Below are 69701 nucleotides of genomic sequence, written 5' to 3'. Positions count from 1 at the left end.
AGCCGCATATTTGCTAAATGTGCAGCGGCCACCCCCAACAATGCGCCGCTCCAAGGCCAACACCAACAATATCCAGCGGTAGGGAAGAAAACTTTAAAATCAAGTTTAGAAATTAGGTGTCGTGGAAGGCAAAATGGGGGCTGCTCAGTTATGATCTAACGCGCTTGTTTTCGGCCCGAAATGACTCGCATGTTAAATGCCCCCGTGTCATCACCACTCAAAGAGGTCTCGTTAGTTGGCAGGAAAAAACTTTTCATCTGCGTATCAAAGGTAAAATTAAAAAAGCGAGATCAAATTGAAAGGCTAAGAAATAATTTAAAAACAATAACGCTCAGAAAATTAAATTTCCAATTAATAACCCGGAGTGTTGTAAATCCACCCCCTCCCTCTGATCTCAGAGGCGGCTTGCGCTGGCCGGGAGCAGCAGTGCGGCAGTGGCAGACGGTCGCGTCACCTGAGCCGAGCATCATCTCTCCTGCGCCTCCTTGCCTGCCGAGCAGCCCCTCCTTTGCCGTGCCACTTCACTTCGCCAGTAAGACGAGATATTTTATTTTTAAACTCTCTTCCACGTTAAACTTAAAAAAACTTAGAGCAATTAACCTACACTTGGCTTAATTTTGAAGCTAAAATTTTTGTTTCAATCAATTCTTGTCCATTTTCTATGCCTGAAGGACAAATTAAAAGAAGGATAAAGTAGTTTAATTATTTCACCATTTTTAATTATTATGTTGCCTTGTTTAAGTTGATAATTTAGAATTAATATTTCTTGATGCGCGCCACCCAACAATTATTATTTTATTTACCAAGTGTCCGGCCGCGCTTTTCTTCGCTGCCTCCCCGTTTTTTCGATACAAAGCGCGAGGTGAAACGACATTTTTTCCCTGCACCGCGTATCTATTTTTATTGTTGGCGCGCAACGAAAGGAACCCCTCTGAAATAATACCTGCGCGCAAACGGCGATTTCCAAAGAGAGACTGTTTACCTGCCCAGCAAAAAATTTGTAGCGAATTAAATCCGCTTTTTTTTGCTTGCTTTTTTTGGCTCAGAATTGGGACCTTCTTGCTTGTTCTTGCTCCAATACATGATGACTCCAGGACACTTTTTTCTGCTTTTTTTTGCTTTAGAGCGAATTCGATTTTATTTGCTACAATGCACAAAGACCTATTGCGATTTACTTTTGCAGCTTAATTTAAGCATTTAACTTGAATCTTTTTGTATCAAAGTTTGTGGTCGTTTTTTGAACATGAATTAGTTTAGTTTTTTCGTAGTTCTTTTGTTTTTTAAGGGGCTTAAGTGGATTTATATAGGTTTTAATTTCGCTTTTTTCTGCTTTTTTTCGCTTTTAGAATTTCTTTCGCTTTAAATTGCTCCTGTTGCTTCTTGCACGCGTATGCTACACTATTAATAAGATAGAAGCAATGTAATACTCGCAGTATAGTTTAAATTATAATTTCGCTCTAATTTTACCCGGCCAGCACTAGAAATTCACGTACTTTACCTACAGGACTCGCGCGATGAGGATGATTAGGATACTCGATCATCCTGCCTGTTAAAAGCTGTACTTTTTTCACCTCTGACACATAAGGAGACAGGTTTCTGATATGAATTGAAAACTGAATCGGACAGTTGAGATGTAACTTTAATTTATTTCAAATATGTTTTTATCGATAGCATAGTATTTCAAAAATTGTATTATAATTAGACATCTGAGCCAGTCGCGCCGAACCACCGATCTTTTTTCGAGCCGCCACCCGCCGACCTTTCGACCTTTGGAAAATTACAATGACCGCAGTGTTAAAATTTTCGCTCTTTTGATGAAACCAGTGGCTTTTTCCACTTTTTTGATTCCAACATCACAAGAGCATTTTATCTTCAATAAAAATGCATGAATTTGTTTCGGAAAAAATGCGCAAAATAGCAGAAAACCCGCAAATATAGTTTTCTTGCAATGCAGTGTTTTTTCTGGAAAAAAATGTGGGTTTTTGCGATCTCTACAATTTACAGCGAGCTATAGTACTTTAGTTTCGAGTTGCGACTTTTGAGTTATGTAGTCTTATAAAGCAAAATGAACCGGCTGCAATCCGGCCGCCAGCCGAGCCGACAAAATTTTGGCAGCCAGCCGCCGACGTTTGTATTGACGGCTCGGAGCCAGAGAGCAAGCCGCCGATCAAAATGTGGGTGACTCAGATGTCTAATTATAATTTGAACATTCCACTGGCTAAGGCGCAGGAATAAACATGTTTCATCCTGGTGTGCATGGAGCTTAACAATCAAACTTAATTTTCCTTGTTGCAAGTGCTAAAATAATTTACGCAGTAAAAAATTAATATTTGTTAAGCTATGCGCCATTTAAAGAACCAGAAAAATTTCTGAAAAATATACAACAACCTCAAAACTCGGGTAATAATCGCATGAATCTGAAGTGACGAATCAATCGCACAGGGACCAGGGACATCACACAGCAGCACTGGATAGTCCATGCTTCTTTTGTGCATAAATATGTAGCTCGTGTTCCTAAAACACAGAAAACAATACGGGCATATTAAAATTAATAAAGCACATTAATATGTATTTAGCGAGGGAAGTTGGGACTCAAAAGATCAAAATATGGGGGACTCACACTTTCCGCTCACTCACACTTCTCGCTCTCTGATGGGAAGAATCAATGTCCTATCCTAGCGAGAAGTGTGAGTGTTGGGTGAAAAGTGTGAGTCTGCCATAGTGCGGAACTAAATGGCCAGCCCAAACAGTCGATTTTTAAAATTGAATAAAAATCACGTATCTACATAAAAATTCCAAGCAGCAAAGATGTTGCCGATAGCCAGCATCCGAGACGGAAAATTTAGGGGGAAAGATGTTTGCATACATACATACATACATAAATAAAAATTTGATAAATTCATACATACATAGAGTAACTTCCGGAAAATTTACGCTTTTTTGGGGAAAAATGTTCGATTGTAGCATGAAAATACATAATGCATCATGCATTATGCATGTCTGGCCGACCAATGCACACATTATGTATATACATATGTACATTAAAACGAAAATTCTTTGCCCAAATTCGCCGAATATCGAACAAAAACAAACGAACGGGCATGATCCGCACAGAATAATACATGGATGATTTTACAGAGTTTGCTGAATGACTGCATAAAAATCATACATACACCAAAATAAAATGATCGCCTACCTTAATTAGCTGGTCCAAGTGGTCAAAATTCGTTTGTTGCAGCGGCAAGGCTGAAACAACGACGTGAATCCTTTGTCACGCATCATTGTCCTAACCTTCTGCACCTCGAAATGGCCGAAAAGGTCGCGAGAACGATCAAAATTTCAAAATGATTGAAGGAATTTCGAGGAAGCGTCGGTTTCAAAACAAAGCCGTGTTAGTTGATGCGTTGCCGCGTTGGTGGTGGTGGTGGTCATCCGCCGGCCGGCCGGCCAGCTTGCTCCCCCCTCCCCCTCCAGCGCTGTCTTCCCGCTGCTCTTCCCTCCCGTTCCCTCACTCCCTCCTTGTGTTTAAAAAAGCAGGAACCGCTCCCACGACACTATTTCTTCCACTTGCACACTTTCGACCCCTGCTTTCCACTTCCACCTATTTTGAATGAAGACGAGCGCGCGCTATTATAATGCATAACGCGCTCTCTTTATCCATCTGTGTATTTAATTTTTGTTTTTTTGCTATCACATAATACAATTAGTACATGCTATTTAAGAATCTAAGAAGTTTTTCAGCAATTATTTTTTATTTTAAGTTCTATTTTTAATGCTCTAAAATGCCAAAAGTATTAGAATTTTTACAAGGACATGAGACATGAATTTTAGGAAAGAGTATTGCTATTAAATATGCAATTTCAGATATATTAAATCTGACTGAACATAATTATATAATTTAACAAATAAATTTTTCGGAAAAAAAATAAATTTTTTGAAGGGCAAGAATAACTTCCTCCATGATGGAACAGAACTCTACAGACCCTCGATAATTTACCAGTAATACTTCTAAATGTAATGAGTCTCCCTGATTAAATTTTTTCGTATTAAAAATTTGGTCATACGTAGACTCCCACTGATCGATTTGAATATTGTTATTACATTGGAACTGATTTGACAATTTTAATACTTTATAGCATAGGACTAGTGTCGCACGCATGAATGCGTTTAATAATAAATTCATTCAAAAAATTAAAATTATAACATATGCAGAGGATAATCTAATAATCATAAATTGAATAAATTGGGTGATGAAATTTGGAATATAATATGTCCTTCAAAAGGTTGCAGAAAAAATCAGCGCTCTTTATCTCTATCTGAAATCTGAAAAGAATGCAAATGGAGAGAAGAGAGAACTACATCTCTGGGGACACTCCAACACAAAGATGTACTGAAATTCGTAACATATTTGATTTTTTTTTTTTTTTTGCTAAAATCATAGGCCATCGGTGATGGACTTTGATACACCTCACACTTTCCGATTTAATGAAAAGTATAATTGAGCAATTTAAAAAAGGTAAATCTACTGAAAACAATTAAAAAAATGTTGCTTGATGCTTAAAAAATGCTTCTTTTGCTTCCGTGACAATTATTTAGAGCAAGAGCGAACAGAGCAGAAAAAAGCGATAAAACGCAAGCATATCCGCTTGGAACCGCTGAAAGCTAAAACAAGCATCGTTTGCTTAAGAGCAAAGAAGAGCAAATTTGCTTTAATGCGTACGGAGCAAAAAAGTTCAAAAAAAAGCAAGCAAGTTGGCTCGATTTTGCTACAAGCCAAAAAGAGCAACGCCTGCTTTTGAGAAAAAAAGAGCAAGTTTGCTTTAAAGCGTACGGGAGCGAAAAAATTCCAAAAAAAGCAAGCAAGCTTGCTCGATTTTGCTACAAGCAAAAAAGAGCAGCTTTGCTCGGCTCCTTCTTGCTACAGATTTTTTGCTGGGCTGCCGATGGGTGCGACAGAGAAGCAGAGAAAAATGCGCAGGGCATTTATTGGTCTTTGGAATTAATTACTTTCAATTCACGCGTTATTTAATTAGGATAATATTCTTCACGGCAGAATAACGCGTGGATTAATTGTTTAACCTGCACATATATATTTATAAGAGATTTATAATTTTATATTCAGAGATTAATTGATTTTTATTGTATTTTTTTTTAAATAAATTTCAACACCGCATTTACTCAACGAACTTTGAAGTATTGCTTCGAAGGGAGACACAACTACCAAGACTGAGTAAGAAAAATTGCATCACAAAACAAAGGAAGGGACTTTCATGAAGGTCGTGCCACTCTCTTATCGTGGGCCAGCATAAAGATATAATTATCCAAAAAATAACAGCAATAATAAATAGGTGCAGCTATCATTTTCCTTTTATAATTTTCATACTTGTCTATTCCTTTAAAATCACAGCTTAAAACATAATTAGTAAGAGAAAAATCCAATTTTTAAATACATATCGATAATTTTGTTTCTTTTTTTCAATTAAAAAGTTAAGAAACTTCCTTTGCAGGGGAGATGCCGAAAGTCCATGTACAAATCAGCACACTTTCACACTTTTGCGCTAAATCCGAGCAATCAATGCGTTTTGACGCGAGTTAGAAAACAATTTCGTCACATTGGTGAATTTAAATTTAATTTAAAAAAAAGGAAGTTTTCACGGTCATTGGTGGAGGTGGGGGTGCGAGGCACCGGAATAGAAGAATATATACATGCAGAATTGCATTGCGTACACTAAATTTGAATTACTTCCGCTCCTTTCGGGGAAAATTTAAATTTTTTTTTGTAATTAAATTTAAATAAAGGACAAATTTTAATACATGCCTGGTTAGAAAAAATAGATGTTATGGAAATGTTGTCAATAAAAAAACTCTTGACCTTTTATTTCAGAACCGATTCACTGACTCTGTGGAAATGGATTTGCTAGAAATGACAAAGACAAGGTTGTCACACCTGCGAATGCAAGAATCGAATTTGAAGACACTCTCATTGAAATGTATCGCACGGAATTTCCGCTTTTACGCCCGCAACAATATCGAAGGACAGAATCCGGAAAAGTTACGTAAGTTTTGAGCTATTAATTTAGCGATTATTGCGTTCGATTTAAATGCAATTCCGTTGCAAAATTCTATATTCCAAAAATTAATAAATTTAAGGGCACGATTGAGCCCAAAATCGAAGCAGAAGAGCCTTAATATCAAAAGTAACTAAACGTGGCATAATATTATACGTGTGACGATATGAAAATTTGAAAAACTCTCCAATATATTTGGAATAACAAAATTTTGTTAAAATTTACAGCGAACACACTGCGAAACAAAGTACTGGAGGAATTTTCCCATCACTTGAAATCCGAGGATCTACGATTTTCTAAAGAAGAATTCTTTTCGAGGTTAGCCATGTTCAGACGACTGATCAATTCGCAGACGCTGAAAGTCGACCTCACCGGCTGTTTGCTTTACTGCAATTCGATGATTTATCTGAAGGAGTCCTTAGTAGAAATGGTATTGCCCTTTTCCTTAAGTCATTTTTCAATTATTTTGGATAAAACATATGTAGAGTTTGATTTCATGCATGCTTAAATTTGAATCTAAAAAAGCAGTGCGGAAACTGGATTATATTAAAATATCGCATCATTTCAACGAATATTTTTTGAAATTAATATTTCAATCCTCAGCTGCTTAATGTGCTCGAGAACGCCCCAAACCTGGAAGAACTGACAATCGGCAAATGTAGCAACATGAAATTTTCTCCAATTCTAAGTAACGATAGGTTGAGGAACTTATCACAGCTTCGCAAGCTAAAGAGCCTGAAGTTATCTCCTTGGTTTTTATGGTTCCGAGACATCGATCAACTTCTCGACGTGTGCCGACATTTGCCCAATTTGCAAGTCATGTGGGTCAGCGTGTATGAGATTCCGGAGGGACGCGAGCTAAATCGTCGGAATTTGAAAAGATGCTTCCCCAGCTTGATCGTCCACTACATTAAAGGCGGCGCCCAAATTAATAAGATCAAGTTTAAGAGATTGGAAACCCTCCTCGACGAACTTTGCTGCCGCAATGCCCAGAAATTGAAGAAGGTCTACCAAAGCGAGTCCAAGGTTTTTTCTTACGAAACTCGTAATTGGGGAATCAATGGCCCCCCTATTAGGCGCACAATCTACACAGGTAATTTTACTACAGACTCGAAATATCTGAATATTTAAATAAAATAGGACTGTAATAATTTCTCAATTTTCCAAACGAACATACGATAACTGCAATCTAACCTTGAAATTTTCAGGTTCACCTGGAAACTTCCGTAGGGTTTCGATCGAAATGATGAAAGGAGCAAATGAAGTACACGTAAGAGATTTACCATATGTGTACATTTTTTTGGATTTTATAATCAAAATTATGGCGTTTTAGACAGTTTCTTTCGATTAATATTAGAAATCGGCTCCATACGAACCGTTAAATTCGCCGAATTTTGTCTGGAAAAGCAAAACCTTGATTTATTTTTTGAAAAAGCAGAGTTCTTGTATTGTGAGTCAGATCAACGCGCTATCTCCCTTCGCAGATACAAGTCCCCATCTTTCCTTATGATAAATGAGTTTTCATTAGCGGCTCTGTATCGGAATTTGAAGCCGCACTCGCGCTTAAATTAGTGTCAAACGAAGGCGCATGAGTTGAACTAAAACATAGGTCGAAACAATGACCGCGAACGAATGAAACTACCAAAAAAAATTTATTTGACCAACAGGGCGACAAATTATACAAGAGATACTACGAAGACGACTGGGAGGAACCACCCGATCGCATGGTCCCCGTGGAAGAAATAAAGGACTGTCAGGAGGACTCCCGATTCAACTGCATCCGTTTTGTGGACGCTGGCTGCTGCTTTCTTGAAGAAATTGAGAAATATCAAGCCTCTTGCTGGCGAAACGTGCGCACGTTCACTATCGAAGAGTTATCAATTTGGAAACCTGAGCCACAACTTGAAATCAGCCTGATTGCAAAAAGGTTCCCGAACTTGGAGAGGCTGATTTTAAAAGCAGGGAGCATCGTGAATGACCCAGAGCTCAACGACTTGAGTCTTTCCTCTCTCAGAGAATTGCAGTTGGACGAGTGAGTATATGAGATGACTCTTTTATTTTGGAAAGAATAATTTTTCAAACAGTTATTTATTGTTTTATTGTTACTTAATGAATTTTAAGAGAAGTAAATCTTTCTGATGTTTTATTATATTTTAAGATATGCACAATTAAGGAGCGGTGTTCGATCCATTTTTAAACTTCTCTTTAATGAATGGGGGAACCCCATTTTTATGATTTCCTAGTGAACATCTGGACTAATCGAATAAATTATTATTTATGTTCTCAGACCAGATCACGAGCTACGGCAACGACCAACACCACTTTCCACCATTTTCTCGTTGGCGCCAAATTTGGAAAGAGCTCGGGTGAATGGAACAGTAAGCCATTTCTTCACGGTTGAAGACCTAAAAGTGGTGACGTCCATGATCGCTAACGAGACAATCCTGAGGAAGGTGCAGAAACTGCAAATCGAGCTCAGAGCAGTTTATATAATAGATCAGCGTGGATACGAAATTATTAACAAGCAGATTCCGGAAGAGAATATAGAGCAAGTCATCAAGTTGTTGAAGACGGCTTCCGCTTTCCTGCCAAGGTTGACAGAAATCAAACTGACCACCCTGGATAGTGATGGAGAGAAGATAAGCTTCAGCAGAAGAAAACGGAATAGCGAAGGCATTTTTTGGCCAACCGACTCAGACAGTATCTTTGATCGCCATCGTTTCAACGACTTTCTTGATGCGTTTCAATAGTATCTGATTAGGAATTGGTACGACAATTTTGTTCTGTCGTGCTGGTGCAGTTGTATCTTCAGAAATAAAAATAGTAGAAATAAAGATCACTGGGATTTTATTATTTGACGATGCCAATCGATTCCTAATTGATTTTGTTCCTTGTAAACTTCTAGAGTATTTTTCTCTTTTGCTCTATACGCGAGTGACTATCGGGCACGAAGAAGAATTTTGCTAAATTTTCAAACACATCCAGAAAAGGAGTAGAGAAATATCGAAGCAAACGATCTATCATATCGCCGATTGTAAGGGAACAGGATGCGAGAGCGAGCGGCAAACAAAACCACCCACAATGCTGCTAGGCAAGCGATGCAGGACCCAACCTTTTTGTTACCTTTGCCGCTGAATGCAGCATGTGCAGCTGCCACCCCGAACAATGCGCCGCTCCAAGGCAAACACCCAGTGAGTGTGTGACGAATCAAGCCAACAATATCCAGCGGCAAGCAAGAAAACTTTAAAATAAAGGTTATAGTTTAGAAATAGTTGGCGTGGAATTAAGGAAGGCTGCTCATATATTGCTTAATGCGCCTTTTTTCGGACCGAAATTACTCGCATGTTCAATTTCTTCGTGTAATCGCCTCTGAAAATTATTTTTCCAAATAATAACCCTGAGTGTGTTGTAAGATCCACCCACACCCCCTCCCTCTGACAATGATCTCAGAGGCGGCTTGCGCTGGCTCGGAGCAGCAGCAGCAGACGGTCGCGTCACCTGAGCCGAGCATCATCTCTCCTGCGCCTTCTTGCCTGCCGAGCAGCCCCTCTTTTTCCGCGTCGCTCGCCAGTAAGATGACTTTTTATTTTTAAACTCTCTTCCACGTTAAACTTATATTAACTTGGAGCAATTAACCTAAACTTGGCTCAATTTTATTTTAAAGCTTAAATTTTGTTTCAACTCATTATCGTCAATTTTCTAGGCCTGAAGAACAAATTAAAAGAAGGACAAAGTAATTTAATCATTTCACCAATATTACGTGGCCTTTTTTAGTTGAGAATTTAGAATTAATATTTCTCGACGCGTCTCCCAAAAATTCTTATTTTATTTACCAAATATACGGCCGCGCTTTTTCTTCGCTGCCTCGCCGTTTTGTCGATGCCAAGCGCGAGGTGAAACGAAAATTTTTTTCCCTGCAGCGCGCATCTCTTTCTATTGTCACGCGCAACGAAAGGAACCCCTGTGAAAACACCTGGGCGCAAACGGCGATTTCCAAGAGAGACTGTTTACCTGCCGATGTGGGTGGGCGACAGAGATACAGAGAAAATATGTGCAGGAAATTTATTGTTCTTTGGAATTAATAACTCTCTATTCGCGAGTATTCAATTAAGTTATAATTCTTGCACGGAAGGATATCGTGCGTATTCACTTTTAAACCCGCACAATTAATTGTTTATCCGTAAAATAACAGAAAGAATAAATATGTGAAGCAATAATTTATTCCATTTTTATTTATTTGACTTGTTTATTCCTTTAAAATCATAGCTTGAAACATGAAAATAGAGAAAAAGAGCAAATTGTTTATTATAAATCGAAGAACTTCTGATTTTTTAAATTAAATAAAGATTATTCAAGTTATTCTAAGTCTGTTTTTGCATTTCCGATGGTTTCAAACAAAGATTTGGCAGTGACAAATTAAATCTTTCTAATTGTTTCCAACAATTCAATCGCTAAATCTCTGTTTGTAACTGTCAGATTGGCAAAAACTGGACACCCTTGAACTGGTCTTAACCTCTCGTCTAGCTAGCCATTGGAATTTGGGGTTGACGTTTTAATTTAAGAGCATTTTAAACAGTGATTAAGTTTGCTGAAAGTGAAAACGACGCGATTTTTCTCGCTCATTTAACACGGGGTAGAAGGGGGATGATCGGGGGTTTATCACCCTCAAAACATTACGGCTGTCTGGGGAAGGTTAAGGCGAGTTGAACGGTATGCAGTTTTTTCAATTCTGATGGTTAAAGACCCGAGATTGGAAGTTGTAAATAACGATATTAGAAAAATTCCAATTTTTTCTGTTGTGACGCTTTTAGAAAATTTGAGGTAAAAAAATATTACGAACCATACTGAAAAGCAGCGGGGGCCAGTTTCGTGCGACGCGCAGGTATGGCGTCCGGTGGAGTTTCACGCGAAAAAACGGTCACTTTTATGAAAGTGAGCGAATTGAACCCAGTTTTGGTCAGTTTTGTGACAAATAACTTGCATTACTCTTAACAAATTGTGTCTTTTTGATCGTTAAAACAAACTCTGGACACTCGTAAGGAAAAATCCGCCCCATTATAACAATCTCGGGCATCGCCATCGGTGCGGCAGTGGGTGAGTTGGGGCGGGAGGCACTGAAATGAGAGACTAAATCCGCAGAATTGCACGGCGTAAAATTTTTTGAATTATTCTCCGCTCCACAATAGTTTCTTTTAAGGGAAAATTGAATTGATTTTCGTATTACATGAAAACATATGCAAGAAAAAATATGTTATGGAAATTTGCCTTTAAAAAACTCAACCATTTATTTCAGAAGCGATTCATTGCTAAGAAGAATCTGTGGAAATGGACGGCGACGACGCAACTCTGCTGAACATGACAAAAACGAGGCTGTCGCTACTGCGGATGAAAGACTCGAATTTGAAGACTCTCGCGTTGAAAAGCATCGCTAGAAATTTCCGATTTTACGCCCACAACGACATCGAAGAACAAAATCCAGTAAATCTACGTAAGTAGATATTATTTTAGCGGTTAATGTCGTTGAATTTAAATAAACCTGAGCCTTCCGTGCATTTTAAATACTAGTTAAACTTTTCATTAAATGAAGCTACGACCATCAATTTTGAGTGATACGTCGTTACTGCTATTAGCAAAACAAAGTTTTGGTCTTTGGCAAGCCTAAATTAACAATTTCAAGGGAAAGATAGAGGAGATGATCGCACCAGAAAAACCTTAATATCGAAAGTAGCTAATATATTGGCGGCTTAGATCAATAAGACGTGGCGGTATATGTGTGCCACACAATGAAATTTTGATAAACTCACCCAATAAGGTGGAAGTAATAAAATTTTTGAAATTACAGCGAACACCCTGCGAAACGAATTGCTGAAGGAATTTTCCCACCACTTGAAATCCGAGGATCTACGATTTTCTGAAGAAGAATTATCTTTGAGGGTGGCCATGTTCAGGCGATTGATCAATTCGCAGACGCTGAAAGTCGACCTCACCGGCTGTTTGCTTTACTCCGATTCGACAGATCGTCTGAAGGAGTCCTTTGTGGAAATGGTATTGCCCGTTTCCTTCAATAATTTTCAATTATTTTGGAAAAAACGTAGAATGTAGAGTTTGATTTCATGCATGCTTAAATTTGAATCTAAAAAGCAGTACGGAAACTGAGTTACATTAGAATATCGCATAATTTCAATGAATATTTTTTTAAATAAATATTTTCAATCCTCAGCTACTAAATGTGCTCGAGAACGCCCCTAACCTTGAAGAACTGACAATCGGCAAATGTAGCAACATGAAATTTCATTCACACATAACGGAGGAATGGTTGAGAAAAATGTCACAGCTTCGCAAGCTAAAAAGCCTGAAGATATCTTCGCTTTTATGTTTCAACGAAATCGATCACCTGCTCAACGTGTGCAAACAAATGCCCAATTTGCAAGTCATCTGGGCAACAGTGTACAGAATTCCGGAAGGACGTGGGTCGATTCTTCAGTACTTGGAAAGTTGCTTTCCCAGCTTGATCGTCCATTCCATTGAAGGCGGCCCTGCCTTTAGAATGCCGGGAAGGTTAAAGAGATTGGAAAGCCTGCTCGATGAACTTTGCTGTCGCAACGCCCAGAAATTGATGAAGGTCTACATAACCGAGTCCAAGATTTTTTGTGCGGATTATGTCAGCGGAATAAATGCACAGATATGTGGGCGCACAATCTACACAGGTATGTTTGCTACGGAATCTAGCTAGAATATCTAAAATAAATTAAAACTGTAATAATTACCTAATTTTTCTAACAAAGCTACTATAAATGCTATCTTACCTTGATTTTTTCAGGTTCACCAGGAAACTTCCGTAGGGTTTCGATCGAAATGATGAATGAATCTAAAAGACACGTAAGCGATTTACCATACATGTTCATTCTTTTGTATTTGATTTTCCAAATTATTGCGTTTGAGACAGTTTCTTTCGATTAATATTAGAAATCGGTACCAGAACGAACCGCTAAATTTGCCGAATTTTGTCTGGAAAAGCAAGACCTTGATTTATTTTTTGACAAAGCAGAGTTCTTGTATTGAGAGTCGGATCTATCTCCCTTCGCACATCTAAGTCCCCGCATCTTTACTTATGTTAAATGAGTTTTTGTTTGCGGCTCTGTTTCGGAATTTCTAAAGCCACCCACGCCTAAATTAGGTAAATTAGTGTCGGACGAATGAAACAATCAAAAAATATTTCTTTGTCGAACAGGGCGACAAAATATACAAGAGATACTACGAAGACGACTGGGAGGAAACACCCGATCGCATGGTTCCCGTGGATGAAATAACGGATAGTCAGGAGGCGTCCCGATTCAACTGCATCTGTTTTGTGGACGCTGGCTGCTTCTTTACTAAAACAATTGAGACCGATCAAGCTTCTTGCTGGCCAAACGTGCGCACCTTCACTGTTGAAAATTTACCAATTTTGAGACCTGAGCTAGAACTTGAAATCAGTCTGATTGCCGAAAATTTCCCGAACTTGGAGAGGCTGATTTTAAAAGATGCGAGCATCGTGAATGACTTAGCGCTCAACGTCTTGAGTCTTTCCTCTCTCAGAGAATTGCAGTTGTACGAGTGAGTATATGAGATGACTCTTTTATTTTGGAAGGAATAATTTTTCAAAGAGTATTAATTGGTGTTTTATTGTTACTTAATGAATTTTAAGAGAAGTAAATCTTCTGATGTTTTATTATATTTAAAGATATGCACAAGGAACGGTTTTCGATCCGTTTTTAAGCTTCTATTTAATGAATGCGGGAGCCCCATTTTAATGATTTCTTAGAAAACATCTGGACTAATCGAATAAATTATTATTTATGTTATCAGACCATATTACGAGCGATGGTATCGACTAACACCACTATCCACCTTTTTCTCGGTGGCACCGAATTTGGAAAGAGCTCGGGTGAAAGGAACAGTAAGCCAATTCTTCACGGTTGAAGACCTAAAAGAGGTGACGTCCATGATCGCTAACGAGACAATCCTGAGGAAGCTGCAGAAACTGCAAATCGAGCTCAGAGCAGTTTCTATAAAAGATCGGCGTGGAGACGAAATTATTAACAAGCAGATTCCGGAAGAGAATATAGAGCAAGTCATCAAGTTGTTGAAGACTGCTTCCGCTTTTCTGCCAAGGCTGACAGAAATCGAACTGACCACCCTGGGTAGTACGGGAGTCAAGATACGCAACTACAGAAGAAAAAGGGACAGCGAAGGCAATTTTTGGCCAACTGACATTGACAGCATTCGTGAACGCCATCGTTTCAACGACTTCCTTTGTGCCTTTCAATAATATCTGATCAGGAATTGAAAGCATCACCGTGGGCCGAGTGCAGCACGGCGACGACCCGCTTCATCCGCGGCTGCAACAGCCACAAGCGCGCACCGAACTCGGCCAGTGTGTGTTTGATTTTCGAGTCATCGCTTTTTGGAATGCTACACCCCCCGCATTGAAAGACTATTCGGCGGCACAGTTTCCTTCCAAGTGTAAGGCGTATGTGAGTGCGTGTTTCTAGTGCAGCTTATTACCCTCCTTTCAAGGCCCATTCCGGCTCTCCCTCCTGGGTACAGTTTTAGCGAGATGTTTGACAGGAATGGTGCCTTTTCTCACTTTGTGCTTCCTATTTTTAATTTTTGACAATTGGTTTTTTTACATGTATGTCCATCATTTGGTGAGAGAATAAATTATAAGCAATAGAATAAGCCTGGAGTTATATTCTTTGACGATGCAAATCAATTCCTGATGGATTTTGTTCCAGGTAAACCTCTAGAGTATTTTTCTCTTTTGCTCTATATGCGAGTGTCTATCGGGCACGAACTAGAAAAATTTAGATTCTTCTTAAATACTCGCTAGCTAAATTTTCAAACTTCAAACACATCCAGAAAAGGAGAAGAAAAATCTGCAAGCAAACGATTTATTGTTTCGCCGAGTGTAAGGGAAGAGGATGCGAGAGCGAGCGGCAAACAAAACCACCCCCAATAGCCGCAGGTCAAGCGACCGGCCAGGACCCGATCTTTTTGGTTATTTCATCCGCTGAATGCAGCATGTGCAGCTGCCACCCCCAACAATGCGCCGCTCCAAGGCCCACACCCGCTGAGTGAGTGTATGACGAATCAAGCCAACAGTATACAGCAGCAGGAAAGAAAACTTTGAAATAATGTAAGCCTGATAAGCCTAGAAATTTTCGCGGAAGGCAAGAGAGGTGCTCAGTTATAGCATAACGCGCCTTTTTTCGGCCCGAAATTACCCTCATATTAAATGCCGCCGTGTAATTGCCTCTCAAAACGCTCTCGTTAATTGGCAGAAAAAAAACAATGTTCATCTGAGTATGAATGGAAAAATTAAAAAACAGCACCCTCAAATTGAAAGGCTAAGAAATAATTTAAAGACTATAAAACTCAGAAAATTATTTTTCAACTTAATAACCCTGAGCGTTGTAAGACCACCCCTCCCTCCAAGGTCTGAGGTGTCTTGCGTTGGCCCGGTGCAGCAGTAGCAGACGGTCGCGTCACCTGAGCCGAGCATCATCACTCCTGCACCTTCTTGCCTGCAGAGCAACCCCTCTTTTGCCTTGCCACTTCACTTCGCCAGTAAGCTGAGACTTTTTATTTTTAAACTCTCTTCCACGTTAAACTTAAATAAACGTAGAGCAATTAACCTTTAAATTTTGACGCTTTTTTTCAGACGTTGCACAGCCTATTTCCACTTTTTGATAATTGCGTAATAATGGGTGATTTCAATGTTAACTTCGCGGAGCAGTCTGGACAACTCGATGGCCTATTAAATAATTTTAGTGATTTCGCATTGAATCGTTTGCCAATTAATGATACTCATGTAGCTTTTAATTCGACTACCACAATAGATGCAATTTTTCTCTCGTCTAATTTGTCATGCGCTGCTTTTGGGAAGTTAGCTAATCCACTCTCTCACCATAGTGCTCTCTTTGCGATTTTAAACGCCAAGATTGTTTTGAAAGATCAAGTTGTGAGATCCATTCGCGAGTTTCACAAAATTGATCTTGAAAAACTTCAGCAGAGATCGCATGAGATCGAGTGGCATGAGGGAATGGACGTGGCTTCTCTTGATCAGCGCGTCTCAAATTTTTCAAAAAAATTAATTTCTCTTTTTGATGAAGTCGCACCCACAAAGAAAATCGTAAAATCGGTAAAATTTAAACCCAAATTAAAAAGAGACATTGATGAGCTTGCGAGAGAGCGGGACAAAGCGCGCAAGGTAGCCGAGAAGAACAAGTGTCTCGAGTCATTTAATAAGTATAAATCACTCCGCAATAAGGTTAAACAAAAAACGCTTAATTTCAAAAAGTCAATAATTTTCCAGTCCTTAAATGAGGTTGCTTCAACTAAGCACATGTGGGGCAAATTGCGTGAGCTAGGGCTGATGAGAGGAAAGACGGGAGGTGCGGATTTTCCTATTCCAGTGGATGAGCTGGTTGTTGGGCTCACGGTGCGGCGGCGGGCGGAAGTTTTGAGTCGTATTGACTTGGACTTTCGCCTGCCTCATGCAATCGTGGGCGGTGAGAAATTTTATTTTAGTCATGTCATTCCACTGGAGGTAAAATACGCACTTCGCGGAATAGTCTCCTCTGCTGAAGGAGTAGACGCAATTTGTACCAAAATGCTTAAATTGACAGCTGACTCAATTTTGCCATCGTTAACAAATATTGTAAATGCCTCTTTACAAACAGGTCACTTCCCGTCCGAGTGGAAAAAAGCTATTTTAATGCCTCTACCTAAAGTTAGACACGCGGTTGCTTGTAATGATTTTCGGCCTATTAGCGTCTTGTGCACTGCGTCTAAAGTGCTTGAAAAAATCGTCCACGACCAGCTGATTACGTACTTAAATATACATAACGTGATAGACGAGTTCCAGTCCGGCTTCCGCAGGCAGCATAGCACGACCACAGCGCTTTTGAAAATCTCTGAGGACTTGCGGATTTCTAATTTCCGTGGTGAGGTAACCCTTATGGTTTTCCTTGATTTTTCAAAGGCGTTTGATTTGGTCGATCACGCTCTGCTGCTCAGGAAGCTGGCGCAGCTAAATTTTTCTGATTCAGTTTTAAATTTTTTTAAAAACTTTCTAAGTGAGAGAGAACACGCGATTCGTGACAAGGACGGAAAATTCTCAAGGTGGGTCCGCATCGAGGCCGGAGTTCCTCAGGGGTCGGTGCTCGGTCCGCTTTTGTTTTCCGTCTATACCCACGACGTAGTGTATCTCTTTCAAAATCGGTGTAAGTACCATATGTACGCAGATGATATTCAATTGTATATTAATTGCAAGCCTGAGGAGTTGGAGCACGCTATTGCGGTTATGAACAGTATTTTGTGCGACGTGGTCGCCTGGTCGGAAAAGCACGCTTTAAAGCTCAATCCGCGCAAGACGCAGGTGCTAGTTGTTGGCTCTGAGAGATCGCACTCAAAGCTAAACTTGGCGCAGTTAAGTAAAGTTAAAATGAACGACACTGAAATTCAATTCAGTGATGAAGTGGAAACTGGCTGTGTTGAATTTGACTATAGTGACAAAGTAAAAAATTTAGGAGTTGTTTTTGACAAGCATCTGAAGTGGGTGGGTCAAATTTCTAAAATATTTCAAAAAGTTTATGGTTCACTTAAAAATGTAGAAAAATTTCGAAATGTCACGCCAGAAAAAATAAGAATTAAACTAGTAAAAACTCTAATGCTACCCCATTTTGATTATGGTGATATCGTGTTCTGTAACCTTAGCGCGGAGCAACTGAATAAGCTGCAAGTTTTACAGAACAACCTCATGAGGTATATATTTGACGTCAAACGCGGGCAAAACTTGTCATCTTTGTATAAAAAGTGTCGTATCTTAAAGATTACAGACAGACGTCAATTGCATGTATTAACACAAACACATAAGATTTTGTACAATAATTGCCCTGAATATTTAAAATGTTATGTTACCCCCATGCGCGATGTTGACTTGATAGGCAGGTCCAGAGCTCATCGATTGAGGCTTCTGGCTCCGCGTGTAAATGTTACTGTGCCTGAACAGTGCTTCCAAGTGCAGTGCTATCGTCATTGGAATAGTCTTTCACCAAATTTGTGTATGAACGAGAATTCAAGTGCATTTAAGAAGAAAATTGAAGAAGCAATATTCTCAAGCTACCATTAATTACTTCCTTCCAAATGTTGTTCCTACATAATTGTATCATTACTTTATGGATGTGTGCTGATTTGGGGCAGAGTTGCCCTGTCAGCCCATAATAAACTTAAAAAATTTTGAAACTAAATTAATTCTCGTCAATTTTCTAGGCCTGAAGAGCAAATTAAAAGAAGGACAAAATAATTTAATCAATTCACCATTATTATGTTGACTTGTTTTTAGATCAGAATTTAGAATTAATATTCCTCGATGCGCGCCTCCCAAAAATTCTTATTTCATTTACCAAGAGTACGGCCGCGCTTTTTCTTCGCCGCCTCGTCTTTTTGTCAATGCCAAGCGCGAGGTGAAACAACATTTTTTCCCTGCACTGCGCATCTATTGTTATTGGTTATTGTTGTTGTAGCACAACGAAAGGAACCCCTGTGAAATAACACCTGCGCGCAAACGGCGATTTCCATTGAGAGACTGTGTACCTGCCGATTTGGGTGCGCGACAGAGGCAGAGAAAAATGTGCAGGGGATTTATTGGTCTTTGGAATTAATAACCAACTCTCTATTCGCGCGTAATTCAATTAAGTTTAAATCTCCTGCACGGCAGGATATCGCGTGAATTCACTTTTAAATCTGCACAATAATTGTTTATCCGTAAAATAACAGCAAGAATAAATAGGTGAAGCTATCATTTGTTCCATTTTTATTTATTATAGTATTTATTCCTTTAAAATCATAGCTTGAAACAAGAAAATAGAGAGAAAAAGCAAATTGTTTATTATAAATCGAAAAACTTCTGATTTTTTTTTAAATAACGATTATCCAAGTTAATTTAAGTCAGTTTTTGCAATTCTGATGGTTACAAACAAAGATGTGGTAGTATCAGAATAAATATTACTAAAATTGTCAATAATTCCTATTCTAATTCAGATCAGTGTAATCAATACGTCGAAAAGGAAAATTCTGATTAACATTTTTTCAAAACACTTTGATGTAAGGTGCGCCAAAATATGCACGGCAAAGCGACACCTACCGGTATTGTTCGAAATTAATGCTAATTTAATTATTTTAGTTCAGAATAGTTTCAAAACTTCAACTTTTTACAATTTAATAATTTAGTTCATTAAAATATATTGATTAATGAAATTTAATTGAATTTCTAACATTCTTGAATTATTATTATAAATGTATACATATCAAAAAAGGTAAACTTTAATGTCTTTTAAGAGAAATAATAATTTAATTTAATAAACAAATAGATAAATATAATAAATATTTTAAAACCCGGAAGTATGCAACCTGCGTTGCAGTTTGGCGCCACAGATATGACTATATTGCCAGTCAGTATGAGGGTGTCAAGGAGTGTTAGATTTTAAGATGGTTCGAAATGATGGCCTGCAGGATGCGTTAGTCTTGCCGTCCGTCGCTTCGATCTCTCTTTTTAATATTTCGGGGGAGCGAAATTGGTTTCTCAAGCCGACACATGCGTTCGCGCTACAAGAACAAAGCGTGGGAACTAACAGTGGGATGCAGGGCGAGGGAAAAATAGCATCCTCGCAACAAAAGAGACTAAAAGAAAAAAAATCAAGTCGACCAAAACTCCAAGTTGAGGATTTTACCATCCTGCAAAATCCTGAATTTTCTTCATCACAGCAGTAAAATGCCTACTTCGAAGTGTCTACGTTGATTAACACCGGAGATACGAATTTTTAGATTTTGAAGAACAAATCTGTGTCTGCTCTTGAGTGAGAGCAACGCGGCTTGCAGGAGGCACGAGAGCGTTGGTTTTATTCAAAATATCAATTTTGCCCAATTTCCTCGTTCTCTTTCACATTGATTTAGGTGACATTTTCACACAAGATTTTTATCAAAATTCTCTGGCAAAAAGTTCCATCGATTTTATCGAAAAAATTTCAAACTTTTTAATTATTTTGAATTTAATTTTTTGAAGTGAAGTTTTTGGCTGTTTTAGTAGATTTAATAAAGCAAGAAAAATTTCGCGAACAGCACGAATATGTGGAGACAAAATTCAAGGGTTGTTTTCCCAATCCTTATGCTACTCAACTAAAAATTAATTAAAAATACTAAAAAATCGTGACGAACATGAAAAGCTGCCGGGCAATAAGCTATTGGATTAAGACCATTTTAGTAAATTTGAGTTTGGAAACGACTAATGATACTTTTATTCATCTCCGAGGTCAAGTTCAGCCGCTGCCCTCTCGACAAATTCCATGCCCTTATTTTTTAATATACGGGTATTTTATCGAAACAGTTTTCTACTAGTCATATTTAAATTGAATTTTAACTAACCACTCTGGAAATAGTTGATTTCCAGATGAAATTTAACTCTAATAGGGCTCGAGAAGGAAGATGCACTTGTCACTTTTGTGACCCTTGGCCCGCTCGCCTGCATCGCGGCGGGTGAAAAGCCGAGAGCGGAACTAAAGGCTCTGTTTCGCCGCGCATCTGGCGCATTGTGATTGCAGGCCTAAAAATCGGCCTAAAAGCGGGCAATCGCCTCATCGAGGGGTGTTTGAGGGAATTTGAATGTTGTCAGAAAAAACCGAAGAGTGCAAAAATTTTGGCATTCTGGTGAGACCAGTGGCATGTTTCGGTTACGTATTTGAAAAGATACCCATTTATTATTTCCAATAAAAATGCACGAATTTTGGAAAAATTCAGAAAAAAGTTTTTGGCAATGCATTAGATTTTTTCCGGAAAATTGCGGGTTTTTGGTTTTTGTGAACCCTGGGTGGAGGGGGGTTGGTGGGCCGCCAAACTATAAAGAATGCCCCGGTGAATTTTTTGATAAAAGTCTGGCCCAGCCCTCATTTAATCACCAATCAAATTGAAAGGCTAAGAAATAATTTAAAAACTATACCGCTCAGAAAATTAAATTTCCAATTAGTAACCCGGAGTGTTGTAAATCCACCCCCTCCCTCTGATCTCAGAGGTGGCTTGCACTGGCTCCGAGCAGCAGTATAGCAGACGGTCGCGTCGCGTGAGCCGAGCATCATCTCTCCTGCACCTTCTTGCCTGCCGAGCAACCCCTCTTTTGCCGTGCCACTTCACTTCGCCAGTAAGATGACTTTTTATTTTTAAACTCTCTTCCACGTTAAACTTAAATAACTTTGAGCAATTAACCTAAACTTGGCTCAATTTTAAAGCTAAAATTTTTGTTTCAATCAATTCTTGTCCATTTTCTATGCCTGAAGGACAAATTAAAAGAAGGATAAAGTAGTTTAATTATTTCACCATTATTATGTTGACAAGCGCTTCGCACTTGTCTTGAGCTCCGATGTAGGGGTTAACTCGGGGGCGGGGCCAACTCGGAGTCGCACCAAAGCCGCACTTACACGCACTCTAAATGCGACGAAGGATGCGAAATGAGTGGTTGCGGCCGACAAAATCGCGCAGTGAAAGTGCTCAGGGTGGGCGACCTGAGGAAGGTTGGAGGTTGGAAGTGCGGCTGGTCGACGCAAAGCAGCGTCAAACATGCTTGAAAACGCCGAAAACGCGGTTAAATTCGGCCTGCGGAAGGGTCGCAGGTCGGGGGACCCTGGGGAAGGTCGTTTGACCGTGCCAGGTTGAAGCGCTCGGCGAATGCTTTCGAATGAGGGGTCGCGGTCGACGCTGCGGCGAATACTCGAATTTTGGCAAAATTAAATGTGTGCGGCACGGTGCCGCACCGCACGCTGCTGCTGCCGTGCACGCGATTTGCACACCTAAAACCGAAAATCGCCTATAAAATGAATTTGGGAAGAGTTAGACCGGTTAAAATTCGGATTCAGACCCCCGCACACTCAGCCGTGGGTGTGCGATGGTCAAATTCGAGATTCAGCGCCCGGCGGCTCCGCGGCGCCGATGCGCATTTTTTCAGCCTGTCCATTTGCGTGCTGGGCAAATCGCGGATTTTCGAGGCGCCGCCGTAATTCGCCTATGGTCCGGATTTCCGCCAAATTCGGTTTGCGGGGATTGTTGGCCGGGCGGAAGAGCGTGGCACAGCAATCGCGGCCCAAAAGAATTTTTTCCTGCCCGAAATCCGAATTCTAAATTCCCATGTTAAGCTTATGGGAGGCGAAAAACCCTTCCGCGCAGCGCGCCAAACTCCCAGGTTTTTCATTAGATAAGGTCGAATTTGGTCTTAAAATGTTCGCAGATAAATTCCACATCGACTTTACAGCCATTTTTTTCATTTTTGGCCCAGGTCCGAAGATATGCCTGCAGAAAGGTACAAAGTGGAAAATGGGCAAAATTTTCAAGTTTAATAACTTTTTCGCTAATTGGGGGGAAAAATCTTTTCCGCACAATCGCGTTTTTAAACTTTGAAGGGTCACCATTGACCCTGAGGAGGTCACCCGGATTTCATACTCGCAGGGCCTTAGTTTTTTTGCCAACCCTGAAGATTGGCTATCTTGGAATTTTCGTCCGGCGATTCGAAAAACGTGGGTTAATCTTTTGGGAGCTTCGACTTTTGCCTGTTTTTAACCCTTTCGGCCCTTCCACCTTCCGCGCCGTTCAAGCAGGATGGCGGTGCTACCCGTCAAAATGAAGCTAACTGCAGCCTCTTTCGAATGAGTGTTCGCGGCAGGCCGTCTGGCCTCGTGTGGGCCTTCACGGGGGCTCCTCAAAAAAAATAATTATTGTCCAAACCACGATTTTCGGCCTTTAGAATTTTATATCTCGGCCCCTATGGGAGTTGCGGGCCAAAACCGATGTCGGCTGAACTCGGGGTTAAATTCTGCAGCCAATGGCGCCAGTTTCAACCCCCCATCCCCCTCGCACCCCCGCTGCACCGGAAAGACCCTCCAAAAGGCCCATTTTGGTTTTATTATTTTTAATTCGCCTATGGGAGGAATCTCGGGTTTCCCGCCCCTTAACTCCGCCCCCCCCCCTGTCAATGGGTATTATATCAGTAGGGTCAACTTGTTTTAGTTGAGGATTTAGAATTAATTAATATTTCTCGATGCGCGCCTCCCAAAAATTCTTATTTTATTTACCAAGTGTACGGCCGCGCTTTTTCTTTGTTGCCTCGCCGTTTTGTCGATGCCAAGCGTGAGGTGGAACGAATTTTTTTTAACTGCACCGTGTATCTATTGTTATTGGTTATTGTTGTTGTAGCGCAACGAAAGGAACCCCTCTGAAATAACACCTGCGCGCAAACGGCGATTTCCAAAGAGAGACTGTTTACCTGCCGATGTGGGTGGGCGACAAAGGCAGAGAAAATATGTGCAGGGCATTTATTGGTCTTTGGAATTAATTACTCTCTATTCACGCGTAATTCAATGAAGTTATAATTCTTGCACGGAAGGATATCGCGCGTATTCACTTTTAAACCCGCACAATTAATTGTTTATCCGTAAAATAACAGCAAGAATAAATAGGTGAAGCAATCATTTATTCCATTTATATTTATTTGACTTTTTTATTCCTTTAAAATCATAGCTTGAAACATGAAAATAGAGAAAAAGAGCAAATTGTTTATTATAAATCGAAAAACTTCTGATTTTTTAAATTAAATAAAGATTATTCAAGTTATTCTAAGTCTGTTTTTGCATTTCCGATGGTTACAAACAAAGATTTGGCAGTGACAAAATAAATCTTTCTAATTGTTTCCAACATTTCAATCGCTAAATCTCTGTTTGTAACTGTCAGATTGGCAAAACTGCACACCCTTGAACTGGTCTTAACCTCTCGTCTAGCTAGCCAATGGAATTTGGGGTTGATGTTTTAATTTAAGAGCATTTTAAACAGTGAATAAGTTTGCTGAAAGTGGAAATGACGGGATTTTTCTCGTTCATTTAACACGGGGTAGAAGGGGATGATCGAGGGTTTATCACCCTCAAAACATTACGGATGTCTGGGGAAGGTTAAGACGAGTTGAACGGTAAGCAGTTTTTGCAATTCTGATGGTTTAAAACCCGAGATTGGAAGTTGTAAATAACGATATTAGAAAAATTCCAATTTTTTCTCTGTTGTGACGCTTTTATAAAATTTGAGGTAAAAAAAAATTACGAACCATACTGAAAAGCAGCGGGGGCCAGTTTCGTGCGACGCGCAGGCATGGCGTCCGGTGGAGTTGAACGCTAAAAAACGGTCACTTTTATGAAAGTGAGCAAAATGAACCCAGTTTTGGTCAGTTTTTTGACGAATAACTTGCATTACTCTTAACTAATTGTGTCTTTTTGATCGTAAAAACAAACTCTGGACACTCTTACGAAAAAATCCGCCCCATTATAACAATCTCGGGCATCGCAATCGGTGGCAGTGGGGGCGGAGGCACGGTAATAAGAGACTAAAGACGCAGAATTGCACGGCGTAAAATATTTTGAATTATTCTCCGCTCCACAAATGTTACTTTTAAAAGAAAATTGAATTGACTTTCGTATTACATGAAAACATACGCAAGAAAAAATTATATTATGGAAATTTGCCTATAAAAAACTCAACCATTTATTTCAGAAGCGATTCATTGCTCAGAAGAATCTGTGGAAATGGACGGCGACGACGCAACTCTGCTGGACATGACAAATATGAGGCTGTCGCTACTGTGGATGGAAGAATCGAATTTGAAGAAACTCGCACTGAAATGCATCGCCAAAAATTACAGATTTTACGCCAACAACAACATCTTAGCACAAAATGCAGCAAATCTACGTAAGTAGAAATTATTTTAGTGGTTATTGCGTTGAATTTAAATATACTTGAGACTTCCGTGCATTTTAAATACGAGTTTCATTAAATGAAGCTACAACCATCAATTTTAAGTGTTACGTCGTTACTGCTATTAGCAAAACAAAGTTTTGGTCTTTGGCAAGTCTAAATTTAATATTTCAAGGGAAAGATAGAGGAGATGATCGCACCAGAAAGGGGCGGATCACGGCACCGTTTTTTTTTAGCTCGACCTTGAAACTCTGTACAATGCTTGCCTTATGCCCAGGGTTGCCATTTTTTCTCAAGGTTGCGTTGCTGTGATCCTCCCCAAAAACCTTAATATCGAAAGTAGCTAATATATTGGCGGCTTAGATCAATAAGACGTGGCATTCTATGTGTGCCACGAAATGAAATTTTGATAAACTCATCCAATAAGGTGGAAGTAATAAAATTTTTGAATTTACAGCAAACACACTGCGAAACGAAGTGCTGGAGGAATTTTCCCATCACTTGAAATCCGAGGATCATCGATTTTCTAAAAGAGAATTTTATTTGAGGCTGGAAATGTACAAAAGATTGATCAATTCGCAGACGCTGAAAGTCGACCTCACCGGCTGTTTGCTTTACAGCGATTCGACACATCGTCTGAAGGAGTCCTTCGTGGAAATGGTATTGCCCGTTTCCTTCAATTATTTTGGAAAAAACGTAGAATGTAGAGTTTGATTTCATGCATGCTTAAATTTTAATCTAAAAAGCAGTACGGAAACTGGGTTATATTAAAATATCGCATAATTTGAATGAATATTTTTTGAAATAAATATTTTCAATCCTCAGCTACTTAATGTGCTCGAGAACGCCCCAAACCTTGAAGAACTGACAATCGCCATATGTAGGAACATACTTTCTACACACATAACGGAGGAATGGTTGAGAAAATTGTCACAGCTTCGTAAGCTAAAAAAACTAAGAATATCTTCGGTTTTATGTTTCAACGAAATCGATCATCTTCTCGACGTGTGCAAACACATGCCCAATTTGCAAGTAATGTGGGTCAACCTGTCTAACATTCCGGATGGGCGTGAGCCGACTCTTCAGTACTTGGAAAGTTGCTTCCCCAGCTTGATCAACCACTCCATTCAAGGCGACGCCCGTATTAATACGCCGCAAAGTTTTAGCGACTTGCAATTTCTCCTCGATCATGTTTCCTGCCTCAACGCCCAGAAATTGGAGAAGGTCTACCTAAGCGAGTCCAAGATTTTTTGTGCGTATCATTTTGGCAGAATAAATGAACACATCGTTGTGCGCACAATCTACAAAGGTATGTTTGCTACGGAATCTAAAATATCTAAAATAAATTAAAACTGTAATAATTACTCAATTTTTCTGACAAAGCTACTATAAATGCTATCTTACCTTGATTTTTTCAGGTTCACCAGGAAACTTCCGTAGAGTTTCGATCGAAATGACGAATGAAACAGATCAAAGACACGTAAGAGATTTACCATATATGTTCATTCTTTTGTATTTGATTTTCCAAATTATTGCGTTTTAGACAGTTTCTTTCGATTAATATTAGCAATCGGTTCCATACGAACCGTAAAATTTGCCGAATTTGGTCAGGAAAAAAGCCTTGATTTATTTTTTGACAAAGCAGAGTCCTTGTATTGAGAGTCGGATCAACGCGTTATCTCCCTTCGCAAATCTGATTCCCCGCATCTTTCCCAATGATAAATGAGTTTTCATTAGCGGCTCTGTTTCGTAATTTGTCAAGCCACTCGCGCCCAAAATTAGTGTCAAACGGAGGCGCGTCAGTTGAACAAAAACATAAGTCGAAACAATGATCGCGGACGAATGAAACAACCAAATAATATCTATCTGACCAACAGGGCGAAAAAATATATAGGAGCTACTACCCGATCGCATGGTTCCCGTGGAAGAAATAAAGGATTGTCAGGAGGACTCCCGATTCAACTGCATCCACTTTGTAGAAGCTGCAGAAACTGCAAATCGTGCCCAGAGCAGTTTCTATTCCACATCAGATTGGATTCAAAATTATTAACAAGAAGATTCCAGAAGAGAATATAGAGCAAGTCATCAAGTTGTTGAAGACGGCTTCCGCTTTTCTGCCAAGGTTGAGAGAAATCAAACTGACCACCATGGATAGTTGGGGAGAGAAGATTCGCTTCAGCAGAAGAAAACGGAATAGCAAAGGCATTTTTTGGCCAACTGACTCGGACATTATCTTTGAACGCCATCGTTTCAACGACTTCCTTTGTGCCTTTCAATAATATCTGATCAGGAATTGAAAGCATCACCGAGGGCCGAGTGCAGCACGGCGACGACCCGCAGCATCCGCGGCTGCAACAGCCACCAGCGCGCACAGAACTCGGCCAGTGTGTGTTTGATTTTCGAGTCAGCGCTTTTTGGAATGCTACACCCCCCGCATTGAAAGACTATTCGGCGGCAGTGGCGGCACAGTTTCCTTCCAAGTGTAAGGCGTATGTGAGTGCGTGTTTCTAGTGCAGCTTATTACCCTCCTTTCAAGGCCCATTCCGGCTCTCCCTCCTGGGTACAGTTTTAGCGAGATGTTTGACAGGAATGGTGCCTTTTCTCATTATGTGCTTACTATTTTTAAAATTCGACATGATTTTTTTTAATATAGATGTCCATCTTCTGGTGAAAGAATAAATTATAAGCAATAGAATAACCCTGGAATTATATTCTTGGACGATGCAAATCAATTCCTGATGGATTTTGTTCCAGGTAAACCTCTAGAGTATTTTTCTCTTTTGCTCTAAATGCGAGTGTCTATCGGGCACGAACTAGAAAAATTTAGATTCTTCTTAAATACTCGCTAGCTAAATTTTCAAACTTCAAACACATCCAGAAAAGGAGAAGAAAAATCTGGAAGCAAACGATTTATCGTTTAACTCTCCGAGTGTAAGGGAACAGGATGCGAGAGCAAGCGGCAAACAAAACCACCCCCAAATAGCCGCCGGTCAAGCGATGCAGGACCCGATCCTTATGTCATTTCAGCCGCATATGTGCTGCATATGTGCAGCGGCCACCCCCAAAACAATGCGCCGCTCCAAGGCCAACACCAACAATATCCAGCGGCAGGCAAGAGCACTTTAAAATCAAGTGAGTTTGGAAAAAGGTGTCGCGGAAGGCAAGAGGGCTGCTCAGTTATTACCTTTAGCCCGAAATTACCCGCATTTTAAATGCCCCCGAGCAGGCCCGGATAACCCATCGGGCGCACTGGGCAATGCCCCGGTGGGCCGCGGCCCAAGTGGACCGCCAGGCCCCCACCCCCCACCCGACTCTAGTCTTGGCCAAATAAAAAACGATTTGAAATATCGATGTTTTTTCTGACGATATGTATCGATTTTTAGTAGCTAAACATAGATTATATAGGACGATATTCTTTCAGACGGTATATATCGATTTATGTCGATAGTCAAAAACATTTGGTGATGACTACACCCGAAACTCGATTAACTTGATTGCTAAAAATGGCACGTCTCGTTGCGCGCCCCGTGATCAGGGTTCGCAAACACCCTGACTGAAAATTTCAGCGTTATGTTAATTTTGTTTGTTTGCAAAAACTATCCTTCGTTAGACTCGTCTCGACCTTCCAAGCAGCTCAAGTGTTTAGGAGGAGATTACCCTCTTACCCTTTCAACCCCATTGCTACAATTTCGATAAAAAATATTTTATGATGCTTCCTTTAAGCTTAAAAATTCTTAAAATAATCCAAAACCTCTTCTAAATTACGACGCCGTCCCTTATTTCAAAATTGAACAAAATAATTTTCCAAATTAGTTACAAAATTATTACAAAAATTCATACCTACAAAATGTTTTATTTTTAAGTGGGTTGACCAGCCCGTTGGCTCGCATTGCTAAGGCATTCTCAGGAGTGTCATAGCAATGGGACGTATTTGAGCAATTCGGAGGTCTAATTCTGGCTACCCAATGCGTCAGAGAAGAAAAAGTAATTAGTTTAGTGACTCGAATTGCTCAAATTGCTCAACGGGCTGGTTTGCACCTTTCCAGCATGCGTGATTTGGCTTCACGGGACGAATGTCTAGCATTTCAATGCAGTCCTCGGTGCGGAGGCAAGTGTCCCTTCAGGGCAGGGCTACGTCCCTGTGCGGCCTGGTGCGCCCATTCAATCCGTTCGAGGTGTGTTATTCGCACTCGGAATTCAGCATTCGTGCTAGTGCAGTGCGCGCCCTTCTCGGTCCGAGAGGACAGGGATAAAAAGAGCAAAAAATAAAAAGAATGTGGCAACGTATTGGTGGTGGAGGGAAATCTCACGCACCCCTAAACCCTTCAACTGGTCCAGGGAGGTCAAGGCGAGTGGCCATCAGTGTACAATTTTTACAATTCTGAAGGTTTAAACAAGAGCTTAGGAGTTGCAAAAGTTACAAAATTGTGAAAGATTCCAATTTGTTCGAGTTTCGAATGTGGAAAACTGGAACCCACCAGTTTTTGGTATTTTCGCATTAATGTATTTCTGAAATTAACCCCCAAAAGGTAATATTTCGCGCAAATGGCACCCGAAATTTTAGAAAAAAATTCGAAAAATTAAAATTTTGGGTCTTCTGGTGAGACCAGTGGCATACATATTTCGTTTACGTATTTGTAAAGGTCCTTTTTTATTTCCAATAAAATGTGTTTTTCAAAAATGCACAAAATTTAGAAAAAAAAAATTGGCAATGCATTAGATTTTTTCCGGAAAAATGCAGGTTTTTGGGTTTTGCGAACCCCGGGTGGAGGGAGGTTGGTGGGCCGCCAAAATTAAGAATGTCCCGGTGAATTTTGGATAAAAGCCCTCATTTAATTACCACTCAAAGCGCTCTCGCTGGACAAAACAAAACAAAAAACATCCGTGCCAATGGTAAAAATTCATATAGCTTCCTCAAATTGAAAGGAAAAGAAAAAATTTAAAAAATCTCTGGCGTCTCCGTTTCTCTGAAAATTATTTTTTCTATTAATAAGCCGGTGTTAGTTGAAAAATCCACCACCTCTCTCTGATCTCACAATCAGAGAGGTGGCTTGCACTGGCGCGGAGCATCAGAGCAGCAAACGGTCGCGTCACCTGAGCCGAGCATCATCTCTCCTGCGCCTTCTTGCCTGCCGAGCAGCCCCTCTTTTGCCGTGCCACTTCGCCAGTAAGATGACTTTTTATTTTTAAACTCTCTTCCACGTTAAACTTATGTTTACTTTGAGCAATTAACCTAAGCTTAGCTCAATTTTAAAGCTAAAATTTTTGTTTCAATCAATTCTCGTCCATTTTCTAGGCCTGAAGGACAAATTAAAAGAAGAATAAAGTAGTTTAATTATTTCACCATTATTAATTATTATGTTGACTTGTTTTAGTTGAGAATTTAGAATTAATATTTCTTGATGCGCGCCTCCCAACAATTATTATTTTATTTACCAAGAGTACGGCCGCGCTTTTTCTTCGCTGCCTCGCCGTTGACTCAATGCCAAGCGCGAGGTGAAACGAAATTTTTTCCCTGCAGCGCGCAACTATTTCTATTGTCACGCGCAACGAAAGGAACCCCTCTGAAATAACATCTGCGCGCAAACGGCCGGCGATTTCCAAGAGAGACTATTAACCTGCCGATGTGGGTGGGCGACAGAGGCAGAGAAAATATGTGCAGGGGATTTATTGGTCTTTGGAATTTATAACCAACTCTCTATTCGAGGGATGATCGAGGGTTTATCACCCTCAAAACATTACGGCTGTCTGGGGAAGGTAAAGACGAGTTGAATGGAATGCAATTTTTAAAATTCTGATGGTTAAAGACCCGAGATTGGAAGTTGTAAATAACGATATTAGAAAAATCCCAATTTTTTCTGCTGTGACGCTTTTAGAAAATTTGAGGTAAAAAATATTACGAACCATACTGGAAAGCAGCGGGGTCCAGATTCGTGCGACGCGCAGGCATGGCGTCCGGTGGAGTTTCACGCGAAAAATCGGTCACTTTTATGAAAGTGAGCAAAATGAACCCAGTTTTGGTCAGTTTTGTGACGAATAACTTGCATTACTCTTAACTAATTGTGTCTTTTTGATCGTTAAAACAAACTCTGGACACTCGTAAGGAAAAATCCGCCCCATTATAACAATCTCGGGCATCGCCACCGGTGGCAGTGGGTGAGTTGGGGCGGGAGGCACTGAAATGAGAGACTAAAGACCCAGAATTGCACGGCGTAAAATTTTTGAATTATTCTCCGCTCCACAATAGTTTCTTTTAAGGGAAAATTGAATTGATTTTCGTATTACATGAAAAAAAATGCAAGAAAAAAATATGTTATGGAAATTTGCCTATAAAAAACTCAACCATTTATTTCAGAAGCGATTCATTGCTGAGAAGAATCTGTTGAAATGGACGACGACGATGCAACTCTGCTGAACATGACAAAGACGAGGCTGTCGCTACTGCGGATGCCAGAATCGAATTTGAAGAAACTCGAACTGAAATGCATCGCCAAAAATTACAGATTTCACGCCCACAACGACACCGAAGAACAAAATCTGGAAAAGCTACGTAAGTGTACAGTTACTATTTTATCGGTTATTTTGCGTTCGATTTAAACGTACTTTGAGACTTCCGTGCATTATTATAATATACTAGTTAAGTTTTTCATCAAATAAGGATAAAGCATCAATTTTAATTCAAGATTACGAGTGTTAGGTCGTAAACGCGGCTATTGGACCAATAAGACGTGGCGAAATGAAAATTCGGAAAACACCTCTCCTACAAATTAGGAATCATAAAATTTTGTTAAATTTGCAGCGAACACACTGCGAAACGAATTGCTGGAGGAATTTTCCCACCACTTGAAATCCGAGGATCTACGATTTTCTGAAGAAGAATTCTCTTTGAGGGTGGCCATGTTCAGACGATTGATCAATGCGCAGACGCTGAAAGTCGACCTCACCGGCTGTTTGCTTTACTGCAATTCGATGACTTATCTGGAGGAGTCCTTCGTGGAAATGGTATTGCCCTTTTCCTTCAATTATTTTGGAAAAAACGTAGAATATAGAGTTTGATTTCATGCATGCTTAAATTTTAATCTAAAAATCAGCACGGAAACTGGGTTATATTAAAATATCGCATCATTTCAGTGAATATTTTTTTAAATTAAAAATTTCAATCCTCAGCTGCTTAATGTGCTCGAGAACGCCCCAAACCTTGAAGAACTGACAATCGGCAAATGTAGCAACATGAAATTTCATTCACACATGACGGAGGAACGGTTGAGAAAATTGGCACAGCTTCGCAATCTAAAGAGCCTGAAGATATCTCCGGTTTTATGTTTCTACGAAATCGATCACCTGCTCAACGTGTGCAAAAAAATGCCCAATTTGCAAGTCATCTGGGCAGCAGTGCACAGAATTCCGGAAGAACGTGAGCCGACCCCTCAGTACTTGGAAAGTTGCTTCCCCAGCTTGATCGTCCACTCCATTGAACGCGACCCTGCCTTTAGAGTGCCGGAAAGGTTTAAGAGATTGGAAATCCTGCTCGATGAACTTTGCTGCCGCAATGCCCGGTTATTGGAGAAGGTCTACCTAACCGAGTCCAAGATTTTTTGTGTGGATTATTCCGGAGGAATAGATGCTGACCTCAGTAAGCGCACAATCTACACAGGTATGTTTCATACGCTGCAGTCTAGAAAAATCTAAACATTAAAATAAATTAGAGCTTTCAAATAGCGCGCTACCTCCGCGTACTCTTATGGAGGGGGCGCCTGTCCGAAGTGTATTGGGACGTCCGGTGATTACGGATGTCTTTGTAGTTAAGGAAATTAGAACGATTTTTGTGTACAGAGACACACAGAGCCGTTGTGTGCTATCTATAACTCCATCTTTATTCTAACTGGATGTAGCAATTAACATAAATGTTTACTATAGGTGGCATGGCAGAGTCTCTATATCAATCTTTATTAATTTCTTAATTTTTCTAACAAACATACGATAACTAACTCTGCAATCTTACCTTAAAATTTTCAGGTTCACCTGGTAGCTTCCGTAGGGTTTCCATCGAAATGATGGGCGAAAAAAATGAATTACACGTAAGATGAGATGTGCCACATAGATTTGCATTTTTTTGTTTTCTTTTTAGACAGTTTCATTCGATAAATAGTAGCAATAGGATCAATACGAATTGTTAAATTCGCCGAATTTTGTCTGGAAACAGCAAAACCTTGATTTATTTTTTGATAAAGCAGAGATTATTATATTGAGAGCAGGATCAACGCGCCATATCTCCCTTTGTAGATCTAAGTCCGTATCTATTCTATGTTAAATGAGTTTTCGTTCGGGCTCTGTTTCGGAATTTCTAAAGCCACCCGCGCCTAAATTAATGTCGAAAGAATGAAACAACCAAAATATATCCATTTTTACCCACAGGGCGAAAATATATACAAGAGATACTACGAAGACGACTGGGAGGAACCACCCGATCGCATGGTTCCCGTGGATGAAATAACGGATAGTCAGGAGGCGTCCCGATTCAACTTCATCCGTTTTTTGGATGGTGGCAAAAGCTTTTCTAAAGCAATTGCGACCTATCAAGCCTCTTGCTGGCGAAACGTGCGCACGTTCACCATGAAAAATTTATCAATTTGGAGATCTGCTAAGCTACAACTTGAAATCAGTCTGATTGCCGAAAAGTTCCCGAACTTGGAGAGGCTGATTTTAAAAGAAGCGAGCATCGTGAATGACCCAGAGCTCAACGTCACGAATCTGTCCTCTCTAAGAGAATTGCAGTTGGACGAGTGAGTAGATACTTATGAACCTTTTTAGAAAGATCAAATTTTCAAAGAATAATTTTTTGTTTATGGTTCTTAATGAGCTTTAAGGAAAGTACATCTTTTTGATGTTTTATATTTTAAGATTTGCAGAAGGAAACGTTTTTGATCCGTTTTTAAGCTTCTTTTTAGTGGAACCCCATTTATAAGAATTCTTTGCGAGCATCTGGACTAATCGAATAAATTATTATTCATGTTATCAGACCAGATTACGAGCTACAGCTTCAACCAACACCACTTTCCACCATTTTCTTGGTGGCGCCAAATTTGGAAAGAGCTCGGTTGAAAGGAACAGTAAGCCATTTCTTCACGGTTGAAGACCTAAAAGTGGTGACGTCCATGATCGCTAACGAGACAATCCTGAGGCAGCTGCAGAAACTGAAAATAGAGCTCAGAGCAGCTCCTGCAGTAGATGAACAAGGAGCCAAACGGTTCAACGATCAGATTCCGGAAGAGAACATGGAGCAAGTCCTCAAGTTGTTGAAGACTGCTTCCGCTTTCCTGCCAAGATTGACAGAAATCGAATTGACCATCCTGGATAGTAACAGCAAAGGCTTTCGGCCAACTGTTACTGACAGTATCTTTGGTCGCAATCGTTTCACCGACTTTCTTGGTGCCTTTCAGTAATATCTGATTCGGAATTGAAAACGATTGTTCATCTGCAGCAATAAAAATAACAAATATAAAGAACACTGGGATTGTATTATTTGACGATGCCAATCGATTCCTGATCGATTTTTTTCCATGTAAACCTCTAGAGTATTTTTCTCTTTTGCTCTATCTGCGAGTGGCTATCGGGCTCGAAATAGAAAAATTTAGATTCTTCTTAAAAACTCGCTAGCTAAATTTTCAAACACATCCAGAAAAGGAGAAGAAAAATCTGGAAGCAAACGATTTATCGTTTCACTTTCCGAGTGTAAGGGAAGAGGATGCGAGAGCGAGCGGCAAACAAAACAGTTCACAATAGCCGCAGGTCAAGCGACCGGCCAGGACCCTATCTTTTTGTTCGCTTTGCCGCTGAATGCAGCATGTGCAGCTGCCACCCCCAACAATACGTCGCTCCAAGGCAAACACAGATTATATGCTCGAGAAATATCACAACAAAATAATTCTCGATTTTTTCCGCTAAATCGGTGTTTAAAATCCAAATAATTAAAGAAAGGGAGATATTTTCTGTATAATCAAAGAATTTTTGTTAGGTTTATAAGTAAATTTATTGCGGATCAGCATGCAAGGCCCAAAGATTTCTTCGAAAAAGTAATTTTTTTCAACAATTTCCACCGGTCATATCACCCGTGAATGACGAATATGCTTAAAAAGGTCGCTGAATCAATCCGCGAAATTTATCTAGGATCATTTAGAGACCAAATACGAGTCAATCCGATCAAAATTCTAGGACGTGAAAGATTTTGAAAAGCTGGAAAACACAATTTTTATATTTTATCCATAGCGACAACAGGGGAAATTAAACATTATTTTTTTTTAATTAAAACGCAATTCAATTAAGGGATTTTACCAGCTTCATCGCACGTGCTGGACCACCGCAGGTTTGGAAACCGATTTTCAGAATTTTCGCACCCATAGAAAAATTAAAATTAATTTTTTACGGTTTTTTGGCTTCATGAACGAAAATGATTTTATTTTTGTTAAAATTCGACCGTTTGTCCGATCATCGACCACGAACCCTCTTTAGACAGGTCTTGGGAAGGGCTTTGACCTGCGGTACTCAAATTACCTTTTTCAGGGTACCCCGACCTGAGATCTGCACCGAGGCTAGTTTACACTAAAAAACATTAATTTTATATTATTTTAATATCTATATGCGAGTGGCTACCGGGAGAAGAAGAAGAATTTAGATTATTCATTTAAACTCGCTAGCTAAATTTTCAAACACATCCAGGAAAGGAGAAGAGAAATATCGAAGCAAACGATTTATCGTTTCGCCGACCACCTGGGAACGGAATGCGAGAGAGAGAGAGAGAGAGACCCAGGACCTAATATTTCGTTCTCTCACCACTGGACGCTACGCATGTGCAAACAACAAATAAATATTTCAATAACACGCTAGAGGTTGTGTTAAATCTACCCCCCACCCCTCCGAGCTCAGAGCATGTGGCTTTGCCTGCTCAAAGCAACAAGCAACAGACAACAGACAGATTTCACATTTCAACTGACTGACATCTCTCTGCAGCTCCAGTGCTCGCCTCTGCCTACCAAAGGAGTCTTTCAGTCTTCGCCTACCAACTCACAGTAAGAAATTATATTTCACTTTCAAATTGTTGACTAGATTAATTTTAAGTTGTGGTAACGTAATTTATCTAATTTTTATGACCAATTTAGCAACGAATATATTTTTTCACTCTTAATATATTAACTTATTTGAGCAGCAAAAAATCCAAACTTGTCCTATTTTTAATTAATTTCCATCCATTGTCTCAACATTACGTATACACTGAAACAATTAAGATACGAGTATTAAAAACATTTCATCATTAATTTCAGGCACATTTGATGAGCAGCCTCTTTATTTTAGAACAGATTTCTCACATTGCTGCTCTCCAGACCATTCCTATATTTTATTTACACCAAAAACGCACGTCCGCGCATGCTCCTTTCATGGGTCGTCGATTTTTGAATGCCCTGCACGAGGGGAAACGAAATATTTTACCTGCTATTGTTATTTTTAAACACAATGAATGCTCCCCAACAGCAGGGAATTCCAAGCTTGTTTACTTGCCACTGTGGGTGGTCTCGTGGTCGAAAGAGGGAAAAAAAGGCGAAGGAATTGATCTCAAGAATAATAGGCACGGCCAATATATATATTCCTATTCACGCGTTATTTATTAAGTTTAAATTCTTCCACGGCATAATAACTAATGACTAGGGCTGTGAATTTTAGACGGTTTTTTTAGCCATAATTGTCGACTATTGTTAGACTGTTTCTAAGAGCAAATTAGATGTATCCGAACGCGCCTACGCCTCGCGCATCTCGGCCGTCCTATCGTGCCCATGTTGAAATGAGTTTGCGCCGGTGGCTCTGTGGCAGGATTATTGAATGCCGCCCTCCGCGAATTTGGTGTCAAACGAAAGAGCACGAGTTGAACTACCTTTAAAGTCGGAATCAAGCTTGCAAACCAAATGGTTTTCGAGAAATCCGCTTCGCAAAAACGCTATTTTGGCTGCTACAGCTGCCCGCCAGCGCCACGACGGTGCCGCCGGCGAACGGAAGAAACGACACGTTCCCACTACCACCAGACACCGGCGATTTCGCGCGATCTCTTTTGTAGGCTGCCTCCCACTAAAGGAACATTAACCTCCGATTGGTTCGTCCTTCAATTACAAGTTTAGTAGGTGGTCACTTGAACCTGAAAAAATATTTTTCTTAAAGGACACGTACACTTTGAAATTTTTATTTTTTCTGGGAAACTTCCTCATTGCATCAACAGTTCAAAACAATTGCATGTTGAAGTAAAATGGTTGCAAAGATACAGGAAAATCACTTTAAGAAAAAATGTACTTTAAAAATGGCGGCCAAGATAAAGTAGAGACCCTTAAAGGAAAGATCTGATTAAAAATTTTGGCCCTAAGGTAGGAAAGGAGCTTTCAGGGAAGAGAAATCAATCAAATATGGCGACCAGGAGGCAGGAAATGGACTTTAAGGGAAGATTTCATTATAAAATGGCAGCCAAGTTGAAGGAGAGGCACTTTACGGAAAGTACTGAATAAAAATGGTGGCATGAGGTAGGAGAAGTGCTTTTAGAGAATATTTCAATAAAAAAATGGTGGCCAAGTGGCAGAAGTGCAACTTTAAGGAGAGTTCTAAATAAAAAATGGCAGCCCAGAGGTAGGAGAGGTGCTTTCAGGGTAGATATCAATCAAAAAATGGTGGCCAAGATACAGGAAAATTACTTTAAGAAAAAACGTACTTTAAAAATGGCGGCCAAGATAGACTAGAGACACTTTAAGGAAAGATCTGATTAAAAATTTGGGCCCAAAGATAGGAGAGGAGCTTTCAGGGAATAGAAGTCAATCAAAAATGGCGACCAGGAGGCAGGAAATGGACTTTTAAGGGAAGATATCATTATAAAATGGCAGCCAAGATGAAGGAGAGACACTTTAGGGAAAGTACTGAATAAAAAATGGTGGCCACTGGCCATGAGGTAGGAGAGGCGCTTTAAAAAAGGATTTCAATTAAAAAATGGTGGCCAAGTGACAGAAGTGCAACTTTAAGGTAAGTTCTAAATAAAAAAATGGCAGCCCAGAGGTAGGAGAGTCGCTTTCAGAAAAGATTTCAATAAAAATGGCGGCCATGAGGTAGGAGAGGCGCTTTCAGAGAATATTTCAATCAAAAATAAATGGCGGCCAAGTGGCAGAAGTGCAACTCTAAGTTAAGTTCTAAATAATAAATGGTGGCCCAGAGGTAGGAAGGAGAGGTGCTTTCAGGGTAGATACCAATAAAAATGGCGGCCATGAGGTAGGAGAGTCGCTTTCACAGAATATTTCAATCAAAAAAATGGCGGCCCAGAGGTAGGAGTGGTGCTTTCAAGGTAGATATCAATAAAAAATGGCAGCCATGAGGTAGGAGAGGTGCTTTCAGAGAATTTTTCAATAAAAAAATGGCGGATAAGTGTCAGAGGAGGCGCTTTCAGGGGAGATATCAATAAAAAATGGCGGCCATGAGGTAGGAGAGGCGCTTTCGGGGAAGTTTTCAATAAAAAATGGCGATTAAGTGGCTTTAAAGAATGCCATTTTTAAAAGATGGCGGAAAAAGTACGTTTTCTTTAAGAAATTTGATAAGTTATTTGTGGACATGGCCGTCGTGGGCGTTCTTTGGAGCTATATGTGTGCTGCACTCGGCCAGACACGCGCTCATTATTCCAGGCTGGTTCAATTGATCCTGCCGGCTCCCAGACATTCTCAAGAGTGAATTACAAATATTTCCAACTACCTCCCTTACATGGCGAAACATAATAGTTACAAAAGAAATTAAACGAACAGCCCGTTGGCTCGCATTGTTCAGCGGCACTCTCAGGAGTGTCAAAGCAATGGGATGAGGTATTTGAGCAGTTGGGAGATCTAATACTGGCCACCCAATGTAAGAGATAGCAAAAAGTGGTTAGTTTAGGACTTGATATGCTCAAATTGCTCAACGAGCTGCTTTGCACCTTTCCAGCATGCGTGATTTGGCTTCACGGGACGAATGTGTAGCGTTTCAAAAAAGTCCTCGGTGCGGAGGGAAGTGGCCCTTGAGTGGGCTGCGTCCCTGTGCGGCCTGGTGCACCCATGTTATCCGTTCGCGGTGTTATTCGCACTCGGAATTCAGCATTCGTGCTAGTGCAGTGCGCGCCCTTCCCGCTCCTCCGGTCCTCGGACAGGGATAAAAAGAGCAAAAAAAAGAGTGATGCACAATTACTCGTTATACAGCTTGACCACTATTGGGTCCATGGGCGGCTGCTTATGCTTAGGTGCCTTGAAAATTTTCTGACCGGCCGAACGCAATTTGTGCAGAACAGAGGCGCACGCTCCAGATCCGCCGTTAAATGATTGGCTGATGCCGGCTGCGGAGCCGCTTCTGATTGGTTAGCAAAGAGTTTGCCTCCGTACGTGTCTTAAAGAGTCCGACCAACTCACTTGAGTGGTCAGGAAGCGAATATCATAATGCTCTGGTCGTTGGCTTTGTTTAAACTGTTTAAACTCTTCATTTACATACATATATATTTAATGACATGTGTTACATGTTGGTCGTCTCACAAACTGCGTATTTTCACCTTTAAAAATTCGAAGCTCCGGTCCTATTGGTCGTGTGCAATGGAAAACTTATATTAGTTAGACTTACCGCAAAATCCTATAGTAACGAATGACGAATGAACTAATGAAAGAATTTATTCCAGACGAAATCGATAATTCATCATGTCACGGCTAATCAATATCGTTGGTGGAGTGATTACATTATTCGCTGGAATAACATATTCGGTGATTTACTTTTCAAGAAAGGATGAGCAGAAGGAACCTGTCCCTCCAATATGTCCCACTGTCTCAGCTGCAGAACCTGAAGCAGAATCTCCAGGACAAACCGAGCCTCCTAATCGGATCTGCGAAGTATGCAACTGTCATTATTTTATTTTAAACCTTATGAATAATGTCAAAAACATTTTTTTGTCTCCAGAACATGCCATTTGGTTTTCAAAATGCGGTCGAAATCCAGTCATTTGGCAAGTTTAAATTGTGTTACGACAAAAGGAAACGGGTGCCAATCTGGGTTTTTGAGCACTTAACCAAAGAGTCTACACGGTGCAATCACCACGTGCAACGCTCCACATTCTACGAAGACGAGAAATTACTCAAGTGCTTCAGGTATAAAAATCAAACTAATTTGAACAGCGACAGTGTCATAAATTGGAATACAGGTCCACTAATTCTGATTACCTTGGGAGTGGCTTTGACCGAGGACACATGGCGGCTGCAGCGAACCACAGAGAAACCCAGCGGGACTGCAATCGAACATTCATCTTTTCGAACATTGTACCCCAGGTGAAAGGATTAAACCAGGGCGCGTGGATGAAGCTCGAAGAGCATGCAAGGGAGCTGACTGCTTGCTACATGAATGTTTACGTATATAGCGGTCCTATGTATTTACCAGAGTGCGTATACTCGATAAGTTTAAATGTGGCTGTGATAATAATTTTAAAATTCAGGTCAGAAGTCGGTGGCAAAAGCTACGTTAATTACCAAGTGATTGGTGAAAACAACGTAGCAGTACCAACCCACTTTTTTAAAGTGATAATCAAGGAGAGCGACAGCCTGCAGCTGGAAGTGGAGTCCTACGTGATGAAGAATGAGGCCATCAGCTACTTCGTAAACCTAGGAAACTTTCTCGTAAGTCATAATAGCACTTACATTTCAGTTTTGAATTAATAAAAATAATTCTAGGTGCCACTTGAGAATATAGAGCGAGACACTGGAATTGAGTTCATGGACGTAGACACGAAGAATAAGCTCAATTCTACAGGGTCGCCACATATTGCGCTGCTCAATGAAACATTGAAGGACACCAACAATGCCATTAACGGCCTGAAGGTCGTCGTGGAGGATTTAGACACTCGTTTGACAACCATGTCAGACAAAATTGAACAGCTGACGAACGAACAAGTGGCAGCTCGACTCGAGACGAAAGAGGGCGAAAGTTTACGGAAAAGGAGCATCATGGTGTTCGGCGTCCCAACAGGCGACAACCTCGAATCGGCGGTAGACGACCTTCTATTTGAAAAACTGCAGCTGCCGAAAAAGCCCAGGGAAGAGATGGTCGAGAGCTTCTTCCGCATTGGAAAGCCTGATAAAGAAAAGCGGAAAATAGTGATAACATTCTGGAGCTACGCACAAAAGATGAAGAGCGTGATGAGTAGGGTTGGGAAACTTAGACTATTTTTTCGTACAAAATAGTCGACTATTTTTAGACGCTTTTTGCCCTCGAAAAGACTGTTTTTGGCGATTTAGACGGTTTTAGACTGTTTTGAGAAATCTGATTTCTGGTGCCAATTTCATGCATTTTCCAATATTTTTTCAGTTTTTCTTTCAATTATGGGCCAAATAATTCACTTTAATGTTACCAAAATTCATTGGAAAAAGCAGGAAAATTTACTTATGCATTATGCAATTAACTTTTATTATTTTTGGTAATGCAAATTACACTGCCGACAACTTATTCATTAGTTCTCCTCATCTTCCAGGCTGAAAAAGTGGTTGATAACCATGTGCATTTCAAAATTTTCCTGCGAGAATCTCATCCTATTCGGTCTCAGCATTGCCTTTCTTTTTGAGAATGAGCGTTCTACATCAGCACTAGTAAGCTGTGCAAACTTGAGAGCAAGCACATTCTTCAGAGGCAACCCAGTTCCACAATCAGAGCTTTTTTCTCATTTCAGTGCTGCGCCAACCAGCTTCATTGTTTTCAGCCCTTTAAAAAATTATTAATTCAAATAATTCAGTTAAGTAAGTAAATAGAGATCAAGATCATTTTGGACTCGCACGTCGCATTTTAAAGTAAAATAAAAATTACGAAAATTACCTTCATTCTTGGCCACCACAGTGTCAAACTTTTTCTCGACCACTTTAGCCCTCGCACCTTTGTTTTCAGACAGTTTCCTCTTGAAATCCTTCAGAGTATCAAGTTGTTCAGTGAGCAGCAATTTGTTACTCTCCAACAGCTTAATTTATGAAGGCAAAAATGCAAACATGCTGCAGCAAGCAACAAGGTCAAGTCCAAGTTGATCACTTTTGCTGCTGAGCAGTTTTCTGATTTTCTTGACACAGCTGGCTTTTTTATTTTCATCAGAGGGCAGGCTTTCAATAATCTAAATTGATTTTTTAATGAGAAAAGCATTTACTAATTTTGAATTCTAATGTTTACCTTGACCAAGGTCTCAAAGTTATTGCAGCTGAAACTTACAGCTTCAATCCAGGTGCCAAAACGCGTAGGCGCTGGATCTGGTGGCAACTTCAACCCTGGAGCTGTTCTTTTGTAATGCTCAATTCTTTTGTGTGATTTCAAGAAAACCTATAAATAGATATCTTTAATATATTTGACTTGCTTATTTCAGAAAATTTTTAATTTCAATTTTACTCACCCTCTTCAACTTGAGAGAGCCATCTGGTCACAAGATCAAATTGATCTTGGACAACTTTGCACACGTTGTGCAAATTATGTGCTGTGCACACATGTACTATATGTACATATAGGAGTTTCAGCATTTTTCCTGTTTTGATAATATATGGGGCACCATCACTCAAGAAATATGCAAACCTTTCTCTTGCTTCTTTGATCCCAAAGAGAGCCACTAAAAATTTGCAAGATATAATGGCACACAATATTATTATTTTGACATGATTTAACTAAAATGAATTTTTTTTACCTAATTCCTCATCAATCAATTTAAAAACACTTTCAGAGTTGACTTCATCCATTTTTTTGCTGCAAATCAAATAAGCTGGATGGGCCATTTGACCATCAAGTTTGCCGACCAGAATATTCATTACAGCATCGCCTTTGATGTCTGTACTTTCATCCGACACAACGTAGAACAGACCGTTTCCTACGTTTCTTTTAATGGATTCCTTTACCTAGCAACACAAGCAAATTGTTTTACTTGCTTTGAGAATATAATTTTGTGTGTAAATTTCTACCTCTCGTTATACAATCTTGGAACTTCTTTATTGGCCAAAGTTTTCCTATCTGGACATCTCATTGGAAGATATTTTAATGCCCAGGTCTTCCAACAAGGGCTGTCAAGCTTGGATAGAGGAACATCCAAAGAGACAAGCATCCGCAGAAGGGTTTTATTGAATTCATCTCTTTTATCTAGCTTTAATTCCTCCAAAGTCAGCTGATGCCGTTTCTTTACAGCAGCATTGTCTTTGTTTTTCAAGTGATTTTTACTTGAGATGTGCTGGACCATATTCTTTTTACAAGAACTATCAATCTAAAAAAATTGTACATGAAAGGGTGGTGCACCAATGTGCTTATTTTGAAACTTACCACTTGGTTACAAGCGTTGCAAAAAATTTTTTCATCCACTTTATACAGGACGCCCTTGTCAAGATCAATGTATCCTTGCAAAGTTCCTGCTTTTTGCTTGCCCATTATTCAAACAAAGCACAAACCCTGGCGTTGTTTACGCTCTCTGATATCCCGATGGTGAACGCAAAACGCAACGTGGAAACTTGCCGCGAAAACAGGGTGAAACATGTTTTCCAGTATTCAACGAACAATTTCTATTGGTCGTGAATTCGTGAAATGACGTCATGAACAAATATAATATATAATTTATACGTGATAGGGGCTACAGATGGCTCTGGGAGCTTCGATAATCGCGGCAAATGCACGTTGCATTCTGTTATATTGTATAATTTGGTAATTTTCCCAGCAAACAGCCTATTTCAGGGAATTTCAGACTGTTTTAGACGGTTTTAAGTGGGTTTAGATGATTTTTGGCAATTTAGACGGTTTTAGACGATTTTAAGTGGGTGTCACTCGTCAACATTTTTCATGATTCGTGAAGATTTCGCATGTTTTTGGAAAGAAATAGAGCACAGAAAAAAATAGTCGATCGTCTAAGTTTCCCAACCCTAGTGCTGATGAGTAACTCCTACAAGCTCAGGAGCACAAACGTATGCATCAATGACTATTTGCACCCCGAGGATGAGAAGATTATTCTGCTCGATGCGTGCAGAGCTGCTCGGAAGGCTGGCATGCGTGTAAAATTAAAGAAAAATTGCTTGGTCGTTAATGGTGTAGTAAAGACTATCGCGGATATTCGGAAAGGGAACTGGCTCCCCGCCGTATGGCTACCATGGCGGTCACGTTAAAGGACAGCAACAATAACCAGAGCGTTGCCAGCACATCGCAGAACAGCAGGGGCCAGGCGGCGGCGGCGGTGGCAGCGAAGAAGCCCCACCGCCAGACTGCCATGCTCTCACCCGACAATCCGCCCCTCGAACCCCGAGCAGACCTGTCCCAAGGTTTTGCCACCACGCTCCTCAACAAAAAGAAAGCGTCCAGCCAGACAAAGGTTGCGGGCAACTCCCAGAGGGGATAGGAGTCTCGAGAGGGTGACGAGGTCAGCGACAATGGACAGCCGAGAGAGCAGCGAGGATTCCTGAACTGGAGCTTAAAGGTGAGATATTATAAATTTTGTGTGCGAAAAAAACTCGAAAGAAAATTTTCATTTGAAAGCGATCAGTCGCTAAGTCAAAGAGCGGATTGGTCATCAAATTTCTAAATTTCAACCAACATCCACCATTTTTTTCAGTTTAGGAGAATTGTTAATAAGGAAATTAAATAAAAAAAATTATTAAACATTATCTAAATACTATTCTTTTGTCCAAAAGGGCGGCACTACGAAGACGACTGCTGGGTTCTCGTGGATGAAATGAACAGTCAGGCGGCGTCCCGATTCAACAACAACCGCTTCGTGGACGGTGGCAACAGGTTTCCTGGAGAAATTCAGGCTTATAAATCCTCTTGCAGGCCAAACACGTTCCCTAGTATTGAAGAAATTGTAAGATGCTGGTAAACCGCATCACGAGCAAAACGGTCACGAGAAAATGCGCGAAAATAAGCAAAATGTTTTGGTCAATAAATTTGCATTACTTGTATATACCAATTGTGTCTTTTGGATCGTAAAAACAAACTCTTGACACTCGTGCCGCAATCCAAAAAGAGCTTTCTGTTTCCCATTCAGACGCCATCTTGGATCTGCGCAGTGCGAACCAATTTTACCGCACTTTTGGCCCCCGCTGATCCTGAGGAAGCTGCGGAAACTGCAAGTGTTGGGAGCAGTTGCAAAATGTGCATTCTTCACTTTTGACGTGCTGAAAATTAAAAGAGGTTCAGCCAAAACTTTATTTTTGGAAATAAAAAACTTTCCAACGCGTTTCTACGGAGCATGGCTGGACTGCTCACTGATTGGTGGCTGATCGACACCAATTTCTCAATTTAAACAAAACACAACAACATTAATACGTGTCTTCATAGCGGTATGTTTTAACAGGGTTTTTCTGTAAATATTGTAAATATAAATGAAATTAAAATAACAATGAAGCGGGCATTATCTTTTCTCCAACTTCCTTGACGACGACGCCATCTTGTTGCATCTGATCTGCTTAATTCGCGAATCTGGCCCCTGCTGATTCTGATCTTAGATCCGAAAATATGGAAAATATATTAATATTCATGAATTTCTACCATTGGAGTTCGGAGAGGCGTTGATTTATTTAGTTTTCCCGCCATCCAGTACATCAAGATCACAGAGCTACAAGCAGTTTCAACTTCTCCAGCTTTAGCGGCTAGAGTGCAGCACCTGGCAGCACCAATGTAATTTTAAGAAAGGTGGGTGTGGTCACTGAATGGTAGACGACAGATGAGCTGAAACTTTTATACCGGTATATTTAAGAATAACTGGATGTAAAAAAAATCATTAAAACTCTTGAATTTTCCTAAAATCATAATAGAAATAATTCAAAATGCTACTTATGCGAATTTTCTTTCATAAATCTGAATTTATAGAATATTTAACTTGAAATAACTGAATTGTTCTCAGAATTATACCGGTTTTTTTAATGGCCGCTCGCTACTCTTTTAGTCTTTTATCTTCACTCAACAAAAACAACACAGCTGGTGGTGCCGAATTCGCTGCCGATTTTCGAATTTTCTGGGAAAATGGCCAGCCAAGCGAGAATTCTTTCCAGACTCGTCAGTCCCGCGCGAACTGTGAGTGCCCAAATCGCCATTTTAACTTCCGAAATAAACCAAAATTCGCAGGATTTGCTCCGCGGAATGGTCTCGCAGGCCAAGAGCCCTTCTGGCGGCCCCTCCAGTTCGATTCCCAACGTCCAGGGCCTCAGCGCCAAGTGCCTCAAGGTCCCCAACGAACGTAAGAATTTTCAAACATATTAAAAATAAAAAATTGATGATTTTATCGCAGCCGTCGGTCCTGGAGCGAAAAAGGACGGCGCCTACAAGAACCCCGAGTACTACTGCTACAACGACACCTCCTATTTCGAGGCCGAAATCGAGATGGCCAAATATAGAATTCCTCAGCCATCCAACAAGAAGTAAAGGGACTTAATTCTTGATTTAATTGCTTGTACAGATGTGATAGTGAATAGAGAAAAACATGACTGTTTATTCTATTATTATTTTAAATCTCCCTGGAAATATTTACAGATTTACACAGTAAAATCGTAAGGTTGGAATTCCTCCCTGAAGTTGACCGCGTTGGCTGTCTCCTCGTCCTTGCTCACCTGGCAGTCCTTCCAGTCCACCTTCTCAGGCATGTCGAGCAAGCTAGGCCCGACCACAGCCTCCCTGAAACGACCTGATTGCAACTTTTCTATATTAATTGATTCCGTCACCCACCTTCCGAACTGCAGGGGAAAATTCTTTTTGGCAGTCATGTACAGCTGTTCGCCGTTCGGCAACTCGACGTGGAAGTAAGGGGTGCCCGCAGGTGCCACCTGGCTCAGGTCAGCGTGGTCTGGTAGCTCGGACAGCTGGAGTCCTTTCTCCTCAGCACACTCCTGATATTAAAATTTTGAATTTTTTCCGGGAAAATCACCTAGTTCATACCTTGAAGGCTAGTTTGGCTTCCGAGGCGGCCGAGGAAGGGATGGGAATGACCTGAATCTGCATGTGCATCGTTCGGTAGTTCCGCTCGAAGAACAGGACAGCCTTGTTGTGCTTTTTCTTGAAGAATTTCTTTAAAGCAGACTTGAACCTGAAAAAATACTTTTCTTAAAGGACCCGTAAACTTTGAAATTTTAATTTTATATTTTGTCTGGGACGCTTCCTCATTACATTAACAGTTCAAAACAATTAAATTTGGAAGTAAAATGGCGGCAAAGTAGCAGGTAAGTCACTTTAAGAAAAAATGTAATTTAAAAATGGCGGCCCAGATAGAGGCGAAGCGCTTTCAGGGAAGATTTCAATACAAAAATTGCGATTAAGAGGATTAAAAAATGGCGGCAAAGTAGGGTTCCTTTAAGAAATTTCCCCAACTAACTTTTTAACCTCGTCGAGGACCTCTGGAGGCAGCTGGGAGGCGGCTTGGTGGTGCGTCACGGGCGTGATGAGCACGTGATGAGGCGTGAGACCACCCTTGGCCAGGGCCAGGTACACTTCGGTGCCAACGCTGATAACCATGTGCTTCTCAACCTGCGGACTCGACAGACAGAACCAGCACGGACCCTGATTCGCCTGCCCCTCGCTCCTTTCCCCTCTCTTCTGCTTTTTGCGCGCTCCTCCGTCGGCAGGCGCATCCATGTCGTAGAAAAATTGGTTTGATCCTTCCTGGAATTAGAAACTTTGTTAAAATGATTACCAAAATGACCCTGACGGAAGGTTACAATAAAAAGATCGACACTAACGCCTGAGTACAGGACATTAGAACGCTTTAGTAGTCACTTAAATGGTTCTCTTATTGTTTTGCTCCTAGAAAACATTTTTTACCCTGAAGGTGATGTACCCTGAAAAATTAAGGTACCTGATTTCAGATAATTTCAAAATCTGTAATGGCCCAGCTGTAAACAATCAGTTTTCAATATTATCTCAATGCAAGTTGGAAGGTAAGCTTACCCTGGGAAAGATTCAACACCCTGAATAGAACCTGGGTCAAATTTCACAGAAAACCTGATCCCATTAACGTAATTACAAACATTTAAGCAAAAAATTCGTTACACTGTTGTGAGGGCCTACCCTGAAAAAGTTGCCATACCCAGAAAACACCCTGAAACTAGTAAAACGTGCCTCCTAACCCTTGAAGTTAATAAATATGATTAATTTGAGCCCTTTCTTCATCAATCCTGAGGGCCTTACCCTTTTCGTTGCCGCCCCTGGCAGGGACGTGGAATTGGGATAAGGGCACGGCGTCTCATCTGTGGTGCGTTGGGAAAGCTCACGGAGCGGCGTGAAAATGACAGGCGTCAGGCTTAGGGCGTAGAGCCACTTGTCCTTTTGTCCGACGGACGACATGCTGATTAGCCGCGTGCTCAGGTCGATTTGGTCGCCGGTGTCGTGGTTTCGGTACGGCGCCCGCTCAAAGAAGAATGAACGCAGCCCGCAGAAGTGGTAGCGAGGCTTGATTTGCACTGCCAGCCAGCTCAGCAGCGCCGAACCTTCGATACCCTGAAAAGGTTTATCATGAGATTATTTAAGGAAATCGTATATTTTTTATTATTAAATATTTTAAATTAATTTTAGTTGAGGATTTAGTTGTGAGGGCGTTTTGTAAAAAATTAAATTGCGTTTGTGGGATTAAAATGGCGTCTAAAATCTTAAATAGCGTTTTATGGCGCCATTCCCAACAAATTCTGAAGATTTTTTTAAATTTAAACGCCTGAAAGGATTTTAAAAAAATTTAAAGGGTTTTTAATAATTGGTTGACGCGTCCTTTAATGTTAAATAATTCTTTCAGAGCAGAATATTAAATTTTGAGTTTATAAATGGCGTTTAATTGCTTAAAATTGCGGTGTAAGTCTTCAAATAAATATTTTTGCTCAAAATGGTGCGTTTTAAAGTTTTTGATAACAATTTAAAGCCTTTAAAATTTTTAATAATAATTCAGAGGCATTTTAATTTTTGGTTGACGGGCCCTTTAATGTTAAAAATTAATTTTACGTCTTTAGCCCCCTGCGGCCACTGAGAGGAGAGCAGAATATCGACGCCCTTGAAGTTGGACTGGTTTCGGAGACACGTATCTCGGACGGCCGTGACGTCTTCTGCTGTAAAAGTGCATCCGTCCGACCTGCCGCCCTCCTTGCCACTTACATACGCGATTTTCAACCCTTCGGACGTGCTGAATAGGCCCCGCTTGCCTGCAATAAATTATTTAAATTAAAATCGATGGTTTAAAATCTAAAACTGACCCAGATAGTTGACGTTTGGACAAAGCTCGCAACCATTTGAGTCTGGAAAGTTGTTGAGCATCTTCGAGTCGCTCGGACCGATCACATAGGTCGGCACCGGCACTAAAATAATCAAATTAATTTGTTAAAAATATTCAAGGACCTGTTTAAACCTTCAAAGGTGCCATTTCTGTAGAGATTCCACTCGGCCGAGTTGGAGCCATCGCCGAAAAAATTGCCAACGCACAGCAGGTAGTCGAACGGCCCGTTCTTTTTGTTGATGCTCTCTACCCGCGAGAAAAACTTGTTAAACTTGCCATTCACGTCGCCGCAAACCAGTCTGAAATCGCAAAAAATTAACAAAACATTTTTGAATATCGTCTCGTCTCACATTTTCAGCTTCTCCGCCATATTTAGGGCAAATTTCTTGCGTTTCTCTTCTTTGAATAACTTCTAGTGAGTGTGGATGCAGAGCCGGCAATCGATAAACAACAAACTTGGACCAGTAAATAAACAAAAACAAAGCTGCAAACCCGGCGCTTATTGTTTGATGCAAAAGCAGCTGATAACCGGTCACGTGACTCAAACAAGCGTTTCCATTGATTGAAAACCGGTATTTAGAACAAAAATGTATGACTTTTGTACGGGAATTCTCCAATTTTCCCGCTAAAATCACTGAATTTATTCATGTTTCGATTTAAAATCCTATTTAAATTTAAATTCTGTGAAGAATATTTCAAAAAGCGCCAAAGACATTGCTAACCCAATTCAAATGATAACCGGTTACCGGTTGTTTGACTGAGAAATCGCGTGCCTCATACAACCGTTCCCATTGGTTGAAAACCGGTATTTTTACTTTTTAAACAAGAATGCATGTTTTTTGGAACAAATTCTGAAATTTCTCCTAAAGAATCACCAAATTATTTTCAATTTCGATCTAAAAAACCTAAATTTACTTAAATTCTGTTAGGAATTCTTCGAAACTGCACCAGTTTTTTCAAAATTCTCAACCGGTTTTACAAACGCAAACTCTCGTCCGCTCTCGTCTCACCGGTGGCGGCGCTAGTAGTCTGGTAAACAACAACACGTGTGTCGATTCGCAGATTCGCATTCTTCTCGCTCTTTTCGCACCGAATTTGGGCCTTTAGACCGCGATGGGCGAGGTCATCACGTTCAAGGGCAGCAACTTCCTGCGGCAGAGGCTGATCCTGTCCTGCCTGAGCGGCCGCAGCGTCCGAGTGACTGAAATCAGATCGGGAGACACCGAACCCGGTCTTCGAGGTAAAATTTTAATTAGAAACCACCTCTCAAAAATTAATTACTTGGCCCGCAGAATACGAGGTCAACCTGATTCGCCTTCTGGACAAGTTGACGAACGGCAGCAGGATCGTAGTGTCCGAGACGGGCACGAGCCTTCTCTTCCAGCCGGGCATCCTGGTCGGAGGTGGAGGAATCACTCACGAGTGCTGCGTCCACCGCGGCATTGGCTACTACCTCGAGGTGCTGCTCGCCGTCGGACCCTTCTGCAAAAAGCCCCTGCAATGCGTCCTCAAGGGCGTGACCAACAACCAAATCGATCCGTCCGTGGACGCGATCAAGGCCGGTGGACTGCCGGTGCTGAAGAAGTTCATTCTGGTCGACGACGGACTCGAGTTGAGGGTCGACCGGCGCGGCATGCCCCCGGCCGGAGGGGGACAGGTCACCTTCAAGTGCCCTCTCCGCAAACTCCGCCCTCAACAGGTATACATTTTTATTTACCTGTCGGTAAATTAACTGATTATTAAATTTTTATTTAGATTCACGATGCGGGGAAGATAAAAAAGGTGAGGGGCGTGGCGTTCGCCCTGAGAGTGTCCCCCGCCATGAGCAACCGACTTGTGGACGCCGCCAAAGGAGTCCTCCTCAAGTTCCTGCCTGATGTCTACATCACCACCGATCACTGCAAAGGCGCCAATTCCGGAAAGTCGCCAGGTGAGACCCTGACCCTGAGAGGTTGTTCATTCATGAAAGATGACACTGATGAAATTAATTTTGCTGCAATCTCCGTCCTCTGGTCTCTTCTATATTTTAAAATACCCTGAGGAAGGTCTTTCGACCTGATTTGACTAATTTTTCCCTGAAAAGAGTAAATGTCCTCTGCCTGATTGAGAGTTATTGTTGCCTTGCCGTATAAAGGTCATTTGACCTGTTTTCACCCTGAAAACCTGAGAAAACTTCCCCTTAAAGTGGCGTTTGACCTGATTTCATCTCTTAAAACCTCTTGGCTACCTTTCCCATATAACGTAGAAGCCTTAAGACTTCTTACCCTTGAAAATGTCTGCAGGATAACCCTGAGTTCCTAGGAGACCCTCCCCTGAAAAATCATTTAATTTAATTGAAGTTAACCCTGATTAAATCGCTTGGCTTACTTGTTCTACCTTTATCCATTTAAGGTCATATGATGTGTTTTACCCTGAAACCCTGAGATAACTTCCCCTTAAAAATATTTTACCTGATTTTATCTGATATTCTTTTTGCTACTTTTCACTTAAACTCTAGAAGCTTGAAGCTATCATACCCTTAAAAATGTATTTCGACCTGATTTGACCCTGAGTACCTGGGAGACCCTCCCCTGGAATGACTTTACACCTGAGTTTTCTCAAATTAGTGATTTTGCTTGAGAGCTTGTGCGATTTTTCCGTGTTCAAGACCATTTTGTCCTGTAATTACCCTGAAAACCTGATATAACCTCCCCTTAAAGCGGTTTTTTGATTTGATTTTTCTATGAAATTCTTTAAGCTTCCTGTCCCTTCAAGGTTGAAGTCTTAATTTCCTTGAAAAGGTCTTTCGACCTGATTTAACCCAGATCACCTTGGGACACTCCCCTTAAAAGCAATTTCCATAATTAACCCAAAATGTCTATCAAGTTTAATTCGGGTACATCTGTAAATCACACCCTGAAATCTCGGTTCACCCTGAAAATTGTGAAATCTGCGTAGGTTTCGGTCTGTGCCTGTGGGCGGAGACTACAAGCGGTGTTGTGTACACATCGGACGCGGTGTCCCGAGTCGCTTCGCCCGGAGAGGCGCCGAGCGTGCCTGAGAGCATAGGAGAGCAAGCTGCCTTCCGCTTGCTCGAGGAAATTTACCGCGGCGGCTGCGTCGACTCAACCTTCCAGAACCAGGCAGCAATCTACATGGCCCTCGGCCAGAAAGACATTTCCAAGTGCACGACGGGACCGCTCTCTGAATACACGTGAGTTAGAAGTTTATATTTAAATGACCTGATATATAATTTTAATTTCAGGGTGCATTTCCTGAGGCACATCAAGGACTTCCTAGGACTAACGTACAAGCTTGAAACACGGCAAGAGGAAGACGAAGAACTGCGATTAGGGGCCTCAAAGGTCGATGTCACTTGTATAGGAATCGGTTACTCAAATCTTGGAATTACTACTGTTTAAATAAATGTATTTTAATTATATACTTAACCAAATGTTTATTTGTTATTGACAAAGGTCGTAAATAAAAGTGAGAATGCGTAAAGTATGCAACGTGCAGTGCTCCCATGCGCTCACCCATTCGTTGCATAACTTCGGTGATCGGATAAAAACCGGTATTTTTTACGTCATACGATCGTCGACCCTATTTACATTAATTTTATATTATTTTTTATTTTTCAAGAGAATTTACACGAAATTAACTTAGAAAAACTTGAATATTAACTATCTACTGCGAATGAAGAACAGTAAAATATTAATTCTTGAATTAAAAAACCGGTTTAAATTTGAAAACTCTTGAATATTACAAACCTTTCCCTAATATCAAATCTAACTTCATAAAATACATGCTGGCGATAATTTCATGGATGAAATACCGTCACAATCCCCATTTTTAAATTTTCAGATTGCCCTAGCAACATTTTTGGTACCGGTTGTACTGCTCACACAATCGCTTGTTCATCTCTCCGCGCTACGCCCACTTCTAATTATCTCCGCTTCGAGAATGGAACAAAGTGCCAAACTATTTTTCCATCCATCGAGCTGATTTCCGCCTGTGTAGCAATCCAGTACTTTTAGAGTTCCTTCCAAATTTGTAATGTAAACCAGGGTATAGGGGCCTTTCGGCTCTGGTGAAGACGAGTAGAGCCCGTGAAACCTATGTCTAAAATTCGCACGCGACTACCAAAGGGACGGAGAGGTAAAGCATAATTTTTTCAATTGTTTTAAACCTCTTCATTCACATTCCTTGGGATTTTTAAGCCCATCAGGTCCCAATAACACCTACGAGTGGATTTTATGAGGCCCCAGTGGCCGCAAAAAGAAGTTTGGGCTCAATCGTGGCCATTTTCTCGCCTTCCCGCACCGAGTTATTTCATTTAAATACCAAACATTTGTCCGTAAAGCCACTGGATAAGTGAAAACCAGCAAGTGGCATCTCCCGTTGAGCTATTTGAGCATTTTTTCGAGTCACTAAACTAACCACTTTTTGCCATCTCTGGCATTGAGAAGCCATTATTAGATCTCCGAACAACTAAAATACTCCTGATAATGCCGCCGTGTCAATTATAGGGATAACATTGAGACAAATTTTGCAGTAAATATAAGCAGCGATGACGAAGAGGGGATAAAACGGCAGAGATGCAACGCCTTAGCCGGTCAGAACTGCCTCTACTGTGGCAAATGGCTTGCCAACATTCGCCAGCACATCCGGAAAAATCACAAGGAGACTGCCATCAGGTTGGCTATTTGAACTTTTATAATTATTCTGATAATAATTGGCGTTCTTCCTGCAGGTGCGAGTTGAAGAAATGCTCGACCTATTTCCTGACCTTGGAACAACGCAACGAACACGTGAACGAGGTGCACGGAAAAGTGGTCTTGGACGTGAACGCCGGCGTGTTCCCCTGCATCTTCTGCAAAAAGACGTTCCTGCGGAGGAAAGACCGAAAGCAACATATCGAGCGACGACACTCGGACATGGCGTTCCAGTGCTCAAACTTTTTGTGCGTGGCCGTGTTCACCAGCCAGGCGGAACTGGACGCCCATTACCAGGCCAACCACGCCAAGGCGGACAGTCTCAAATCTTTTCAATGCGACAAGTGTGAATTCCGCTGTAATAACTGGTGAGGATAAACACTAAACACAGGGTTTGCCAATTTTTTTTGCTCTTTCCGAGGAGGGGGAAGGGCGCGCACTGCACTAGCACGAATGCTGAATTCCGAGTGCGAATAACACCGCGAACGGATTGAATGGGCGCACCAGGTCGCACAGGGACCCAGCCCACTCAAGGGCCACTTGCCTCCGCACCGAGGACTGCATTGAAACGCTAGACATTTGTCCCGTGAAGCCAAATCACGCATGCTGGAAAGGTGCAAACCAGCAAGTAGCGAGTCGGCGCCGGTGCGCCTCCCAGCCCGTCGAGCAATTTGAGCAATTCGAGTCACTAAACTAACCACTTTTTGCCATCTCTGACATTGGGTAGCCAGTATTAGATCTCCGAACTGCTCAAATACCTCACATTGCTTTGACACTCCTGAGAGTGCCTTAACAATGCGAGCCAACGGGCTGGTTCAATGCGAGCCAACGGGCTGGTTTCGCGCCAAGAAAATTTAAAATTTTCGGTCTTTTGGTAAAACCTGTGGCTTTAATACTGATTTTTAATTAAAATGCTTTTTTTGCAAACCCTGACAAAACCTGATTAAATTAAATTATTGGGAGGGATTTAAGATTTTTTTATTCCTTCAAATGCGGTTCATCGGCCGATCTGGTATCCACCTATACCTGATCCATCCCTGACCGGTATGAAGTCAGCTCCAGCCGATGTGATCAATTAGAGCATCCACCAAACCCATTTCGCTCCGCCTAGAATTTTAAAATGCGTATCATAAATTTCCTCAAGGTAAAACCTTTCCGTTGCTGCTGATTATTTGAATTATGTTCAAGATTTAAAATTGCAGAAATTAATTAAAGCCAAATTGACGTGTTGTGTAAGTCTTTCGTGCTCAAAGCCGTCAGCAGATGGCGCCATCGTGTATTTTGGTAGTAAATTTAATTTGAAGGCACTACCGCTGCGATTCCAGATTTAATCCTGCCACTGTGCATTCTTCCCTCAATATGCATTGTTTTGACGTGCTAAAAACAAAAACCGGTTCAGCCAATCACCGTAGAATCGAGAAAAACTGTTTCAGAATTATAATTATTTTCTAACGTTTGTACGGCAAATGGCTGAATCGATATTTATTTTCAGCACGTCAAAAGAAAGAAAATCAAGTGAATAATGCACAGCAGCAGGATTGAGTCTTAAATCTAAGCGAAAACTCATTAAAATCTTAAAAAACCACTGGTGCCATCTATTGGTGGTTCCGAACACTAATTAATAGCTTACGCAACTATTAAATTGAATCAATTCGATGAGTTAGCCCTTCTAGGCGATGAGGAGGGATATAAAAAAGTGGGTGGATCCAATCGGCAAATTTTCCGCATCACGAATAATTTGTATCTATTAAAAACCTTTTTCTAATAAATCAAATTAAAAACCAACAGGAACAACCTGGACAGGCACGTGAGGCACATGCACGAGGAGAAGACGGTGCGCTGCTTCGTCTGCTCGAAAATGTTTCCGTCGGAAAGAGCAATGTCGACGCACGTGAATGATAGCCATTTAACCAAACACTGCCGCTTCTGCGACCTGAGAGTTCCGGTGATCGAGCGTTCGAGACACCAGCAGGCAGTGCGTTGCGAGCGCTGCGACCGATCGTTCCCCTGCGCCGGAACCAATGACATGCATAGCCGATATTGTGCGCCGTTGCCTATTATTAAGACTGAAACTCCGGAAATTCCTCAAAAAGACCCTAGTGACGACGATGACGATGATGATGATGGATCGCAGTTTGTCATTTGCTTTAAAGAAGAACCTCTTGATGATGAATATGAAGTGTCAGATTAAATGATTGATCTCGGTTTTTTGGTATTTTGTTTAGTTATCGTAGTTGCATTGGTTCTTTCGATTTTAACGAACTTCCGTTTTGATTTCAGACTCAAAATCCCGCTGCTGTTCATTTTTCTTCTGGAATTAATTCCTTGGGCTTGCTGAAAACAAAGCAATCCACCAATTCGTCGATTTTTTTTATTTCAAAAAATAGATTTTCGAGATTCCACGGCGATTGGCTGAACTGATTTTGGTTTTCAGCATGTCAAAAGAAAGAATATTAAGTGGAAAATGGACAATTGGCAGGTTTGGGTCTGAAATTGCAATAAAAAGCCTTAAAATCGAAAGTATTCGGTGGCGCCATCTGTTGGCAACTTCGAAAACTAAGCAACGTGTGAATCTTACAGGAAATTAAACATGTCTAGATCTAGAATTATGAATTTTTTGTGTGAAACTAAAATCAAATAGTTTCAATTTTTAATTTTAAAAAGTAGTTCTATTTTTCAAAACTTTAAGAAGTTAAGGAATTCTTTCCCAACGATTTCACTATCTTTCTAAGGAGGAGAGCAGGAAATGATTAGTTATAATTGATATGAAATAAAAATTTTGCGTCTGATGACCGAACGACAGAAGAATTTCATATTTTGTGCGTAATTCCTGATTTGAAAATAAAAGTGTGCATTGCCTCCACATCAACATGGCTGCGTGTCGCGTAATACCTCTCCGATTTTCCACCAGCTACTGGCGGTTTCCCCCACTTCTCATTTCTGACGTCACACAACGGCCTTGGGACGAAGCGATCATCAACTCTCCTTCCGTGAAGCGGCGCAGCGGCTGCGTTCGCAGCAAATGCCGGCGGTGTAAATGTGAGGAGTTTAATTCTTTTATTCAAAATTCTTGCTACGAACATTTTTAATAATTACAAAACAAGCTCTACTCAAAAATTAAAGCGTGATTTATTCAGTCATCATCTCTAAATTTAATAAATGATCTCTTCAACGAAAATCCTCGACTCCTTTTCTCACACTGCTGGTCGGAGTGGTCTGTTCCCCACCTAATAATACTTGATAAAAGTGACGCGATCCGGCTGGCGCCCCTGCTGCACCGCTTGCTGCCACCGCTGCCAGCTGCACTGCGCACGGCACACGGGCAGGAATCCACGATTGTTGTTTTCGCTCTCCTTCAGCAGCGATGTCGAAGCAAAAGCCGCTTTGTATTATATGCGAGCTACCGACCGCGGATGGCGGCATCCCTTTCGCGCAGATGGACAGGAAGAAACTGAAGACCTGGCTGCCGATTAACTGCGGGGGCAAAGAATTACCCAAGAACGTCAAGGACAAGCACCTTATTTGCTACTTTTGCATCTGGCAGGCCGAGTGAGTTGAACGAGATTTTTTATTTTTATTCTCTTTTTTATCGAATTTTTTCCAGGTTCCTCGCTATATATGTGTACAGAGACGAGTCTTTGGCGTGGTGGCCGAAAAATATCAAATACGACCGTTACAGGAAGCAGTTGCGAAAGAATTTTTTAGGTAAGAGGAGTGTTTGGTAGAGTGGTGGGGGAAATTTTGTATCACCGGATGCTGAGAAACATCCGGAAAATCATCGCGAATTCGTTCGTGCCGCGGAAATTTGGCCGATCATTCGCCACACCCACTTTTATAGCCTTTTGCATGGGAGTTTTATAGACCCGTAGTGTTCGAAGCCGCGTAAAGATGGCGCAACCGTGTACTTTCGTAATAAATGTAGTTTAAACGCAATTCCGCTGCGATTTCAGACTCAATCTTGTCCCTGTGCATTCTTCATTTAATATGATTTATTTTGACGTTCTGAAAACCAAAATCTCTAGAAATGTCTGATAAGATTTTAAATTTAAAAAATAGTTTTTCACTATTCTACGGCGATTGGCTCAACCGATTTTGGTTTCCAGCACGCCAAAAGAAAGCGTTTTAAGTGAATAATGCACAATTAGCAAGATTGAGTCAAGAAACCGCAGGGGAGAAGCCTTAAAATTAAATTTATTACGAAAGTCTATGGTGGCGCCATCTCTTGGCGGCTTCAAAAACTAGTCAATTTAAATTGAAAGTTGCCCTGTACTGATGAAATTTACAATTTATTTTCAGAGGGAAACGCAGACCAGTGTTGGGTGCAATTAAAGGTGATTGACCTGCCGAAAAGCGAGAAGGAAACGGAGAAAATCGTAAAGAAAGCGCAATCGAAGGTGAAGAAAATGTGCGTCTACTGCTGCTTCGAGTTCAACCTTTCGGATTTGCGAGACCACACGGAGGCGAAGCACAAAGACTTTATAAAATGCGATATTAAAAAATGCATCAACTATTTCCTCAAGACTGAAGACAAGAAAAAACACATGCAAGAGTGCCACGCAAATCCCCCCAAAAAGCAAACTACGTCGAAACGCTCGATCTGTGATGTAGAAGAGACAGTAAAAACCAGTGAAATCCCTGAAAAAACTAAAACCACTGAAAATCCCAATCCTGAATTAACATGTCCTCCCCAAGGATGCGACCAGTCTTCCCAAACCGAAACCGAAAAGCAAGAAGAGCCCGTCTTACCATCTCACGAAGAAGATAAAGAAGACGCTAAAAAACTCAAACTCGACTCTGGCGATGAGAAAGCCGTTCCTCCCGTCCAGGAGTCGTCATCTATTAGATGTACTAGCTGCGAAGAAAAGTTTTCGGCGGTAAAGGACCTTATGAGTCACTTTAAAACCAAGCATATGTCTCAAATGTGCATAATCTGTAACGTAGAAATTGTCCCCGACTCGAAAGTGCGTCACAATATGTCCGAATCGAAATGTTCGCTCTGCCAGGAGTCTTTCAAATGCTCGGCTTTGCTGCAATCGCACTGGAAGAAATGCCCGATGGTCCAATTCAAATGCAAAGAGTGCCCAAGAGCTTATCAACACCAATGGCAACTCGAGCAGCACGTGTTAAAAGCACACACAAAACGGCCGCCTGGAAACGACACTGCGCGCACGTTCAAATGCGAACCTTGCCAGAGATTTTTTGAATCGGACGATGTTCTCAAAATTCACTTGCGTGACATGCACACCTTTACCAAATTCTTGCTTGTGAAATATGTGAGTAATAATAAATAGTGATATGTGAAACGTGAAATTTTGCACTGTTCTTATTGATTCCCGCTGGTTTCAAGGATAAATGACGTTCTTTCAATTTTAACCCATTTTGAGGCTGCGCAGTAAACTTGTGCGCATCTTGAGTATGCGCAGTACGTTCAGATCGCTTCTTCATCTCCCAGGGAGACTGAAACTCATCACTGCGCACGCGTGGACAAAATCAAAACCTTCTGCGCAGTCGTAATTCCCACCAGGTTGCGATCTGTGTTGTTTCCCGCCGGAAGAAGTCAATAATGGCGGCCAATCAGGAGACAGTCTAGCGGCCAAAAAGAGGCGTGCCGAGCTAATTATTTTACCCCCGCGAATTTTGTTACATTTTCATTAGCCTGTTTTGCCATCTAACGGTCGATTTGTAAATTACCGGGCTAATCAAGTAATCAGCTGATAGTAAAGAAATAACAACAAAAATATTCATTGTGCTGAGATGACGATAAAGTCGAATTATTCCTTCCCTTCAAAGCGGATCTATTTATGCGTGGCGGAGGACCTCGTACGCTCTGATTGGCCAACAATGACCAATCAGAACGTACGCGCGGAAATAGCTCGCTTTTTAAAAGTTCGTAAAATTCGCTGGCTGCTCACAACTCGGGTTATTCGCGGTTTTACCAGATTTAAAGATCTCGCTTGTTTATCTCACTCTGCGTTTTTAGGCAGCACGAAAGAAGTCGCCCTCCCAAAGTTTTCTCCATTACATTCGAGCTTGATCGCGGTCTCTCCGTCTCCATTTTCGTTAACTGCATCCACTTCAGACCGTCTACCAACCTCGCCACGAATTAAAGTGAGTAAGAAAATAGACGCGGATTGCGGACAGGCAGCGGGCTGGAGTGCTTCAAGCTCAAATTTCCTTTTTGGAAGAAATAAAGAACTCAATGAAAATCATACCTACTGTTTGTAGCGCTATGCGCAAATTCAACGCTATCCTCTATGTACCAAGAATTTTCGATGTTGTTGTGTTGTTAGTGAAAAAGTAGGCGCGGCCATGAACCAATCAGCGCGCTCGCGTGCGTCACGTGATCGGACCTTCTCTCATTCTCGCGCGAAATGAGAGTGCATTCAAAACAAACATGGCGCCAGCTGGCCAAAAAGCAGCGAAGACAGGATGAAATAAAGGAATTAATTCTTTGTTCAATCTTATTGCCCGGATTTATTAGCCGAATAAAATTAGATATCAATTCACATTATCACACAGGTAACTCTTCACAGAACGCAAAGCATTTGAGTTCGTCTCCCTCGACGTTCAAATAAGTTGCATTGAATGTCGGTTGGAGAAACAAAGACAAGACGGAGAGGAACGGGTATTTGTCGATACCAAGCCACGGCCACTGCGAGTTGTTGAATTCGGCGTTGGAAGTGCACCAACGAAAACTGTTATCCGCCGTTCCTTTTCTGCTTCCTGAGAGCCAAAGCTTCATGGGTCTGGGCATCCCTCCTTTTTAATTTAATATAGATTAAAATTAATTTTTATTTTTGTTTCAATACCTAATGGTGCAGCGACTATGCATTTCAGTTCTTCAACCGTTTCGAGGGAAACTAAATTAAGTCCGTACTGGCAGCACCAAGACGCGGCATCACGCACAAAAGTCTAAATAATATTTTTACGATTTCTTAAAATTGATGCATTTATTTATACTATTTTATTTCCAATGAGATAGCGCTTTCCACAAATGTCCGCGATCAATCCGCCGTCTGTAGTTGCTAATAAATATAAATTGGCCCAAATTTATTAATTAATTTTAAATTTAATTTAATTTCATACGGCCATTCGTGCGAAAAATGGTTCTGAGTGATTCCTGTAGAGAAATTAAATTAAAATGAACCAATAAATAATTTAAAAATACGTTTAAGACGCAGGGGTAGTCGTTATAGCATTGGCCCATGGTCGGTTTCAGCGGAGATTCTTCCTAAATGGCAATTCAGTCATTTTAAATTAAATAAAAAGAATATTATCCTACTCCAGAAGAGTTCAACTCGACGACTTTGATGACGTTTGCCAGCAAGGTGGGCGCCTTTTCCTGTCCGCACTGGCAAACCATGGCTGCCGTGTCGCATTCGTCCATTCCCTCTGTTTTCAAATTAATGAATTAGACTTTTGTTTCATTTAATTGATCATACGCAGGTGCGAGCACTCGTCCACGACTTTGAAATCGTCCATCATCTGGGTGTGGTCCGTGGAGATCAGCTCGACTATTTTAATCAGTTGCTCGTCCACGAAACGACCGTTCAGAAACTGATTTTTTATTTATTTATTATTTAAAATTACGCAAATTTACCAGCCCTCCATTCTCGCTCAAGCATTTCAAGAAACACTATATTTAATTTTTAAAAAAAAAATCTTTTGAGCGGCAGAATTAATGATTTACTTTGATCTTGACGTCAAATTTTGTGTTGTTGAAAATGTTGTCCTGCTCCACTTGGTTTAAAAATTGCTATTAATTAAATTTAATTAATATAAACAATTTGGATACAAATCGAAACGTTGAAATTGGCAGCACACTCGTCTTTCAAAGCTCTTCCGTGGGTTGACGCGTTTAAAGTGTCCCTAGCCTGTTTTAAAAATTAATTAATTCAATTTTAAATAGTTTTAAAAATCACTTCGCAAATAAATTGTAAATTTTTATCGCAAAACTCTGTGGAAAGCGTGGCGTTGGCTCCACTGGCGTCGACAGTCAAGCATTTGCTGCCTCCCAATAATTGCGGCTCTCCGCTGCCCCAAATCGCGTTTCGCACTTTTTTGTTGACAGCACACCAAGCGAACGTTCCGGAACAGCCGTTGTCCGTTCCGGAAGTCCAGTATTTCCCCGATAGATTCAACTGATCCCCTGACAAATCATTTAAGGATTAATTTTAAGATTAAATTGATATAAAACCTATTATTTTAGACAATCCGTCATATTTGTAATCAACGTCGAGGCTGAGCAACTTCATTCCAATCGAGCAACAAAAGGAAATGGCTTGAAACCACTAGGATTTAATTCAAATAATTTAAATTTGATCAATTCTATTTAATATTTTATACCGATTTCGCAGAAAGACTGAACATAAACGTTCGAAACTTTATATTTTTCCAAGTTCCAAATTTTTTGGGATCTAAAATTTCGTAAAACATTAATTCAATGAATTTAAAAAATAATAAAAACCTGTTAGATATTTAAACGAAGAGTCCGGTGCAGACGAATAAAGGGAAAACTAAAGCAAAAAATTATAAAAATCCCACGTAATTGACCAGTTGCATAAACCCTAAGTGTTCGAAGCCGCCAACAGATGGCGCCACCGTAGCGTAGAGTTTCGATTTTAAGGCACTTCCGCTGCGATTTCAGACTTAATCTAGCTACTGTGCATTCTTCAATTAATTTGCTATTTTTTGACGTGCTGAAAACCAAAATCGGTTCAGCCAATCGCCGTAGAATCGTGAAAAACTATTTTTTGAAATAAAAAAATCTTTTCCAACGTTTCTACGGCGAATGGCTGAACCGATTTTGGTTTTCAGCACGTCAAAAATTAGCAAATTAATTAAAAAAAAAGCAAAATAGCTAGATTGAGTCTGAAATCGCAGCGGAAATGCCTTAAAACAAAATTTTTAAGAAAGTCTGTGGTTGCGCCTTCTGTTGGCGGCTTCAATAACTAAGGGTTTATGCAACTGGTCAATTAAATGATATTTATCAAATACATCTTTGGCGCAGGAAACATTTGGGCAGCTTGGCAGAAAACATGGTGGAGCAGGCGTCGTTTTTCCCTGAATAATTTAAATTAAATAGAAACAACTCTCATTCAAACAAATTATTCAAACCTTGCAGGATAAAACATAGGTGTTGGAGCAGTTTTTCTGGGTCAGCTCCGTTTTGTTGTTTTTCACGAGCGCAATGTGGACGCAGTGTGGACCCTGGCTGGAGGGAAAGTCCGGAAATGGTTCGGAATTGGTGTAATAGCCCCATCGGAAGGTATTGTTGTCGAAAAGCCGGCGGCCAGACGTCCAGTAATTGAAATTGTGCTGCCACACTTCCTCTTTAAAAATCAATGGATGAATAATTGTGATTTTAATAATTTTGCGTTATTCGTACGTTTAGTGAATGCTTTAAAACAGTCGAATTTCGCGGAAGTTTCAAACGCCAGCGGCTTCATTTGGATGCTGAAACAAGACCTCACGTTTGCTTCCCAAGTCACCTAAAATTATTGATTATTATTTATGTTTTAAAATAAAATGAGCTCTCTCTCACTATGGCCCTCCCAAATAGGAACATTTCTCCGCAGATTTCTCTCCAATTTCCGTAGCTATGTGGATCTAATTAAAAATAAATAAAACGCTAAACAACTATTAAAATATTTTAACTTATTAGATTATCGTTTCTGTCAAAAAGGGACGCGTTTTTCCCACTTTCCAAAGTTGAAAAATCGAATAAAATCTAAAAATACAAAATGCAATATCTTAAATACTTTAATTTGCAGCATTAAATTTACCGGAGACCGAGTTGTAGTACTTGACTGAAATGCAGAGGTTGTGCTAGTTAAATCTGGGCTTGACTTAAGATTAAATTTATGATTAAAATCGTATTATTAAGAAATGCAGCAATTTTACAGATGATATTGGGAAATTCGAGACGGAATTAGACGAAACAGAGCTCGCAGAAACAGAACTGGATGGAGAGGAAGCAGCAATTGCCTAAGATATAATTAAGTTACTGTTTAAAAATGATAATCTTTTGTTAAAAATTTACTGCAGTTGTGCTGGTTTCAATCTTAGGCTAAAATGGTTTTAACAATAATTAATTTAATTGGGAAATTGTAATTTTAAACCGCACCATGGTGTTTGTAGCTGAAAAAATTGTTTCCAGCGATTCTGAACTCGTTGAGGCAGGCATTTTGGAACTGGAATCAGTGGTGAGCTTCGACAAAAAATTGTATTAAAAATAAAATTATAGTAAAAAAGATGTTACTGGCAAGATGGGTGTGGCTTCTGAAATAAAATGCTAGAAAATCGACTTTAATCGAGAACAAACCACGATTAAAAACTGTAAATACCGTCATTGTTGTTGTTGAAGTTGATTTAACCGTTGTAGATTCTTTCAAATCGAAAGAAATCGTGCTCGAGTTGCTGTTTATGCTTTCTGTCATTTCAGAATCAGTGGCGGTGCGCTTCGAGAATAATTCAATTTTAAGTACATTTTTTTAAAAAGAGATTTTACTGGCAAGCTGATGGTTGTAATTTGTGAAATAAAATGCTAAAAAAACCGACTTGAACAAGCATTTAGGACGATTTAAAACTGAATTACCGTCGTTTTTGTTGTAGACGCAGTTGATTTAACTGTTGCAGATCCTTTCAGGTCGAAATTATTCGTTTTTAATGTGTCTGCTACTTCAGAACCAAAAGTAATTTCATTTCCTTTCGCTGTACTCATTTCTCCACTGTTTAATTCTGTTTCTGTGACCGACTAAAAGGGGAAAATTTAATTTTTAACGATTAATTCCGATTTAAATGTACTTCAGCAGTTGTCTTCCTATTCCTTGCATTGTTTTCTTCTGTCTGAGCGGCTTTAGCAGTAATTTTATCGTGTAGAATTGTTTGATTGGATGATTTTTTCTTCAAATACTTCACATTAGAGCAAGATTTCCGTCCGCAGCATTTGATTATGTAAACGCGACGCTTCATGGAATTCAATCTGATCGGTTTTAAAACTCTTCCGCCCTTCAATATTATCCTCGACTCAATCTTATGGAACGAAGAATTAAAATATTTTCCGTATATTAAATAATAAACAAGCAAACCTGCGAGGCAGAAAGGAGCAGCAGAGCGAAAGCGCATAATATTCCCAGCTGTATCGAGTTCATTTCATATCGCAACTACTGCATGAGCTCATTGCAGACAGAGCCAACACCGTCACACTTCCTGTCATTGCGCATTTCCGCAGCTTTTCCCCGTTCCCATGGATTGTTTCATGGCGTTTCACCGATAGAGCGAACTGCTGCTTTTCTATGACGCAATTCATAAAAGTTTTTCTGAATATTCAGTTAAAAATTCGCAAATCATTGGGGTCCAGATTCACGTGACGCGCAGAGACAATGGCGTCTGATGGTACAAACGTAAAGTTAAATTTGCTTGGAAAATATATCATGAAAAGGAATATTTTTATTGTTTTATTTCTTTACTAACAGCTGATTAGCACGGTAATTGGCGAATCGACCGTTAGATGGCACATCAGGCTGTTGGAAAGGTAACAAAATACGTGGGAATTAAATTATTAGGTCGGCACGCCTCTTTTTCGACGCTTCTGATTGACCTACTGGATTGGCCTTCATTATTTCGACGCCATATTCACTACCGACCGGCGGGAACCAACACAGATCGCAATCCGGTAGGAATTGCGGCTGCGCAGAAGGTTTTAATTTGGTTCACGCATGCGCAGTGATGAGTTTCAGCCTTCCTGTGAGATAGAGAAGCGATCTGAACATACTGCGCATGCATAATATGCGCAAAAGTCTACTGCGCAGCTTCAAAATGGGCACAATATAAAATCCCAATGTAATTTCTTTACAAAAAAATGATTAGCCCGGTAATTGGCTAATGGAAATGTAACAAAATACGCGGGAATGAAATAATTAGGTCGGCACGCCTCTTTTTCGACGCTTCTGATTGACCGACTGGATTGGTCTCCATTATTTCGACGCCATATTGATTTCTGACCGGCGGGAAAACCAACACAGATCGCAACCCGGACCCCGGTGTTGCAAATATATTATTTTATTATCTACTTCAGGCTGAAAAATAGCAGGTATTTGTCAATTGTTGAAATTAAAAAGATGTAAAAAGATTATCTAGCTGAATCTTAAATTAAAGATTTTATGAAGCTAAAGACATTTTCGCATGTGAAAAAACTAATCTTAAAAAACACACACACAATCTGGTTTGTTGTTTATGCTGCCGGAGAAGACAAACAAGCAGCTCATCTCCGTCAGCACACATTGGGGGCAAAGTTCCTAATTTTAACTGCGCATATTTTTATCATCTGAGCGTCGGCTCAGTCACTGCGAGAGGCTCTCTCTTCTCTCCACAGCAGTCGCTCCGAAACAACACAACTGAGATTGCTCACAAAAAGGTTTCATCAATTTTATCCATTTTTCAACAGAAACACGCAAATAATCGATTATTTTTTATTGAGTTCTCAATTAGGAAATTAATTCTGGCTGATGTTCTATTCTGATTTAAATTATTTTCTTGAAATTTAGTGAAAAATGAACTGGCCTTGCTTAATTATTGTGACGGTGGTGCTGGGCTTGTCCGTGGCCTCCGCCCTCAGCTTCACGCAAGTCTACGAGTGGAGCGAAACTGAATTTTTCGGGGACGCGAAGAACGCCAAGGACGCCGCTGGGCCGATTGTTCCTTCGAGCATGGTTGTCTACGGCGACAGGATTTTCTTTGGCTTTCCGAACAGCTCGAGCAGAGGATTGCCGCGTTTGACGTACGCGTGGTTGCCGTGCAGAAACAACGCCGATAACCATCTTTCGACCCCATTGTACCGTCTCCAGAGAGACAAGGTATTTTTTTAAAACTAATAAATTGGAAATGTAAACGAAAAATCAAATTCATAAGGAACGACACAATAATAATGACGGAAATTTAATTAATTATGATAAGATCACCCTCTAGAGGATGAGGGTTTATTTGAACCACCTCAAAGAGTGAAAATAGTAAAATTGTGATTTTAGTTTTAATTTTTTTGTCAAAAAAACACGTTTTTCAAAATTCAAATTTCTCGGAATTGCGGGAAAAATGTTCCACCATTTTTTTACATGTTCTTTTTTATTAAATGAAGCACATTTTGGCTATCTCAAAAATACAAATTTTTGTTCCCTCCGATATACAGGAATTTTTTTAAATCTTGTTTCACATTTTAGTGACCTTGACCTTTGACCTAGGAAGTTCATCAACGTTGCAAAGTTGTTGGGCGTTTAATGTAGATTCCCGCATAAAAAAATATAACCCAGGAATATCCGGAATAATCTTAGATTAATCAAAATTTACCCGAAAAAATTAATCCGAAAAAATGATCCTGGATTAATCCTGTATTAATTGAGATTAATCTATGAATGTTTAATATCAATCTAGAGATTAATCTAAAAAAATATTCTCAAATTATTCTTTAGATCATTCTGAGATTAATCTAAAAAAATAATTTTTGGAATTTTCTTAGAATGAATCCAGATTAACCTTAAAATGTTTTAAAGTCAATATAGAGATTAATTTACAAGAATATCCCTAGAATAATCCCAAAGGGGCAATTTGAATATAGTTAATAGAATATCCCCAGATTATTCTATGGATCATTCTGAGATTAATCCAAAAATATTTTTTTAATGTTCCAAGAATATTCTTTTAAAAAACCCTAAAAGAGAATAACTTCGATATTTTTCTTAAAATTAAAAACAAAATTAAATATGAAACATAATTTAATCAAGAAAATTAACTGCCATATTGTTAAATAATATGAAGAATATCACAAAAAATATTTTTCTAGGAAATATTTTTTAATTAAGTCGATGGATTATATTTTAATATTAAAACCTAAACCTTTTTCATTATCTGATACAAAATTATGATGCCTTTATTTTTCAAAGAATCTGCCCGGATTAAAAAGGGTAAAAATCATAAATGCGATTGAATAAATTAATTTCTTAACACAAAGAGTCTTATTTAATGCTACCGATAAACGGGCAAATATGAAAATAATGGTCAGAAGGACAAAAAAGGGTTAAAAGGGCGATTTTAGTGTGCGCGTGGTAGCGGCGGCTGCACATGCATGCACGCACTTGCATGGAATGCCTGCTGCTGCTGCCTGCCTCTGTTGTGGAGCGGGGGAGGGGCGACGGGCGGTGGCAGCAGCAAGAGACGAAGAGACTTACAAAATCCTGCCTCGCTCTCTTTGTCCAACGCGTCAACGGTCAACCGCCGTTCAAAGTTAAAGTTATTAACGGACGCAGGACGCCGGACGCCGCCAGTAAGGGACAACACGGACGTCCCGCAGACTTGGACGGATGGCCTGGATCTGGCGGTTAACAGGGTAAGTCCCATTTTATAGATTAGCGTCCAAAGAAATTAGAACAGATCGCGCAACTTTGAAATCCAACGGTTTTATTGTAAAATTACACTTTTCGCCGCTACTTATGCAGTTTTCGCCACCAATATTTTGATATGGGATCTTCTCCAGTCCTAAATGTTCTTAATTAGAACCCTATAAATAAGTTTGGGTGGCGGAAACTGTAAATCGGTGATGAAAAATGTAATTTTTCCACGTAAATCGCGGTCGCGTTTTTTGTACGCTTTCGAGAATTTTGATTACACATTACGATTCAATTGGCTTCGCTTGGAAAATGGAAAAATATTATGCATGAACTTGACATACTTCTACCTTCCATTTTCCAAGCACAGCTAATTGAAAAAAGCTTTTATTTATTTTTTTCTATGAGTCGCTCCCTTTTTTTAGCTTCAAGCCGTCCGCAGCTGTTTTGCACGACGGGAAAAGATACAATCGTTTAAGTTCTGCAGTTTGGGCTTCAAGATTGGCGGTGCTGGCATCGAATGAGAGAAAATTTTGTACCTGATATGATTAAAAACAAATAAATTTTAAAAATTTAACTGAATAAGTTTGTTATTATTTAAATAATTCCCAATTATATCGCAGTAATAGAAATAACAGATTTTGAAATATTCTAGGAACAATCTGAGGGTAATTTTAAGAATAATTTGGGGATAATTTTTGTCACAATCTATGTTAACCTTAAAATGATATTAGAATCACCTAAGAACATTCTTAGATTATCCTCAAAGAATAATCCAAAGTTAAGATTTGATACGCTAAATATTAATCCTAGAACAATCCAAAGATTAATCCATAAGTATATTCTGAGAATGTTCTAGGATCATTCTTTAGAGCTTTTTGAAACAAACCCCGGCAGAATAATCCTGGAACATTCTAAGGATATTCTCTTAAATTAATCTACAGATTAATCCAGTATCACGAAAAACCGTATCATAAGTTCATATATAATTAATTTTTTAGATTAATCCTGGGCGAAGTCGGTATATTCTTAGAACATTCTCAGGCGATATTTTTTTATGCGGGTTATTTTAGACACCTTATTTATAAATTTATCTTCATTGTAACTATGACTACAATTTTTTTTATGAATTATGGCCAACTGTGAACCCTTTAAAATACGTATTTATTTTAATTTAAATTGAAGACCGTCTTTGACAAGGTTTCTGAGCCCACCAAACGATTCCTGAGGGTCGAATTAGGTAAAATGGATATTTTTTCTGACCAAAAGGTCCAGCGCGACGTAAGAATTTTTTCCCGCCAAAAGAATTTGAACCTAAATGCGAGAACTGCGCATGCGTGAGAGCTGATTTGGGCACTTGCAGAGAGACCCCCTGTACGCATGTCTTCTTTATCAGATCCAGCAAGCTCTCACGCATGCGCAATTCTCGTATTTAGGTTCAAATTGTTTTGGCGGGAAAAAAGTTATTCGTCATGCTCGCCGTTTTGGT

The 69701-nt window shown here is 40.3% G+C and overlaps 7 protein-coding genes and 1 long non-coding RNA gene across 8 annotated transcripts in view; 6 read left to right on the top strand and 2 right to left on the bottom strand.

The window, feature by feature from the left end:
- The first annotated feature begins 45848 nt into the window (after window positions 1-45848).
- NdufV3 (NADH:ubiquinone oxidoreductase subunit V3) lies at window positions 45849-46385 on the top strand. The gene is made up of 3 exons (XM_065489422.1): window positions 45849-45968; window positions 46020-46131; window positions 46183-46385. The coding sequence occupies exons 1-3, from the start codon at window positions 45918-45920 to the stop codon at window positions 46314-46316; spliced, it is 297 nt and encodes a 98-aa protein (XP_065345494.1). The 5' UTR covers window positions 45849-45917; the 3' UTR covers window positions 46317-46385.
- LOC135943033 (CWF19-like protein 1) lies at window positions 46380-49633 on the bottom strand. Its single transcript, XM_065489420.1, has 9 exons — window positions 49491-49633; window positions 49273-49439; window positions 49121-49222; window positions 48873-49069; window positions 48072-48380; window positions 47260-47546; window positions 46827-46974; window positions 46617-46777; window positions 46380-46565 (listed from the first exon to the last, which is right to left on the bottom strand). The coding sequence occupies exons 1-9, from the start codon at window positions 49508-49510 to the stop codon at window positions 46427-46429; spliced, it is 1530 nt and encodes a 509-aa protein (XP_065345492.1). The 5' UTR covers window positions 49511-49633; the 3' UTR covers window positions 46380-46426.
- Window positions 49634-50170: 537 nt separating this feature from the next.
- On the top strand, window positions 50171-52573 carry Rtc1 (RNA terminal phosphate cyclase 1). Its single transcript, XM_065489421.1, has 5 exons — window positions 50171-50380; window positions 50433-50839; window positions 50896-51070; window positions 52078-52333; window positions 52385-52573. The coding sequence occupies exons 1-5, from the start codon at window positions 50254-50256 to the stop codon at window positions 52539-52541; spliced, it is 1122 nt and encodes a 373-aa protein (XP_065345493.1). The 5' UTR covers window positions 50171-50253; the 3' UTR covers window positions 52542-52573.
- Window positions 52574-53065: 492 nt separating this feature from the next.
- On the top strand, window positions 53066-56631 carry LOC135943981 (transcriptional repressor CTCF-like). Its single transcript, XM_065490652.1, has 4 exons — window positions 53066-53277; window positions 53675-53816; window positions 53873-54202; window positions 55623-56631. The coding sequence occupies exons 1-4, from the start codon at window positions 53238-53240 to the stop codon at window positions 56023-56025; spliced, it is 915 nt and encodes a 304-aa protein (XP_065346724.1). The 5' UTR covers window positions 53066-53237; the 3' UTR covers window positions 56026-56631.
- A 518-nt stretch (window positions 56632-57149) lies between these two features.
- On the top strand, window positions 57150-59138 carry LOC135943181 (zinc finger protein 64-like). The gene is made up of 3 exons (XM_065489626.1): window positions 57150-57383; window positions 57439-57539; window positions 58131-59138. Exons 1-3 carry the CDS (start codon window positions 57199-57201, stop codon window positions 59123-59125), a joined length of 1281 nt encoding a protein of 426 aa, XP_065345698.1. The 5' UTR covers window positions 57150-57198; the 3' UTR covers window positions 59126-59138.
- A 1199-nt stretch (window positions 59139-60337) lies between these two features.
- On the bottom strand, window positions 60338-63636 carry LOC135943871 (uncharacterized). Its single transcript, XM_065490537.1, has 20 exons — window positions 63620-63636; window positions 63492-63564; window positions 63379-63443; window positions 63223-63325; window positions 62952-63166; window positions 62832-62897; window positions 62302-62350; window positions 62181-62251; window positions 62032-62125; window positions 61757-61983; window positions 61630-61708; window positions 61525-61574; window positions 61435-61470; window positions 61277-61391; window positions 61117-61226; window positions 61003-61065; window positions 60921-60954; window positions 60795-60859; window positions 60644-60746; window positions 60338-60593 (listed from the first exon to the last, which is right to left on the bottom strand). The coding sequence occupies exons 3-20, from the start codon at window positions 63400-63402 to the stop codon at window positions 60346-60348; spliced, it is 1752 nt and encodes a 583-aa protein (XP_065346609.1). The 5' UTR covers window positions 63403-63443; window positions 63492-63564; window positions 63620-63636; the 3' UTR covers window positions 60338-60345.
- Window positions 63637-66171: 2535 nt separating this feature from the next.
- The window catches only part of LOC135942703 (protein yellow-like), a 4602-nt gene continuing 1072 nt past the window's right edge, over window positions 66172-69701 (top strand). The window contains exons 1-2 of the mRNA XM_065488975.1: window positions 66172-66252; window positions 66383-66691. Of these exons, the coding sequence (XP_065345047.1) occupies window positions 66389-66691 (303 nt within the window). The 5' untranslated portion in view covers window positions 66172-66252; window positions 66383-66388. The remainder of the gene's footprint in view (window positions 66253-66382; window positions 66692-69701) is intronic.
- On the top strand, window positions 68043-68797 carry LOC135943376 (uncharacterized). Its single transcript, XR_010575192.1, has 2 exons — window positions 68043-68214; window positions 68638-68797. It is a non-coding gene; the product is annotated as an uncharacterized LOC135943376 (long non-coding RNA).

Source organism: Cloeon dipterum, chromosome 4 (genome assembly GCF_949628265.1).
Source record: "Cloeon dipterum chromosome 4, ieCloDipt1.1, whole genome shotgun sequence".
Lineage (NCBI taxonomy): Eukaryota > Metazoa > Arthropoda > Insecta > Ephemeroptera > Baetidae > Cloeon > Cloeon dipterum.
The sequence above is the reverse complement of the archived record's forward strand: the minus strand, read 5'-3'. Positions and strand labels throughout refer to the sequence as shown.

Coding starts and splice junctions, on each gene's coding strand:
- LOC135943981 (XM_065490652.1), top strand. CDS start 53,238: ATGTCTAAAATTCGCACGCGACTACCAAAGGGACGGAGAG. Junction 53,278..53,674: donor ACTACCAAAGGGACGGAGAG/GTAAAGCATAAT, acceptor CAAATTTTGCAG/TAAATATAAGCAGCGATGAC. Junction 53,817..53,872: donor CACAAGGAGACTGCCATCAG/GTTGGCTATTTG, acceptor TTCTTCCTGCAG/GTGCGAGTTGAAGAAATGCT.
- LOC135943033 (XM_065489420.1), bottom strand. CDS start 49,510: ATGGCGGAGAAGCTGAAAAT. Junction 49,070..49,120: donor TCCAAACGTCAACTATCTGG/GTCAGTTTTAGA, acceptor AATTTATTGCAG/GCAAGCGGGGCCTATTCAGC. Junction 46,566..46,616: donor TTTCCCCTGCAGTTCGGAAG/GTGGGTGACGGA, acceptor AGGTCGTTTCAG/GGAGGCTGTGGTCGGGCCTA.
- LOC135943181 (XM_065489626.1), top strand. CDS start 57,199: ATGTCGAAGCAAAAGCCGCTTTGTATTATATGCGAGCTACCGACCGCG. Junction 57,384..57,438: donor TTTTGCATCTGGCAGGCCGA/GTGAGTTGAACG, acceptor AATTTTTTCCAG/GTTCCTCGCTATATATGTGT. Junction 57,540..58,130: donor GTTGCGAAAGAATTTTTTAG/GTAAGAGGAGTG, acceptor ATTTATTTTCAG/AGGGAAACGCAGACCAGTGT.
- NdufV3 (XM_065489422.1), top strand. CDS start 45,918: ATGGCCAGCCAAGCGAGAATTCTTTCCAGACTCGTCAGTCCCGCGCGA. Junction 45,969..46,019: donor TCGTCAGTCCCGCGCGAACT/GTGAGTGCCCAA, acceptor CAAAATTCGCAG/GATTTGCTCCGCGGAATGGT. Junction 46,132..46,182: donor CCTCAAGGTCCCCAACGAAC/GTAAGAATTTTC, acceptor ATTTTATCGCAG/CCGTCGGTCCTGGAGCGAAA.
- LOC135943871 (XM_065490537.1), bottom strand. CDS start 63,402: ATGTTCCTATTTGGGAGGGCCATA. Junction 62,898..62,951: donor CCTATGTTTTATCCTGCAAG/GTTTGAATAATT, acceptor TAAATTATTCAG/GGAAAAACGACGCCTGCTCC. Junction 60,594..60,643: donor CATAGTCGCTGCACCATTAG/GTATTGAAACAA, acceptor TAAATTAAAAAG/GAGGGATGCCCAGACCCATG.
- Rtc1 (XM_065489421.1), top strand. CDS start 50,254: ATGGGCGAGGTCATCACGTTCAAGGGCAGCAACTTCCTGCGGCAGAGG. Junction 50,840..50,895: donor GCAAACTCCGCCCTCAACAG/GTATACATTTTT, acceptor ATTTTTATTTAG/ATTCACGATGCGGGGAAGAT. Junction 51,071..52,077: donor CAATTCCGGAAAGTCGCCAG/GTGAGACCCTGA, acceptor AAATCTGCGTAG/GTTTCGGTCTGTGCCTGTGG.